General features: G+C 37.6%; 3 protein-coding genes across 4 annotated transcripts; 1 reads left to right on the forward strand and 2 right to left on the reverse strand.

Annotated features, from left to right (window-relative positions):
* The first annotated feature begins 33,482 nt into the window (after nt 1–33,482).
* LOC147491465 (putative pectinesterase 14) lies at nt 33,483–39,109 on the forward strand. The gene is made up of 8 exons (XM_086567255.1): nt 33,483–33,581; nt 33,697–33,788; nt 36,531–36,609; nt 37,002–37,162; nt 37,507–37,678; nt 37,798–38,004; nt 38,333–38,571; nt 38,691–39,109. Exons 1-8 carry the CDS (start codon nt 33,483–33,485, stop codon nt 38,842–38,844), a joined length of 1,203 nt encoding a protein of 400 aa, XP_086423381.1. The 3' UTR covers nt 38,845–39,109.
* Nucleotides 39,110–50,031: 10,922 nt separating this feature from the next.
* LOC147491466 (uncharacterized) lies at nt 50,032–50,697 on the reverse strand. The gene is made up of 2 exons (XM_086567256.1): nt 50,476–50,697; nt 50,032–50,322 (listed from the first exon to the last, which is right to left on the reverse strand). The coding sequence occupies exons 1-2, from the start codon at nt 50,695–50,697 to the stop codon at nt 50,032–50,034; spliced, it is 513 nt and encodes a 170-aa protein (XP_086423382.1).
* A 4,952-nt stretch (nt 50,698–55,649) lies between these two features.
* On the reverse strand, nt 55,650–60,682 carry LOC147491467 (uncharacterized). 2 transcript variants are annotated; one of them, XM_086566948.1, is made up of 6 exons: nt 58,212–59,078; nt 57,952–58,110; nt 57,649–57,819; nt 57,371–57,565; nt 56,351–56,449; nt 55,650–56,270 (listed from the first exon to the last, which is right to left on the reverse strand). In XM_086566948.1, the coding sequence occupies exons 2-6, from the start codon at nt 58,018–58,020 to the stop codon at nt 56,196–56,198; spliced, it is 609 nt and encodes a 202-aa protein (XP_086423074.1). In that variant the 5' UTR covers nt 58,021–58,110; nt 58,212–59,078; the 3' UTR covers nt 55,650–56,195. The 2 variants fall into 2 exon arrangements, with proteins under 2 accessions (XP_086423074.1, XP_086423073.1); XM_086566947.1 differs by lacking the exons at nt 55,650–56,270; nt 56,351–56,449; nt 57,371–57,565 and adding an exon at nt 60,233–60,682 and having other exon boundaries at nt 57,681–57,819; nt 58,212–60,082.
* Nucleotides 60,683–71,692: the final 11,010 nt, after the last annotated feature.

Consider the following 71,692-nt stretch of genomic DNA (forward strand, 5'->3'; position numbering starts at 1 on the left):
TAACTCAAAGCATTTTTGTTGAAAAATGTTAGGAGTTTTAAGCAACAATATCAAGGTACTCCACAGGAAGGTTTCATACCGGATCCCGCTGCGTAAAAATCCCTAAATTATAGCTGCCTCAATGACCATTTAGGCTTTATTTGATTAGTCTTTACAAGGACTGCTATTGACATATATATAGTTTGAAAACATGCACGTACTTTAAAAACCTATCACATTTAAGATATCAAATTGTTGAGGTAATTTAACACAACTGCTACAGCTTTGTGTTGGGTGATGGTTAAACCACCACCACTTGCAACTACTATTCCATGAGCTAACTAACAAACAAACTAGTAAAGACGCTTAGTAAGTTTTATTAAGGCATTCAAATCCTAGTGAAAAACCGGACTTGAACCGCTCCAACAGGAGTCTCCATAATTTGTTACAGAATGTGATCATGAAGCCCGGATATTTTAATTATTCTCCATACTTGTACTTTGGTAGTACTTCTTATCCTTGTTATCAATTTGGAATACTGGGAGTTATTTGGTAACGGGGAATAATTCGAAGTTTTATTCGTTTATATGTTAGAAACATTTGGTCAACAATTCGGTCAAAAATTCGCAATAGGTACGTAATATGTTTTATACGAGTATTAAACGTTTTGAAATAAAAATTCGGATTTCAAAAATTCGGTACACTTAAATAGAAATTATAATATATATTTGTCAGTATAATTAAAATGTTCCACTAATTTTACTCAACTTAGTATAATTTTATTCTAACTATATATTATAATGTTCTACTTATAACTATATATTACAAATATATAATTAGAATAAAATGTTATACTTATTGTAATGTTTCACTAATTTTACTATAGTATATATATATATATATATATCATCTCTTTTAGAATATAGATTTGTAAATTGTATTGGAAAATAAAAATTAGAAACAACATATTCATATCTTAATGTTAGTTTACTCGATTATTTGATCTGCAAAAAGAAAAAATAATGTCTTTCATAGATAAACAAAAGTTTTTAAGTCATGGTCAATCTCATATCTTTTTTCTCTATTTTTTGTTTCTTATTTATGTTTCTTTATGCTACTCATTCTTACAAGAATTTTTTTTTTTTTTTATATGAAGTATTTTTAAAATGAATTTTTGAATAATTCGGTAATTCGTGTTTTATACGTTCATAGTGAAGAAGACGTGAATTATTTTAAATTATTGAAAGGTTCGGAAGTATTAAACGTTTAGGCCTTCAAAAATTCGATTCGTGAATTATACGCGAATTATTCGGAGTATTGCTAACAAGGTTTCTTATGCATCTGCTCTTGAACTTCCAAGATATCTTCCTCGAGTTAAAAGCTAAAGGTACTTCTAAAATTTGATTTGCTTCATCTTTCCTCTTTTGTGGCAGGGAGAAGTTGTTTGTCCCTCAAAACAAGCCGAATATAGTAGTAGTACTCCAAGGTCAGGGGTATAAGACAACATTGATTGCATGGAATGATACAGCCGACTGCGAATGGAACAAGTAGAGTAGCGATCGGTTGAAATTTCTGCTTCAAATTTCACGGTGCGCATAATATAACTTTTTGAGGTATATGCACAAAATTTATTGCACCATTGTTTCTGCAGCAACTAAACGCCTAAGTTAGAGAGCACATCAATTACTTCACTTCGCATCTTCAATCATGTTCAAGCCTTGTGGGTAGCCTATCAGCTATACCGGAACCTGTCATCTATCCATAGATAAACGTCCAAGTCCTTGTCCAATAACCCACCCAATGTGACTTCTTAATTCAGTCAAAGCCTATTTCAAGTCGGGCCGGGATTCTTTGTAGTAAGTGAGCCAAAGGGCATTCTTCATCGCGGAACTTCTTGGTCAAGTATCTACTCCATTATGTGTTATTATTATCTAGCAATTTCCATGCAAGCTTCACTAATATAATCAGATTTACCTCTCCTAGGCTTCGCAATCCCAGGCCACTTTGTTCTATAGGTTTACACACACTATCCCACTCCAAGGTAACCGATTTCCTCTCACTCGGACCCCTAAACCAAATAAAATTCCTAATCACAGCTTCACTTTTTTAATGTTGTTCCTAGACCGTGTCTAACTCCCGATGTTGTGTATAGTTATGCATCTTAAGAATGATTGAGCAACCACACTACCTTACCCTGGAAAGATATGTTGCTGAAGTAGGTTCCTCACTTTCCTCATTAGTAAAGACAAAAATATCATCTGCCAAATAGAATGTGAGTAGGGTCACGCCAGTCCCTAGCCGGAGTCATGTGGTGCACAACACCAGAATTAAGGAGCCAGTTCAAACTCTTGATAATACACCCTCATTAATTGCACAATCTAATGATAGAATGATCTTCATTGCTATGTGTTTCTACTAGTATCATTTTACTTACTTTTGTTTTTGCAAAGAACATTGCTCCTCCTCCTCGTGGGAGAGACGGTGCCCAAACAGTTGCAATTAATGTGCAGGGAGATCAAGCTGCCTTTTTCGGTTGCGGATTCTTCACTTACCAAGACACCCTATTGGCCAACAAATTAAATAAAGACAATCACTTTTTCAAAGAATGTTTTATTCAAGGAAGTGTTGACTTCATTTACGGCAATGGTTGATCACTGTTTGAGGTATATGTTGATTACAAACTATCGTTTATGGTTACTTTGTCATATCTCCATGTTTACTTTTCATTCTAAAGATTTCACAATATCTTCTCTCCTACAAGACTGCTTCATTTATTAATGGGTTATACCAGTCAACTAACTTTTTCCGTCTTTTGACAGTCAGGCACATGAAATTATATTTATACCATTTTACTCTCCTATATTTATTTATTTTTCATTATTCTATGGGCCCACAAAACAAAAAAAAAATTAAGTGGGGATTAGTGTTTGTGGGACCCATATTTTTAAGAGAATATTTTTTTATTATGATGGGGCCCACAGGAAAAAAAATTAATTTTAAAAAGAAAAACCAAATTTTAAAAAAAAATTCTTGTGGCCCCACAAAACTAAAAAAAAATATTTTTTCTACTATGAGCCCCACTTATTTTTAATTTTCTTGTTTTTTAAAGTGAATAAAAAATAATAAAAATGAAGTAAGGATTTAGTGTTTGTGGGACTCACATTTTTTTAGAAAAATTATTATTTTTTCATTATGATAGGGCCCACAGAATAAAAATCAATTTTAAAGAGAAAAATCAAATTTTCTTTTCTTTTTATTTTTATTTGGCTCCACAAAACTAAAAAAACATTATTTTTCTACTGTGAGCTCCACTTATTTTTAATTTTCTTGTTTTTTAATTATTTTCTTTTTTCGGCTTTATTAACTTATTAAAAAAATCGAGAACACTTGTTTTTGTGGGGACTATAGAATAATAAAAAATAAATAAATATGAGAGAGTAAAATAGTATAAATATAATTTTATGTGTTTTGACTGGTCAAAGGACGGAAAAGTTAGTTGATTCACGCTTTGACCGATTAATTTTGTGGGGAGGTGGGGTGGGGTGGTAATCCTAATTATAACTAGTGGTAGGGGGTGGCATGTCAGTATAACCCTTTATTAATTTAATGCAAATGTATGTAGCAAAATATCAACATTCCAATTGTATTCTCTTTTAAATGCATATTTTTTTAAGTTTAGAGAGGAAGAGGATAGATTAAAAGCTCTCCAGACAGGACATCTGTTTATTGCAGGTAGAGTTTTTATGATCAAACCATGGTTGCCAAAGTTGGAAACTCTTAGGAGAAACATGAGCACACTACCTATTTGGGTAAAACTATGGGACATTCCAAAACAAATGTGGACTAAGAAAGGTATAAGCTTCATTGCTAGTCGTATAGGAAAACCACATTGTTGGGATAAAGCAACGCAAAGTAAGACAAGATTGGACTTTGAAAAGGTTTGCATTGAAGTCCTTATCAATGCAAAATATAATATCCAGATTGTCTGAGTTTTAAATTGGGACATGGTATCACTGCGGATGTAGGGGTGGAATATATGTGGATCCCATCAACTTGTTCAATATGTATGAAAGCAAGACATAAGAATTCCAAATGCCCAACGACAAATGCTCAAGGTACCTGTGTGCACATATTTTAGCAAATAAATATGTGACACGTGACAACATCTTCTTAACGCTCGGGTATAGTCTTAGTGTGGGTAGGAAGTACCAGAACACACTTTAAGTCCAGGTCCTGACTAACTCACCTCCTAGGTTCGGGAGTGAAATAAGAAGAGGAGGTTCGGAATTGGTTAGAGTAGGCTCGGAGAACTGAAGGTTCGGAACTGGTTGGCCAAAATAGTAGGCTTGGAGAACCAATTCCTGACTATGAACTCCAAATCCGGAACTCAACTACTAGGTTCGGAGCATGTTCGTGGGCTTTGGAACTAGTTGGAGTAGTAGGTTCATATAACCAACTCCTAACTATGAACTCCAAATCCGGAACTCAACTACTAGGTTCAGAGCAGGTTCGTAGGCTTTGGAACTAGTCCGGAACTCAACTACTAGGTTGAGGGAGGTTAGAAAGCTTTAGAACTAGTTGGAGTAGTAGGTTTGTATAACCAACTCCTAACTATGAACTCCAAATCCGGAGCTCAACTACTAGGCTCGGAGCTCTAACTACTACTCCGAACCTAAACATGTTTTTTTGTTGTTTAAGTCAATAAAGGAGACCTATTTGACTTGGAAAACATGGGAGAAGAGTCAAGATGAGACTTAACAAGAGACGGTCTCCTAGTTAAACACTAATTGGGAAACCTCATCTATTATTATAAATAGAATAGTTGAACTACGCTTTGAGTTTGATTCCTATTCACAGGATACGTAGGCAGCCATTAAAGAACGTGGTTTAACTCATCATCTTCTACATCTCTTCTTCTTCTTGATCCAATACTTCTCATTGTTATTTGATCATCAACAAAATATTTGTGTTCCTAGATTAGGAAAAATCATCACACAGTACCTCTGCACTGGAAGCAAGAAGAAGAAATGCAACCACTTCAAGGCCTCAAAGGCTACAACACTGGGTATGTACGAAGGGTAACTAATGAAGTTGCTACCTCGAATGAACATGTAGCTCCTGTGCAAGTAATTGATACTACTGTATCTGAAGTTATACCTATACAAGCACCTACTGTGCAAGTAGTAGAGGCGACACCCATCACTTCATAGATGGCTAATGCAATAACCACTATAGTACCCTATGGAGTGGACACTCCTATTAGGCTACGTAACTCGCTTAAACTCCTCTCGATGAAGTTGCACCCATTGAGCAACATGCTCGGGTTATTGTGGATGCAACCCGAAAGCGAGAATGTACAAGAAATTTTAATAAATGGGGATTTCGTGGTTATGCTTCCTCGAACTTCAAGTCTCTGAAGCTGAGACGGTGATGTATGATGCCAATTTGGAAGAGTTTACAGCTGTGAGAGATGAATTAACTTTTCATGAAGTAACAAATGACTTTGATGGAGAGACTGAAGTATTATTTGATCATGAAGTGGAGGAGAATGCAAGTGTGGAAGAGAACTATTTGGCTTTAGTTCCAGCTCCTGTTAAACAACCAAAGAAAAGAGAAACTCGATCACAGATGAAACAACAACTAGCTCCTGACAATAGTCATGGAAAAGGGAAGCACCAACAACAACAAAACACAAAGTCAAGTGCAAAAGTTTGATCCAAGGGATCAAGTACCAATAAACCCCCTCTAAAATTTTAATGGTTAAGTTAGGAGTTTGGAATGTTCGAGGAATAAATGAGCACTCAAAGGCTAGTGAGGTGAATAAAGTAAGGATTGAAAACAAGTTATGTATGTTTTCTCTTTTAGAAACTAAAGTAAAGAAGGAGAAGTTTGATACCATAAGGAAAATCTGCTGCCCCTTTTGGTCCTATATTAGTAACTATGATAGTGATCCAAATGGTAGAATTTGGTTGTGCTGGGACCAAAGTTATGTTCATGTTAATCTGATTCAAGAAACCTCCCAACTCTTGCATTGTGAAGTACAGTTATTGTCTACAGGGCAAAACTTTTTGCTCACTTGTGTATATGCAAAGAACTCTAGGCATGATAGGATGGGGCTATGGAATGATCTGATTAGCTTGCATCCTTCTACTCTAATGCATGCCATGGTCAGTGTGTGGGGATTTTAACAGTATCCTTTACTCTCCTGAAAGGCTTGGATGTGAAACCACCCACCCTAGTGAATTAGCCGAAGTTCATGGGGTGTGTCACGCCTGAGTTTGTCCGATCTTCGATATATGGGGAGTTTTATACTTGGACTAGCAACTCGTAAATACTCCAAAATAGATAGATGTTTGGTCAACAACATGTGGATTAATGCATTTTCGGCTTCATATAAGCAGAATTGCCGTAAAGGAGTATCGACCATACTCCTCTCATTCTCTCATGGTTCATTGATACAAAGAAGCTGTACCCGTTTAGATTTTGCAATGCATGGGCTTTATACCCTAAATTTCATAATATTGTGAGAAGCAGTTAGCAAAGTCAATGTCAAGGCAACCCTGTATTTACCTTGAGTTACAAACTTAAGAATTTGAAGAGTGTATTGAAGGGTGGTCTAAGAAAAACTTCTCTAAACTCAAGGAGAGGATGAAGAAGCTAGACTAGAGTTATTTAAACTACAACAAGAACTACTGAGAATGCACCAATGATCTACTAAGGATGGAGTATGAAGACATCACGCAGAGGTCTGGGTGTACATGGTACTTACAAGGTGATAGGTGCACTAGATACTTTCACAACATTATTAAGGAAAGAAAAGGCATAAACAAGATATGGTCAGTGATTGATGAACAAGGCACCAAGCATAATGAACATTGTAAAATAGTGGATTTGTTTATTAGCCATTATAAAGCTCGCTAGGTGGTGTCCCCCGAGTTGATGTACCGAGTTTTATGAAAAGCTCTATGTTAAAGCTACCATCAATGATGCAGATTCTGAATCACTGGCTAGTGACATAGAGGAGAAGGAAATCATTGAAGCATTATTTGGCATGGATAGCTATAAAGCCCCTGGACCAGATGGCTTCAGTGCTTGTTCCTTTAAGGTATGTTGGTCAATTGTTCAAGCTGATTTTATACAAGCCATGAAGTTTGTGATTAACACCAGATGCCTAGATGTTTGAAAAAACAGCCAAAGTGGGTAACATACTTTTCCAAAAAATTCAATTTGGGTAGCGTACTTTTTTCGTCAATTTGGGTAGCATGCTTTTTAAATTCAATCCAATGTCGTTAACTTGTCGCTCAAAGCAATCATTATGTAATATAAATAAATTATTTAATTCAAAAGTTTTTTCCAAAAAAGAAAAATATTGACGAGAAAAATGTTTTTTCCATATGAGGTGGCCTGAATATGTATACGTCTCCAACATTTTTTCTTTTTGGAAAAAAACTTTTGAATTAAAGAATTAATTTATATTAGATAACAGTTGATTTGAACAACAAGTTAACAGATTACCTGGATTGGCGAATTTAAAAAGTACGTTGCCCAAATTGACGAGAAAAAAAGTACGTTACCCAAATTGAATTTTTCGGAAAAGTACGTTACCCACTTTGGCTATTTTTTCCTAGATGTTTCAATTGCACGTTTATATGTCTAGTTCCTAAAGTACCTAACCCAGTGAAAGTAACTGATTTTCGACCTATTGCATATTGTAACACTACTTACAAGTGCATCTTCAAGATTATGACTAATAGGTTGAAATTAGTAATGCCAGCTTTGATATCCTTGAAAAGTCATTCCAGGCAAGAGAGCCAATCAGGGAAATCCTCCCGGTAGAAGTGAATAGATAGAAGTAGGAAATCAGTATTTATTCCGGGAAGGACTATCCAAGATAATCTACTTCTGTCACATGAATTGATTAGAAGCTACAGCAGGAAACATGTATCACCTAGATGCTCTTTTAAAGTTGACATCAGCAAGGCTTATGATACTGTTAGCTGGAATGTTATTGAAGCAATGCTTATGAAGTTTAAGTTCCCTGAGAATATGATTAGGTGGATCCAAATGTGTTATATACATCACCTTACTTCTCCATTCTGCTCAATGGGCCACCAAAAGGATATTTTCAAGGGTTAAGAGGATTAAGGCAAGGAGATCATATCTCACCTTATCTCTTTGTTATGATTATGGAAGTGTTGAGCTATTTACTCGAAAGTGAGTTTGAATCTAATAGGATCAAGGTCCATTCCAAATGCAAGAAGACACAAGTGGTCAACTTATGTTTTGCAGATGACTTGCTTTTGTTTTTTAAGGGAGACAATGAGACTATTATAGTAGTTCATGATACACTAGAAGTGTTTTCTCAAGTTACTGGGATCAGAATAAACACTCAGAAGACTACTCTACTAGTGGGAGGCATGAATCATGCAGAAGGGCAATTATTGGCAGATGCAATAGGTGTTAGGTTAGTTACACCTCCAGTAACTTACCTTGGCTTACCTCTAGTCTCATTTCGATTGGGGATTCATGAGTGTCAGCCACTTGTTGAAAAGGTCACTAGAGGAATACATAATTGGAAGTCAATAGCCCTCTCTTATGTAAGCAAGTTACAACTGATACAGTCTGTGCTATCCACCTTTTATGTGTATTGGGCAAAGAATTTCGTTCTCCCCATGACTGTGTTAGAGCAAGTGTCAAAAATTTGCTCCAAGTTCCTTTGGTGTGGTCCTGATATGAAGAAGAAGATGCATCATGCCAGTAGATTTTGTACTAGTCTCACTAAGAAGGAAGGAGGTCTTGGTATCCTTGATCTCAGAGTATGGAGCATAGCTGCATATTGTGGACTAGTGTACAAAGTAGTATATAAGGAGGAGAGTCTATGGGTACAGTGGACATGGAAGGTTCCTACAGATTGTTCATGGGTGTGGAGAGGTATAATGGAAATTAGACCTATTTCCCGAAGGTTTATAACCTATAGTATATCATCTACATGTGCCAACACTCTTCTATGGCATGATATATGGTGCAAGGAGGCTCCACTGCTTGAAGATCAAAATGTCAGAAATCTTATCCAACTCCCTCTGGATGCAACTATTAAAGAGTTGATCTCAAATGGAAGTTGGAATGCTATACTTCACGCACTGCCACAGAGTCAGCTGAAGGACAAGATTCTAGCTGTTGAGATTAATAGCTATTTAGATGAGGATAGAATTATATGGTCCCCCACCTTAATGGGATATATAGTTCTAGTTTCGCATATCAAGCCCTAAGGATTCTAAGGCCTATAATGAGGTGGTATAACATGGTTTGGGGAAGACTAGTTGTGCCTAAGCCTTCACAGCATGGCAGTTATTCTCAGGTAATTTTCATACATAGGATAGATTAATAAGAAGAAAGGTTCTCCATACTTCAAAATGTTGCTTCTACAACAATGCAAAGAGAGAACTCCGTGGGGTACTACAAATTAATAAAGTTTCTGTGTGTTTCGTATGTGGATACGAAGTCAAGGGGGTATTTAGGTAAGTTTAGGTCTAAAAGGGTATTTAGGACATTTCACATTACTCAAATAGTAAGATCACGGTCAATACCAGTTGACTCGGTCCTACTTTGAGTCGTGGGGGGGGGGGAGTCTAAATAGTGAAAAACTAGGGGAAGTCATTTTAGCAAACTTGATAGGGGGGTAAGTCTTAAAAACTGTTATTATATAGATTGATTAGAATGATTTTAGCATGTTAGAACTATTGTTTTCACATCTAATTTATTTCTCTTGTCACACAACTGCACATTTTTTATGATTGCCAAGTCCTTTTAAAGTTTTTATATATATTTGTTATGAATCTTCTATAATTGTTATTTCTTTTGTTGGCATTAGCTTGCATTTTTGGACATGTATGTTGTTGTTTAATCTTTTAGAGTTAGACATGTTCAAAACTAGTTTTTATATTTTGATTTATAAACTTAGTGGAGAGGGTTAAATTTTATGACGTATCCATATATATATAATTTTTCTTTAACTTGTCCATGACGTATCCGTGTCCCACTTTTTTGAATAATGTCATGTCCGCATATCCGTGTCGTGTCATATCAGTGTCGCATGTCGGTGTCCGTGCTTCATAGAGTACCAATAAGGTGTGTTACCTCTTTAACTAGGTCAGGAACTAACCAAGCAATGTTACTGATGATAGAGGATACTTTTGGCCCTACACTGTCTAAGCTGATTACTTGAATTAGTGTAAATGTTAGAGGAAAGAGTATCTTAATATTAATGGTTGAAGTTGGAAAGAACTTTATTCTTTGAATTGAACCAAACCATGTACAGTGGCTGCTCAAGTCTTATGAAAGAATTAGACAACTTTTTTTTTCCTTATTTTGTTATATGTTACTTAAATTGGCTTATATTGCAATGTTATTTATTGTACAATTGAAGAGAATCAGGCTAAACAACTTGCTAGTCTATTATAGATAACTTAACCACGCAAGACTTCAATTCTCCAACGACACAAAGAATACTGATTGATATAATGCAACAACTTGTTTGATGTGAAGTGTTTCTAGGAAAAAGGCATCTGGTCCTAGATATTTATGGTACTTCATGGTGAAACCACTTTAACAGGACTTGTGTTCTTTGTGTAACAAAAAGAAAATTGTCCTACCAGTGGGGAGGCGGTATTCTTTATATGTCTATACTTCTTTTTTGTGGATGGGGAGGCAGTCTTCGGCTAGTCATTATATAATGCTTGTATTCATATGTTTCAGGCTTTGAGAAGTCATAATTTTCAGGATGGTATTCTTTACGGAAAAATTGTATTCAACCAAAACAGGTATCCATTTTAGAAGATATGGATGCCTAATGGTCTTTTATATAATAATATATGTTTCAACAGGATTGTATCTTGAACGTTGTCACACAGAAAAGTCAGTCGGTGAATGCAATAATCACAACACATGGAAGAACATCATTAAAAGAGAATACGAGGTTCTCTTTTGTCAATTGCAAAATCACAGGAACGGGCAATGCTTGGCTTGGGAGAGCATGGCGCCCATTTGCCACAGTTGTTTTCATCAATACAAATATGTCAGGGTTAGTATCGAAAGAAGGATGGAATGATTTCAGCAACCAAAGTTCTGAAAAGTATGTGATAAATTTTTGATAATACTTTTTCTTTTGCACTTTGCTTCTTTGCATCTCTTGAATATAATTTGATAAGTGTTGGTTTTGAGTTTCTTGTAGGACTGTCTTCTTCGGTGAGTATGGCTGCTATGGAGAAAAAGCAAGCCACAGGGAAATGGTAAAGTACAGCAAGCAGCTTACTCTAGATAAAGCAACCCCGTTCATGAATACTTCCTACATCGAAGGCCAAACATGGCTCCCAATTCATACCTGATGATATCTTGACATAACAAAAAGTTATGCCATAAAACAGCAACTGCCATAATGCTTTTATAAGTTCAGTTTTTAAGATTTCCACCCCCACCAAGTTTGCCAATTAGATTTCCACCCCCAGTTCTTCGATTATTAGACTTCCACCCCAAATTTCACAGCATGACCAAGTTAACTCTCTTTGATTAGATTATGTCGCTTAATGCATATGCAATATCAAATCTACCCCTCACCTCGTAAAATGACCAAAATACCCATTGACTTTCCCAAGACTAAAATCATTCCAATAGCCACCTGTCATCATCCTATCCATTTAATCCAACACACACCAAAAAATTTCTTAAATGACACTCACCTAAAATTACCAAAATACCCTCACTCATGTTTACCTCTTTTGCCACGTGTCATCATTCTAACTGGCATCTTAACTTAGTGGACCATCATCTCAAACCACTCTATCAACTTTCCTTTTCTACTTTTCTTTTCAAAGAAAATAAAATAAGAAATACAACAAAAGAACAAAGATACTGTTCATCTTCTCCATCTCTCCCCTACCTATGTGGTGGTCGGAGCTCATGTTTATAAATAAATATAATGATCTACCCCCACAAAATTCTTGATTACTAACGAATTTCAAGCTCAAATCCATCTCTTCACAAGATAATGATATACCCATCATTTAAATCCGTGAAAAGTTAAAATGATTTCACACCAAATAAACAAGTTACAACTCGGCCAAATAAGGAAATCCAATTCACACGCATACACAACAATAGGAAGTCTGCCCGAATCAGTCAGCATCATCAGCTTAGTCCTAGCTACGACTTCCCTACATCATCTGCTCAACAAAAAGAGTTCATGTCTCTTAAATAATTGTGCATAACTAAATTTAAGAGGAAGCAATGATTTGTTCTATACCGCCATAAAAAATAATGAATAACATTTTAAAATTTTGTAAGCAATTTTGAAGTGAACTCATTAGACAAACAATTGCATTAAACTTCAGAAAGAACATTGGATATGCTCATTCCAAGGACTTCAAAGTCTTTATTTTGGTGAAATATCATTTTCTTTTTCTTTCAGTAGCATAAACAGGTCCAATGCAACTACTCAATACTGACAAACAAAGGGAAAGACTCATCCAACTTATGCATAGCCCATTTGGTCAGTTGGTGAGCAACAAAGTTCTGACATCTTTTAATCCAAATAAACCTACAACCATTCAAACTAGATACACCTTCTACTATACGATCCCTAAGGCTTGACAAATTCTATAGCTTGATTCTGGTTCTCATAATGCCTCCATCACAACTTTGTTGATTTCCTCCACAAAACTCCATCTGCTCCACCTCTTGAAGCGGTCCGGCTTATTATAAGAGTGATATCTGAAAACACAACTTTGGTTTAAGATGTGAAAGAGAAGAAAATTTCTATAAACAATATGCATCAAAGGTGAATGAATATGGAACTAATTACTTCGCGTGGTCAGACAACTTAAAACTACACATGAAACATGCAACAATAGGTTATATGAAGTTCAAAGTACAAACTAAAGATTTACTTGAACATAGAAAACAATCATGACATAGCACACCACTATAGTGCTCAGTAGTACCAAATCCATCATAGTCCTAAGTGCACCCCAAAAGCCAACAGTAGGAGAAAATGAAGCAAATTAGCACAAGTAGTCATGTACAAAGTATTCCTTCTCCATCCTCCGGCCAACACTCTTCTTCTTTATTAAAAGTCGAGTCTATTGTTGATTCAAATATTACTGTATCTTCGAAGACCAACATTGTTGTGAAAAATCATTGAGTTGGGCATGGTCGGTCGGGTAATGTATCATATTCATTGTCGACAGTCTATTGACGTAATGGATTACTCCTTACTGGTTGGGGTGGACAAGGAGAAGCACTAACTGGTTCTTGGGATTATCGATTCGCGGAGGGCGATTACACATGGGACAAGCACCTTGAGACATGGGTGAAGGCTTCGAGCATCTTAAATGGACCAAAAACTCATCCCCTAATGTAGTCTCGCCTAAGCAGTACAAAAAGCGGTTCAGGAAGGCCATGTCGGAATATTTTGATCACCGATTTGTTTGATTTGTTATGAAATTGTTTAATTGGCAAATTATGAATGAATTTTGATCACCGATTGGTTTGATTTGTTTTGAATTTTGGCTGGAACTTAGGGCTTTTTAATTTCAATTCATCAAAGTTCTGTTATTTGTGCCCTTTGTTTGATGGAAGAAGATGGTGATGTCATCATCACTCACTAAGACTTGTGTTGCATGAGGTGTTCTCGACCGTTGAGATCATAAGTTAGGATGATGCACGTAGCAGAAGAGGTAAACATGAGTGAGGGTAGTTTGGTAATTTTTGGTGAGCAGGGGTAGTGGGTGTCATTTAAGAAATTTTTTGGTGTACGTTGGATTAAATGGATAGGATGATGACATGCGACAATTGGAATGGTTTCGGTCTTAGAAAAGTCAATGGGTATTTTGAACATTTTACATGGTGAGGGGTAGATTTGACATTGCACATGCACCAAACGGATGGAATCGAGTCAATGAGAGTTGACTTGGTCATGCTATGAAATTGAGGGTGGAAGTCTAATAATCGAAAAATTGGGGGTGGAAATCTAATTGGCAAACTTGGTGGGGGTGGAAATCTAAAAAACTGTTATAAGTTTTCATTTAAATTATACATTTCGAATTGGCAAGTGCCAGTGAATTCTGTTTTCAAACACAAAGACCTGATGATACACGAACCTAGATAATCCAACAACTCACCCAGATAACAAAATCATGAGAAATAAGGATGGTGACTTTAATCGCGTAATCAAATCAAGTTTTTATTTCATGAACCATATTAAGCGTGTAGGTACGAGAATAAAGTCGATGTCTATCCCTCCTTGCAAGTACTCATTTTCACCAAGATTAAATGTTCTGGTCTTGAGAAAGTCTGTGATACTACTATAACAACTAAATTATGGTAAACTCTTACTAAAATCCAGTTTCATATTTACATTATCAGTGAGAACATAAACAGCATGCATTCATGAAAAGAAATGAGCAAAAGAATCATTATGCATCATGTGTAGCTTTTAGCTAGTCAACGAAAAAGAGTCGCGTGACTAATGATTTTGGCCATCGGGCTAATCCCATTTCATGATGAATATATGTATATATTTTTTGTTTTCTTATTATAAGAAAAAACCTACCGTCTGAGTATATTGTGGATAAATCAATGCGGAAACAACGTTATGCACAACAAATAGATCAACCCTACATAAGGACTGATCCTTCTCTCTAGACAAGACTTTAACACCCTCCAAGTACTATCCCAACGCTTCTCATTAACAATTTAACAAGCATATAAAGTAAAGATAATAATGCAAAAGAAAACCAACTTTGTGGATAAATCATTGCGGAAACAACGTTATCCACAGCAAATACACAAGGATTAATCATTCTCTCTAGACAAGACTTCAACACCCTCCAAGTACTATCCTAACGCTTCTCATTAACAATTTAACAAGCATATAAAGTAAATATAATAATGCAAAAGAGAACAAACCACAAGGCAAGGACATATCGTGGTTCGGCAATTTGCCTACGTCCACACTGGCGAGTTCCAAACTTTACTAGATGTCCAGAGTAACTGATTACAAGAGCTCTCAATTCACTCACAAAGAATGAACACTCAACTCACTAAGAATTTCTCTCTTACAATCTCTCTCTCTCTCTCTCTCTCTCTCTCTCTCTCTCTCTCTCTCTCTCTCTCTCTTTTGGTTAGGTTAAGTTTTTACAAAAAAAAACTTATATTTATCTTGTTTCGAAAACTTTCAAACAAATGAATTAAATCTTTGGCGGTAGAAGCGGCTGGGCATGCTGCCAGGCAAAGCAAAAGTAGAGCGCAAGCGCGCCTAACAACCTGGAAGTCACCAAAGAGAGGAGTGCGTGCGCGCCCTTGTACAGGCATACATAAAGCGTGGGCCCACCTAACACCAAGGAGAGAAAAACGTCTTTTTTCTCTACATTCTCCATCTCGGTGAGGTTTTAACACATAAAACCGAGCCGAACACATCCACCAAGAAGTACTAGTACCCAAACTCGCAGTTAACTTCCCTGAAGGGCCATGCCCACAAAGAGTGTCTTACTCATGAAGAGCCACCCACAAAGAGTGTCATGCTCACGAAGAGCCACCCACAAAAAGTGTCTTGCTCACGAAGAGTCACCCATAAAGAGTCATGCTAACGAAGAGCCACCCACAAAGAGTCATGCCCACAAAGAGCACGTCATGCCCACAAAGAGCTATCTTAACAGAGAGTCATGCTCACAAAGAGCAATCACGCCCACGAAGGGCCATGCCTACAAAAGGCATCAGTCAACAATGCATAAGCCTCCACCATTTGTGGAGTACCTCCAACCAATGTTGGAACTCAACTCTATAGAGAACCTTCTACAACCCAAAGCCCTTTTGCCCGTTGGCAATGAAACAAATTCCCAAGTACAAAACTTGTCACGAGCCTCCACCATTTCATGCATATCCATCGACCAATCTTTGCAATGACCATCTCTAACAACTTCTTCGAAGTCGTTTGGTTCATCACCCTCGATATTCAATGCGTAGGCAACCGAGTTCGGTTGACCATAATGCTTCACTGGCTTATCATGCCCATACTTCGTAACTTGTTTCACACTTCTCTTTGGTTTTGATCTAGCCAAAACTTGTTGCTCGGGTTGTTGTAACTCTACTTCTTGTTGAATAGTTCTTTCATTAAGAACCTCACTCTCTATAACATCCTCTGAAGCTTCCATCTCAATCACTTGAGATTCTATAGAATCACCACTATTTCCAGCCTTCTCCAGCCTACTAAAATGTAGCACCGAAGTCTCATCAATGGTAACCTCATTGCTGACCAAGAACTTGTGGTTCTCAAGACACCACAATCAGTATCCCTTTCCTTCCTTTGCATAGCCCAAGAATATAGCTTTTTTAGCTTTAGAATCAAGCTTACTATCCTTCATATGGTAGTTAGAACTAGATCCAAACACGCGCAAAGTACCATAATCAGCTGGTTTCCCTGTCCACACCTCATAAGGTGTCTTGCAGTCTATTGCCGAAACTGGTGATCTATTATACAAGTAACACGTCATGGCCACTGCATCTTCCCAGAACTCTTTGCCAAGATTGGCATTGGAAAGCAAACACCTAGCTTTCTCAAGCAACATGCGATTCATTCTTTCTGCTAACCCATTCTACTGTGGTGTGCCCTTCACTGTCTAGTGTCTAGCAATTCCCTGTTGCGCACAAAACTTTTGGAAAAGCTCATAGGTATACTCAGTATCATTGTCAGACTGTATAGTCTTTACCTTTTTATCTGTGCGATTCTTGATATATGCTTGGACACTACTTAGAGTTTTAAACTCTCTAAATTGGTGAAAAAGCAATCAAGGTTCCTTACTCACGATCTTCGTTTCGTAGAGTTGGAATAAAGATTCGAACTAAACTAAAGCTTAGAACAACTACAAATTGGAATTTACAATAAGGGAACTAAAGAGTAAGGAGTAATTATTAATGCTAGATTTTTCCTTCCTATTAATAAAAACATTAAAATGAAAACATGCACTTAATACCTAAATGGAAATTTGAAGAGAAATTGGAGAGTTAATCCTCCTCATGTGAACTACCATTAGTGTTGATTTGAAATAGGTTTTGATTCTTCCTAAACTCATAGACAAGTCCCTAACGGAAAAATAGATTTGATCCCTAGCATGCATGGCTCACTAAAGAACTCATACATGCTAGCAAGTGAAACCAAACAATGACTTATCTCTAAGCTCATTGATTGATTTCTAACTAAACTCTACACCAACTACCATTTTGGGGTAGGATGTAGAGTTAGTTGTTCTTCCTAAACCTACCAAACCAACAATTGGTTTACCCTCACATGAGTTAGACTAACTCCCCAAAAGGGAAGTTAGCTCATGATCCTTGGGACAAGGACTTATGAACTAATAAAAAAAAACTCAAAAGAGAAAGAGAGAGAGAGAGAGAGAGAGAAGAAAATCCACAACCAAACTCACTTCTATTCTTTCCTAGAAGAACAAGTGTTCCTCCATTAAAACTATTACAAGCTTTTTTAATAATATCAAAACTAAAAACTCATTTTCACTAAGGAACTAAAATAATGTCATGTGAGGAAAATAAGTCAAGGGAGTAATTGGAGTGTCCCCACATTTGTCTAATTTCTTCTCCATTTGAGAGAAATCTCATTTCCTCCCACGTGAATTATCAAACCACATTGATTCATTTTTATCTACCACATTAAAACAAAGTGACACCTTGCCTTTTTTTTCACTATTAACACCTAATCTAATTTATTACATGCAAGGTGTCAACTTTGCACCAATAATTTGTTATCTTTGTCTTGACATGCTCCATGATTGATGACTCATCCAATCTTGTGGCCCCAAGATAGTGGGTCCATGTGCAGTCGATCCGATGGCCCGGTATTTTGGGCAGTTTTACAACTTCCGCCTATGCGTAGAATTCATCGCCCGATTGTCCGAAAGAAAGCTCTCTCTTGTGATTCGAGTCCCGGTTCGAGAGGTAGGAGCTTTGAAAGTTTGATGCTTCTACGTGGATTTGGGAGAATTCATATATACGCGCCGTTCCTCGTGCTTTATCAGCAGTTTAACCAATATTTCCATGTTTCTCGCAAATACCGCAAAAGTATGAAAACATATTTATTTCATGATTATTAAACACATAATGAACCAAATTTATATGTCTCAATGGGGTTTCATAATACACTTTTGGGTGCTTATCACACTACCCCCAAAGACTTTGCTTGTCCTCAAGCAAAGAAGAGACACTAAAATAGATAAGTGGCCAAAATGTGTAGTCCTAAACTAATTCTCGTTTAGCAGAGTCGCGATTGCATTGACCATATGCAACAAGGCCTTAAACCACTAGGAATTCCCTAGTGGACGAAGTTATAGCCTCGTGAGAGTTTTTCTTAAAAAGATACTCACAAACTTCATTTATACTACAACGACTCAAATGATTTAAACTTGTTTCCTAAATTAATCTCAGATATCCATACATCTCCTTAGCAGGGAACGAGGATTTATTTATTTGAAACTCAAGTTAATATGTATTCAATAATTAAAACATCTACATATGATTATTCATGCAGTGAACTTTTCATTGAAATATACTAGCAGGGTTGTTTCTGGATCCTTGGAGAGCATACCTAAATGGGTTCTCACAGGTATGTGTTGAAACACATATTCACTCAAAATTTTTCCACTCAGGTTTTGTTAACTCCAGTGTGCAGTGGGCACACGTTTCCTTACATCTCAATGACAGTCAGAGGAGCCGATGTCGATCAATCACGTCTACTACTTATTATCACACCACCCTACTCCTAATTGAGCTAGAGGTCTTTATTAGGTATTGTGGGGCTTAGGTGATAGTGTACAAGAAAATGGAAATGGATAATCAAAATTTACGAGTATGAGAGAATAGGGTCTTCATATATTTACACTAGAGAAATCCTTGTTTCCTTTCCTTCTTCTCTTTTAACCGAACCTTTTTCCAACCTTGATACTAAAGATTTTTTTTTTTTTTTTTTTTTTTTTTTTTTTTTTAAAGCTTAAGAACATGATTCTATTTTCCTTTCTTGAAGCAAGTAACTGACTTATATTTAGGACAAGTCTTTCTCTTTATTCTTCCACATTTCATCCTATTTCTCATACTCATCACTTAGGTAGGTTCTTTTATTTGGTTTAATAGATGGGTAAGGAATTTTTTGTGGTGAAAGTGAAAGGTTTGATGAAAGGTTCGATGGAGTGACTAGCGGTAATATTTGTAACAGGTAAGAATTTTTAGCTATGTCGATCCAAAGAAGGCCTAAATTCTCGCTTTAGGGTTGGTGGTGATCAAGTAAGTAGATGCATAATTTCCTCTAATCGGAAAAACTACTCCCCACTGTGTCATCACACACAAATCACTCATATCAAGGCTTTTGGTTAGATTCTCACAGGATTTATAGTTTAAGTAACTAACCGTTGGTTCGTAAACTTCTCGCTATGTACAATCAATGATACTCGATTACATGAATATTCATGAAAAGATGTATAAACTATTACGCAGCACGTTATTATCTAAAGTTTCTTAAAACAAATCCTAATTAGGATACTAATGTGAGATTTCTAGACAATTTTCATCATTGAAAAGGAAACAAGACTTTGTCACTAAAGTACAATTATTAATATGAAAAAAAACTATATATAGGCTACAAGATGCCTAATTTTTGCTATAGGTTTAAAGCACCCCCAAACAGAATGATGCTTAGTCCTCGAAGGATCAATAATTAAAGAGAGAAAGTACCTGAGAACCGTGAGCAAAATTAGGGCTAGATTCTTTGGAAGAGAGGTTGGAGATCATAATATATTATTCAGAAAGAACAAGAAAATGTTCAATAGCACACTAAACATAGCACACGATAAAATAAACCACAGCATACGAAACATGAAAAACAATAGCACACCAAATAGAAGGTTTAGCTAGATATATGTACAATGGCAAACTCAAGTTTACCATCCAACAGACGTGAAGGTTCAAGGCCCTCTTTAAGGAAATGCATTTCCTTAGCATCACGCCAATAGATAATAGTCCGCCAAATTTCTGCCCATTCTTTGTCTCCGATTCCCTCAAATTGGTCTTCATCTTTTCGTCCTTTGGGTAACATCGAACATGCCTCGTGTATCGGCGGGACGCTTCCATTGACAAAACCTCAATGAGCGAATGATTTCGCTTTGGGCACATGGAATCCACCTTGACCTGACCATGAAAAGTAGCCGCAAACCGTGGGAAATGTGTCTTCATGATTCGCAAGCGGTGTGACCGGTAAAAGTATATACTTATCCCTGAAAAGTGCGCGAGCTCGTTTCAGTCGGAGACAACACAACCTAAAATGTTAAATAAAGCATGACCCCTCGAAGCTAGTGTAATCTGAACGACTTAAAGCGCCTCATTGGCAGTAGAGAAATGCCAATCTCCCATAATGTTCAGGAGTACAAATAACATTGCAGTCCCCATGTTCATGGTCATGCTTGCTAATGGAATGGTGATGTTGCGCCATGGTACATGGCCATCTCCTTCTCGTTTGATCTCAAGACCATCACCATAAGAGTCGCGAAATGCTTGCCACTTAAAAGAACGGTAAGAATTATGATAGATGTAATGCCAAGATGCAGCAGGTTCGTGATATGGAAGGTCCAAAGTTAAAGCAAGTTGTTGTTCAGAAAAGATATGAGGTGTGTCACCAACTCGGATTGTGAATCCGTCTAAGTAGAAACCATGCGCATGGTTGAATGTTGGTGTGTCATCCATATTAGCATAAAAGTATGCAGCCAAACTAGGAGAATAAGTTTGGTCAGGTTGAAGAATTAGGGAAGACCACCCAATGTTTGTGATGTAATCATGGAAGAGATGGCCATAGGCATTGGAATCCATCATAGACTGAAAGGATTGCTCAGGAATGATTTTGGGAGGGACCATGGATGATGAAGATGCTGTGTTTGATGAAGATGCCATAGTGGATGAAGTAATAAACTAGGTACGGCAACTGGATGGAAAAATGAGTATGTAAGAAAATAGACCCTCCTGTAGCTTCCCGCTTTTTCGCCCTTAAAGTTTCCCAGTCCTAACTTTTGGTACCTGGAAGTGGAACGAAAAATTTGTGAGATTACAGGTCTATTTCGAGGAAAAAAACAAAAAAAAAAAAAAAAAAAACATAAACGAACGAAAAGTGAATGAAGGAAGAGAATGCGGGTTCCCCCTTGATGCAACTTCCGATCTGTAGCACAAGTTCTATGGCTTTAGAACAGCAGCGGCGCCATTTGATATATGCTTGGACACTACTTAGAGTTTTAAACTCTCTAAATTGGTGAAAAAGCAATCAATGTTCCTTACTCACGATCTTCGTTTCGTAGAGTTGGAATAAAGATTCGAACTAAACTAAAGCTTAGAACAACTACAAATTGGAATTTACAATAAGGGAACTAAAGAGTAAGGAGTAATTATTAATGCTAGATTTTTTTTTCCTTCCTATTAATAAAAACATTAAAATGAAAACATGCACTTAATACCGAAATGGAAATTTGAAAGAGAAATTGGAGAGTTAATCCTCCTCATGTGAACTACCATTAGTGTTGATTTGAAATAGGTTTTGATTCTTCCTAAACTCATAGACAAGTCCCTAACGGAAAAATAGATTTGATCCCTAGCATGCATGGCTCACTAAAGAACTCATACATGCTAGCAAGTGAAACCAAACAATGACTTATCTCTAAGCTCATTTATTGATTTCTAACTAAACTCTACACCAACTACCATTTTGGGGTAGGATGTAGAGTTAGTTGTTCTTCCTAAACCTACCAAACCAACAATTGGTTTACCCTCACATGAGTTAGACTAACTCCCCAAAAGGGAAGTTAGCTCATGATCCTTGGGACAAGGACTTATGAACTAATAAAAAAAAACTCAAAAAGAGAAAAAAGAGAGAGAGAGAGAGAGAGAGAGAGAGAGAGAAGAAAATCCACAACCAAACTCACTTCTATTCTTTCCTAGAAGAACAAGTGTTCCTCCATTAAAACTATTACAAGCTTTTTTAATAATATCAAAACTAAAAACTCATTTTCACTAAGGAACTAAAATAATGTCATGTGAGGAAAATAAGTCAAGGGAGTAATTGGAGTGTCCCCACATTTGTCTAATTTCTTCTCCATTTGAGAGAAATCTCATTTCCTCCCACGTGAATTATCAAACCACATTGATTCATTTTTATCTACCACATTAAAACAAAGTGACACCTTGCCTTTTTTTCACTATTAACACTTAATCTAATTTATTACATACAAGGTGTCAACTTTGCACCAATAATTTGTTATCTTTGTCTTGACATGCTCCATGATTGATGACTCATCCAATCTTGTGGCCCCGCATAGTGGGTCCATGTGCAGTCTAGTGGCAGTCCGGTATTTTGGGCAGTTTTACAACTTCCCGCCTATGCGTAGAATTCATCGCCCTGATTGTCTGAGCAGCTCTCTTGTCGCATTCGGAGTCCTGGTTCGAGAGGTAGGAGCTTTGAAAGTTTGATGCTTCTACGTGGATTTGGGAGAATTCATATATACGCCGTTCCTCGTGCTTTATTGCATGTTTAACCAATATTTCCATGTTTACTGCAAATACCTGCAAAAGTATGAAAACATATTTATTTTATGATTATTAAACACATAATGAACCAAATTTATATGTCTCAATGGGGTTTCATAATACACTTTTGGGTGCTTATCAATTCTCAACCCTTGTCTTCTACTTTTTAAATGTCTCAAAAACTTCATCCTTGGACTTCAAGATATATACCCACACATAGTGTGTATAATCATCGATGAAAGAGACATAATACCGGTTACCTCCCTTAGAAGCCACTCTAGAGGGTCCCCAAACATCCGTATTCACATAATCCAGGGCGCCTCTTGTTTTGTGCTTGCTTGTACCGAACTTGACTCTGCACTACTTGCCATAGACATAATGCTCGCAGAATTCCATACTTGGTTCATTAAGTCTTTTAGTAGCCCTCGCTTGCACAACTCAGACAATCCATTTTGGCTCATATGCCCAAGGCGCATATGCCATAATTTTGTGCACTCAGAATCATCACCACATGTACCCATTGCTACATCGCCTATCACTGTACTACCCAACAAAGTATACAAGTTTTCATGTCTTTGACCCTTCATAATGACTAAAGAGCCACTAAGGATCTTTAGGACTCCACCATTTCCCACAAACTTGTGGCCTTTGGAATCTAAGGTACCAAGAGAAATAAGGTTCTTCTTTAGCTCAGGAACATGCATCACATCGGTTAAAGTCCTCATTACACCATCATGCATTTTGACCCGTATAGTTCTTACCGTCTTACAAGCAACATCATTACCTATTAAGATGAAACCTCCACTCAAGTTCTCATAGGTAGAAAACCACTTCCTATTTGGACACATGTGGTAGGAACACCCGGAATCAAGAATCCACTTTTCGATCATGTGGTCGTCTTGTGTAGACACCGAAAGACCTACATCATCCCCATCGAAGTCGGAAGCAAGACTTGCTTCACTAACATGCTCATTCTCAAACTTACCACTCATCTTGTTACTATTTTTCGGGCTAGGGCAATCACATAGATAATGCCCCTTTTCTTTGCAATTGTAGCACCGTACATGTTTTAAAGGCTTCTTCGAACTACCCTTCCACTTGCTTGTGGAAGTCATCTCATTCGACATCACCCCCGCCGTCTTTTCTTTTGCTTCTTTATCAAACTTCTCTACTTCAAATCTAGCATTTGACATCTTGGGAGCCTTTTTTCAAGTCACACACAATAACAAAAAAAATAATATCTCACTCAGGAATTTTATCGAACACCTTGTCTACGCAAATTTTGAGCACTATGGTTCTTCACCAAAACTAAAAATCCTAGGTCATATACCCCATTCCAATACCAATTGTTGTGGATAAATCAATGCGAAAACAACGTTATCCACAGCAAATAGATCAACCCTACACAAGGATTGATCCTTCTCTCTAGACAAGACTTCAACACCCTCCAAGTCCTATCCCAATGCTTCTCATTAACAATTTAACAAGCAAATAAAGTAAAGATAATAATGCAAAAGAGAACCAACCTTGTAGATAAATCACTGTGGAAACAACATTATCCACAGCAAATAGATCAACCCTACATAAGGATTGATCTTTCTCTCTAGACAAGACTTCAACACCCTCCAAGTACTATCCCAATGCTTCTCATTAACAATTTAACAAGCATATAAAGTAAAGATAATAATGCAAAAGTGAACCAACTACAAGACAATAATATATCATGGTTCGGCAATTTGCCTACGTCCATACTGGCGAGTTCCAAGCTTTACTAGATGTCCAGAGTAACATATTACAAGAGCTCCCAATTCACTCACAAAGAATGAACACTCAACTCACTAAGAATTTCTCTCTTACAATCTCTCTCTCTCTTTCTTTTGGTTAGGTTAAGTTTTTACAAAAAAAACTTATATTTATACTGTTTCTGAAAACTTTCAAACAAAATAAAATCTTTGAAAACGGTGGAGGGTAGCGCTAACTAACAACCTGAAAGTCGTCAAAGAGAGGAGGCGTCAGGCTTTGTCCGAGGCATACATAGAGCAGAACGCTTTAACACCAAGGAGAGAAAAACGTCTTTTTTCTCTACAGAGTATGCTTTTATTTATATGGATGGAAGTGTATATTACAAGGGGAGATAGAGAGAGCACTCTTAGCAAACTAGAAAGAAAATTGAAAGGTAAAATATTGGATGTCCTCAACAAGGGTGAGGTATCCCTTTTATACTAGTCGGAACTCAAAATATAATTTGGAGTCCGCACAGGAAGTGGCTACATGTGCTTCAATAGTTGCAGTCGACTGGGCCACCTTGACAAAGCATACTTGTCTTTTACTTCTGTCTTCAAAGGATAAGAATCCTTTTGATACTTTATTCCATTACCTTTTGACTTTAAAGAAAAGAAAAAGGTGAAATGTCCCTTTCATGGGTCCTTCTTGGATAAAGTAGAAAGAATACAGCTGTTGATTCAATTTCTGGTCCTTAATTTGGGGCCACGATTAATCCGCCATTATCTTTGAGTCGTAGATTCTCAAAGAACTTGGATCAGGATGTCATTATCCACATCTTCTAGTTCTGACTCAGAGGAAAGGTTCCCAAGATGATTAAGATACTCATAAGGACCTTCTTCATCTATTAATTTGAGGATCTCCATAGCTGTTGGACTAAGAGCCAAAGAGCTAATCCTGTTGAATTGCTCAAAGAATTTGGTTCTATTAGAATTGTCCAAGGATTCTGTAAGGATTATAAATCTATCAGATTCAGACAGAAAAGTAAACTTTGGATACTTTTGTGCTGAATTAGATTTGATAAACCATTTAATCTGATGAAGACCAATAGCACGGATTTCGGCCATTTCTCTGATCCTGTCTTCTGCTGTAATTATATGAAATTTCTCCTTAGATTCCGAAAGAGAAATGACTCTTGATATGTCATCAAAAGGTCTCTGTTTATGGATTCGGACCAAAAATACTGCAGGATAAGTTTCATCTTCTGTATATTCAGGACAAGCTGTAATAAATTCACAGTAAATAGTTCCACGCCATTTTATCATAGTATTTTCTATGGCCTGAACCAACGGTGAAGGCAGGAATGTTCTGTCATTAGTTCCTGCTTCCAAAGATACTTCTGTACTGATGGTTATGGATTTAATAAATCCCATCTCTAGTAATTCATCAATTAAAAACATATCTTCAGGACCAAAATATTGCCAAAATGTGGCAGGAAGGAAGATATGAAGACTAGGATGTATACTGTGAGTGCCTTCAGTAATATGGGCAATACCTTTTATAATCAAAGGGCAAGAACCCAAAACTATTGAATTCCAATTATTAATCCATTTCTGAAAATGTGAAGGAGGAAGATTTTGGATTAATTCAGGTAAAGGTGCTGGAAGGGAAATTTTGGCTTTATTCCAAAAATATTCTGAAAAGTCTTTGGAGAGAATACTCCAAGACACACAATCAAGGGATCTTTTTGAACTATTGGTTTTATTAAACTGAAACCAAGGCTTGATTGAGTTCTCGTTGCTTGCTAAAATATTTAGCGTTGATTTTAAGAACTGGATAAGATCTTTTTATTATCCGATCAAATGTATTGATAACATTGTCCAAAATGGACTTCAAAGTCGCGGAAGCTTTTGATGTGTAAAGAACTTATGTCGGTTATCATAGACATAAGGTAACTCTAGATTATCAAATCGTACTTTTCTTTTACCAGTACTTTTAGACTCTCTAGAAAAATTATGCGAAGAACTCGCATAAGTGCTGAAATATTCAGACTCCAAGGTTTCACCCTTGTTGATGCTGTTAGAAATACCAACAGACTCCTGGGAATGATCCCAGTTAAGGAGGCCTAAATTGTCCTCAAGAATGTCGATAAACTCAACATTAGCAGTATCCTGAAAGGATTCAGAGTCCTTTAATGGTTGCTCTGTGTGCTGTCCATATAATGGATTCTCCAATGAACCAAATTAGAGCATCTTTGGATTCGTAAAAGACATTCAATTATGCCTTAGATGTACAGGGATATAATCCGGGAGAAATATTCTCTGAATAATGAAGAGTATATTATTTCCAAAATATTTGGATACTCATAAAGCCTTTGTTTGTGAATTATATTTCACAATCTTGGATCTTCCCCCGCTCGCAAAGAAGAAGAGATAAATTCAAGACCAACCGATGATCCTCAAAGTTAGTGTAAATACCATAATTGTCAATTTTATTTATAGGCATAATGGTATTTAAGAAAGGGGGGTTCAAAGATAATTTTTGGGTAAGGTCTTTAATTAATAGAAAAGATAGAGGTATATTAACCTCATTCTTAATAATATTAACCTTAGTAAGCTTATCTTTGAATAGCAATTTTACTACCACTAGCATCGGTCATAGTTTGAGTAGTAGTTTCAAAATATTTTGGTGGAATTAATCCTTCTTGGATGCAATTCATATCTGCACCACTATCGACAAGAGCAATATAATTATTCAAAATATATTCTTTGTCAATAATCAAGGTTATAAAAATATTCCATTTCCTAGAAAGTATAGAGGAAGTGAAACTGCAGTGTTGGAAGTTAGTGTCTTCCTTGAAATAGTGTTTCTCTATTTGAAACACTCTTTGCTTTAAATGAAGAATCTCTTTGTTGAGATTCTGGATTTTATCATTGAGATTCTGGGTGACTAGAGACTTTGAGGAACTAGGTTTATCTTTTCCTAGGCGATCAAAAACCTCTTTAAGATTATACCCTTCCGTAGGATCAACAATGTTGTCCTTAACTGTTTTAAAGCAAGTTTTAATTAACTTTAGCTTAGTGTCAAGGTCAGTAATAGAGTCGATAAGCTCTAGGACAGACTGTTGTTCTGAGGTCAGAACATTAATAGCTAACCCATTCATCTGTAAAATAGCTCGCATGCTATCACATTTAGATTGCAACATGTTACACTGACATGGTGCTTCATTCTCTGAAGTACTATAGTAAGGATCTTCTGATTTATTATCAGATTCAGAAGAACTAGTATTAAGTAAGATTTTACTTAATTGTAATTTAAGATCTTCATCAATCTCTAGATTATTGATCTTCTGTTTAGTATAGCACTGGTTGGCATAATGACCAATTTTTCCACATTTTAAACAAGTAATATTACTTTTATGGTGTGGATCTTTATAAAAATCTTTATTAGGTTTCCAATTTTTATTGGAACTCCTTTTATGTTTTCGAGAATATATTCTCTTACTGTTTTTCTGGGTTTTTCGGGAAGAAATTTTCTTCTTTCTTTGAGAAGGAATATCATAAGCAAATTGCTCACAAAATTCTCCTAGCTCTTGTTTACCAGAAAGATTCTGTTTTTTAAGCTGATGCTGTAGCTTAAGATCATTGCATAGGCTAAGACCTTCTTGAATGACCTGACTAATGAGACTCCCATAAGTATGAGACTCATAAGAAATATTAGATCCTCCATTAAGATCTCTGAGCTTTTTCCTAACCTTTTCTGCAAAGAAGTTAGGGAGACCATCAATAAATTTAGATTTCCAATGCTCACTATTAGCATCATGTAATTGTAGGACTTTGGCAAGGAAGACATCCTTATACCACCTAAAATGAGATAGAGTAGGACATCTAAGATTTTGCAGCATCTCTCTATTCTTTTCAGCCGACAAACCTTCTGGTCCAATAAAATGATGGACAATAGTTAGGCAAAGAGTGTAGACTGCGTCAGAAATAGATATATTCTGATTAGCTTCGGAACTAAACTCCACTTTGGTAGAGTTATAGATTTCATCTCTTTGCTCATGAGTGAGAACATTATCCCACCAACCTTTAAGAATACCTACAAATCCATGGGAAATAAACCTGCAGACATCTGCATCTGTATTTCCATGGGCTTTGCAAACACTCGCGATACATGAGCATCTCCTCGCGTGCAGTGATAAACTGATAGTCGATTTAGCATCAATATTCCAAGTGTAAATAGTCTTAGCTTGATAAGACACTTGGTCATTAAAATAGGCTTCTTCATAAAGAATATCCCGAGGAGTGGGTCTAGGATAATAATTCTCGCTATGACCTATATGACTCACTTTCTCACAGATTCGTTCATAAGTTATTTTATTCAGATTAGAGAAGTTTAAATTTGCTTCAATATCCAAAATTTCATTTGGATTAATATCATCTTCAGAGTTAGATTCTTGAGAAAGAATATTAAGATTTAATTTACTTAATTGGGTGTATAATTTCTCAATAAAAATCATTTTGGATGAAGACCGATCCGGTTTGAAATTGGGAATATCCACAGAGGTGAATAGATGGTCTAATATGACTAAAAGAACTGTTTTGTTTTAAAGAAGTATTCTTTAAAGGTTCTTTATCCTTATTAGGATCAATCCTAGGGGTATGTTTAAGGATATTTTCAGTATTATTCTCAATTCTGATTAATTGAGCTCCAATAGTTTGTAAACACAAATTTGTATAATTATTCTGTTTACAAATTTTATTAATATCCTCCATCCCCATTTGCATTTGTGGGCTTCTTCTTGGGTGGGCTTGATATAAGCCCGCATCTCCGTGACTATCTTTTCTTCAAAGGTGTTGTTGGAGGATGAATAGCTGTCATCTCCTTTTCATCAGTAGTAGTCCATTTTTTCTGATGAAATTCTAACACACCAATATAATTATGCACCGGAGTAAAATTACATTTAGTAGTGATCTCCTCCTTGACAATGGGTGGAATAATAATCCTTTCCTGTTCTTGAATTACCTCTTTATTAGGTAACTTATTTTCCTTTTTAATTAAGGTATTTTCCTTAGGTGAATCTATTTTTACCTCGGCCATAAGCCTAGCCTCTTGTTTGGCTTTAAGAAAATCACTGATATCTTTTCTCAGAGTTGCACGCTCAACTCTGCCATTCAGAATTTTATGATTCTGATACTCTAAGCAAAACCATTTTGTCAGAGGAGTACAATTCCTCTGATGATAATCATAATAATCATCATAAGGTCTAAGCATAGGTTTCAATTATGTAGGAGTAAAATATTTACTCAACTCTTCATATTTTAATTTATAAAATTGATAAGTTTCATAAGGTGTATAATCCATTTATAAAACAAAATCCATTTCTGACGCTGTGGGAGATTCCCTAGCTTGCTGTGTATAAATACCATGTGGTATTTGTTGATTAGAGATAATGGATCTCTTCTACGATTGATTGTATCAGGTTGTAGATTCAGTTTCAAACCAATGCCTAGAAGATTGTGGTATATAGAGATCTTGTAAGTAAGAGGACCTCAAAGACAAACTTCTACCAACAAAAGGTTTCTTAAAGTTCAATATAACTTCACCTTCATTTGTTTGGACTATCCGGTCTAAATCATTATTAATGATTGGCTGTGGTTGAACAAATAAGTTTCGAAAATCCATGATTCTCGAAATTGAATCTCACTCCAAGGAATCATCCCGGTGTTGCTACACTAGAAGTTAAAAGATTTGTGTCTATTAACACAGTCTTACCCGTGTAGTTTTATGCATTACTTTAGGTGTTAAAGTCCTCAGAACACCTTGTAGTGAATTCTCGTAAGTAATTCCTATCACTTCAGATCCGTAAAAGTTATAACCTTTAGCCTGAATTTGTAATGATCTGAGAATCATAAAGATTTCTATCCGATAAAGCTAAACTTAAATTAGGATAGACATCAAAATAGATCGGGTCCATGACAAAGACTAGTCTCTACCGCTCCCATAAGGGACGGTAAATAGTCGAGACACCTAGCATCTCTCGAAAGTGTTGCTTGAATACAAGCATTCATACCCAAAAGGGTCAATGGTCCGAAAGCAACCTCAGATAGGCCTATGTGAATAAATTTATAATTTTTCACATGGTGATATAAATCACGAGGACTTAAAAGATTTAAATTATTACTTATGGAATTTAAACTAATAGTTTGTTCCATAGTTTTACCGCAATTTTATCGGGTCAATTTTTCAATCCGGTTACCATATCTATATATGGTTTTGGGATCCATATTAGGGATCGCCCATTTATTCATTTTGTCCCGCGGTGTCGAGATCATACTCGATTAATTTCGTGTTCTTAATTGAACTCGGATCATCATTATTTGATGATTGTGCCATGGGGTTGAGGTGTTAGTGCAAAACAGGTAGAGTATAATGAATTATAACTATACTAAACAAGATAAAAACTATTCTTGATGTAATCATTGACACATCGTCTTCTTCTCCAAATATTATAAAAAAGATAATCAAAATCAAGTCTTTAGTGCTTATATTAAGTAAAACCACGCCTCATCAACGCTTTTACGGGAGCAAACGCCTAAACGCATTTCTTGCTAAACGGCACAAAGATATACCCTACGCGACTTTGGTGACGTCCCAGAGTTACCAATATAAACGTAAAGAAACAATAATGACCTCTTGCTAAGCAAATAGTCTTATTTCAACAAGAATAAAATTAAGTAATCTTAACTTCATCTCTAATAAGATACTATTCATAATAATGGGAAAGAAGAGTCACCGGTATTTTTAGGATCCAAAGGACATTCTTGTGGTCGGAAAACCGAGCCTTTAAGCAAGTAGTCCTAAAGAGTAACCCTCACACCTTTTTCCTTAATCATACTTATATCTCTTACTTACATCTTTTCTTAGGAAATCATACAATTAAATATAATTGTAAAACATTTCCTCACCGTTATGCACTAACCTCAAGTTAAGCTGCCATGGCTCTGATACCAAATAAAAAAGAAAAAGAGATCGTAAAAACACGATTGACACGCGAAGAAGAAGATCACAAAGAAAAACACTTGATTAAACTGAACTTTTATTTATATGGATGGAAGTGTATATTACAAGGGGAGATAGAGTTTTATATATATATATATATATATATATATTTTTTTTTGGGTTATGTTTTTGAAGTTTATTGGTATGCATGTGTTTATATATAAGAAAAGCAATTAAAAATGTGGTTACCATCATCGGTTTCTTAAAACCGTGGACAAGTAATATGTATTATACTTCATTCTCTTCTACATTTCTCGGTGTCTTGCTTTTTAATCTCTACGGAACAATGCCTAAAATATATATTTTTTTTTTTTTCGCCAAATCGAATATGATTCCTCTCATAGCCAAGTTTTGCCTTTTGAATAACTACCGATTGCCTTCAAAGACTCTTGAGACATTTAGTAAAGTAACTAGTTGCCAATCTTATACATGCCTTTGTTGTAAACTTTGTTGAAATTGCAATTATATTATCTGAATATCACCCCCGCTTTTTCAGTCCGTGATTCCTTTTAGCTAGATTCTCGTGATTTGTGTTAGAGTTTTCCAATGCCATCTTGAAGAGAAAACTGGAAGCTATCTTTCTTTGATGCTTCATGCGTTTGGTGCTCTACCAAATTTCCCCTATAATGTTTAGTTGTTTAATACCAAATTGATCATGTTGGCTATTTTCGTCCTTAATACTAGTGACCAAAGATCACCTAACTTTTAAAAGTAATGCCAGGGTGTTTCTCCTCGAGTTCTCAAATCCTTCCAACCACACTTTATTCCTATGTTTCCACAAGGCCAACTGTTAAATTACATGTTAGTGATGATACTAGGAGAGTTGTGACATTGATAATTGAGAGATACCAAGAAGAAAGAGAATGGAGAATAATATAGATTGATTGATTGATTGAAAGAGAGAGAGATTGATTAGGGTTAGAGTGATTGAATTGAATTGTAGTTATCTACCCAGAGTTACATATTTATACTAACTTACCTTAGGTGTGAAGTAACCCAAAGCATGAGAATGGAAACTACTAGATATGGAAAGTGTATATTAGAATATGGAAACTACTAGATATGGATGTCCACACTTATAGAAACGTGAGACTTTCCATATGTGACATATTCTAATATTGTATATTAGAATATGACATATTCTAATATACAATATTAGAATATGTCACATATGGAAAGTCTCACGTTTCTATAAGTGTGGACATCCATATCTAGTAGTTTCCATTATCATGCTTTGGGTAACTTCACACCTAAGGTAAGTTAGTATAAATATGTAACTCTGGGTAGAGAACTACAATTAAACTCAATCTCTCTCTCTCTCAATCAATCAATTTATATTATTCTCCATTGTCCTTCTTCTTGATATCTCTCAATTATCAATGTCACAACTCTCCTAGCATCACCACTAACATGCAATTTAATATGGTATCAGAGCGTCAGGTTCAAATCAAAGTTTAGTGGTATGTTAGGAGAGGAATCCATCATCAAAAAATCAAAATCAATATCAAAATCAATTTTTTTTCAATTTTCAATATTTAATTCAATTCAAGTTTCAATCTTTATCACAAGAAGAAGTATTCAAGATCTAGTGGTGTTCTCATTGATTCTATTCTTATGCTCTAGGATTATCGTTTCACCCGCACGCATGCGCCATTTAGTCTTTTTCATTGTCACTGCTTCACCGGGCATTGTTTCAAGGCACTTTTCAAGGTTTCACACGTCTCCTTATTCTCTTGGTTCGAAGTCAACATTCAAGTTCCGCAATCTCTCTGTTTCGAAATCTCGCTATAGGCGTGCCCGCGCTCAAGATGGGCCTTCGTCAAGGAGCACCTGCACCCTTCTCTCTGTATCACACACTTGGTATAGGCACGCCCGCGCCCTCCTCTCTATCTCTTGCACTAGCTGTTCAGTTTTGTTGCATGGGACACACGTGCTCGATTTAGTCTTGCTGCCTTTCGCCTCTTTACCTAAAACATATCAGGTCCAGTTTTTCATATTCTTCAGAAGTTTCTCCTCGTCTCAACTATAATGATTTGGTAGAATTCCTGATTATTGGTTGGTTGATAAGTTTTTTCCTTTATAAGGGTTTGACTCCCTTTCATGTCATGGCTCTAAGTTCTATGGTGTTTCACCAGCTTTCTGTTTTAGCCTTCTTATTGAGGAGCTTTTCATATGTTGCTGTTGTTGATGGTTCAGCTTTTCAGGTTTTGATTCCTTTTATGCCGCAGTGGTGCCAAGTACTCAGTTGCTTCATTGACTCTTACTATTTCTTGTTGAGCTCTTTGGCTGAAAAGCATAAGCTTTCAATTCATCTCTCAGGTTGCAGTCACATCATCACTACCTTATTCAGTTTTCATCAATCTCTTGGTTGCAGTCACATCATCACTGCACTATTCAGATTCATCTATCAGGTTGCAGTCATATCATAGGTGTTCTGTTTCCAGTTTGTGCCTGTGGTACAAATTCAGTTTTCAAGTTAGGCCATTGTCTACACCGACAGTTTCACTTTCCAGAACGTCTCATCTCAACAGTTGTTTGAGTTCTTCAACTAAAGGCAATTCTATGCGAAAGGGGGAGCTGTATTCTTATCTTTTCTTTCTTCCATTCAAACTGTTATTTGTAAGTATGCGGCATTCCAGCTTGAGGGGGAGTATTAGAATATGTCAATATTAGAATATGCCATATATGGAAAGTCCCACGTTTCTATAAGTGTGGACATCCATATCTAGTAGTTTTCATTCTCATGCTTTGGGTTACTTCACACCCAAGGTAAGTTAGTATAAATATGTAACTCTGGATAGAGAACTTCAATTCAACTCAAATACTCCAGCCCTAATCAATCTCTCTCTCTCTCTCAATCAATCAATCTATATTATTCTCCATAGTCCTTCTTCTTGGTATCTCTCAATTATCAATGTCACAACTCTCCTAGTATCACTACTAACATGCAATTTAACACCAACATGCCTCCCAATCTCGCAGCATTCCAATTTCCACAAGGTGTGATACTTATCCTTTTCACAGTCTTCATGGCTTGCTGTAACCTTTGAAACTGGCTTGGTCGCATAAAACTGTAAGTACAATAAGCACAATCCAATTATCTTCTAACATCCACACTGGTCTCCACTACCCAACGGATTTTCTTTAGCCAACACAACTAGCTCAACAATATAATCAACTCTTTACTTGGAAGCTAACTGTGCAGGCCTACATATAACTAAGATTAGTTGTATCAATTCTTAAATTATTTGTCCACATACAGACCCCCAATAAATCTATAGCTAGCTCAGAGAAATCCAAATGGAAGGACTCTATATAGTATATACGACTATACCAGTCCCATCCCTGGTTTGATGACCTTGTTCAAAAAAATTCACTTTTTTCTCCAACTCCCTTCTTGTACGAATAGCTAACAAAACCCCAGAGCGCCATACCTAGTTCGACAAAGCTTGCATTCTTTATAGCACGCAATTTTTATATATACTCAAGTGACAAGTCGATCTGTTAATATCACCACCTGAAGTGAAATCTAAGAATATATACCTCTCTAGCTAACTCGTTCCGTCGATTGGTCATCAGTTAATTTGTAACATTCTAAATCCTTGAGTAGGCCTTCAAATTCCAGTGTATGGCTTCTCTAACTTCCCCTTATACCAAGCCTTTGTGTTTGATTTGTATCTTCAAAAGGTTCCTGTATCTAAGTCTGTTGAGCTCGTAAGTAAGCACTCATATCCTTCACAAGGTTGCTTTCTGATCACATGAGCTTTTATGGTTATGGTGTTTGCCAAATTGATCTGGTAAAAGGGCTGAATCCTGGATTGTTTTATGATGCTTTGGAAGCCGACTAAGCAAAAATGTTATGCAACTTAAATTACACAGTAGACAAAATTAGAATCATTACTGGAGATAATATTACTTGCAGTGCAAGCAAAGGAGACGAGGCACTTCTGAATTTTCCTTCCATGGCTGCATATTACTCCCGTCACCAACTTAATGCTGGATTCGCGAACTCCACATAGAAGGCAACAATCAGCAATCAACATGATCCTATCTTTCAAGTCACTGAATGAGAAGCAGATGAGTTCATTTCAAATATTACTGGAGGAGTACGAGTCGCATGGTGCACAGTGTAAGAAGTCCAATTGTTGCATTGGATAGATGAAACTTCAATTGCTGGCCTAGAAACTATATTTGAATTTGTTGGCATACATATTGTTGTCTGATTTACATAACTGTTTGTCCATTCTGTTATTTTCAGAGACTGTATTACATTTGTTCTTGTATTGTCACTGGATCACTATTATTTGCAGTAGTGGTTTATTGTTCTTCTTCATTACAACTGGGTGTCAACGTACGTGGAGCACCCAGATGAATACTTTTATTTCTAAGCATATTGGATGACCACAAGAAAAAAATAAAATAAAATAATACTCCATCCGATGAAACTTTGCTGTTGTACAATCTTTGTGGTGCCTGAATAAAATGGAATGGCTGGAAAATAGTATACGATTATATTGGTTGGTTTAAATTGAATTTTGTTGCCGATTATGGCAAGGAGTAGCTGGCCGGCCTGGTGTTGCAGAAGAAGCAGAGCCTCTTCCTATGAATTGGATCTGACTATAAAATGCTGCTTGAATCAAGGAGAATATGTAGGAATGTTGAGAAAGTAATAGTTAATACTAATTTAGCAATATAAATTCATGCAAATATATGGCTCATCAGACCATGAATAGCGATAGCAAAATTTGGAGATACAGGTATTGACATTTTCCTGGTAAAAATTTCTTTTGCGGAACCCACTATGCAATAGACTCAATACACCCAAAAAAAAGCTAAAAACACAAGATATTTGAAATAACAATGCAACTACCAAAAAAAATGCCAAAAAGCGGTTGGTCATTAGAATATAGTAGTTTTAACCAACGAAATCTCTCCTAAAATTTAGCAAATGCTGTTAAACAGAATTTGAAGTGTTCTAAATTGAGGATAGGAGATAACTATAAAATAGGTTTCATTTTATCATCATCATTAAACCACACCTTTTACTTCAAGGTTGGAATAAATGATGGCCTTGAACAAGAACTCTGTCTATGTATGTTTTACATGTTTACTTATTTTCTCTTTTAACTTTACTTCGAGGGGTGCAACTGAAGATCCATCTACAGCCCAAAAGATGATTCATCAACGGCGGCTCCTGGAGCGGTGGCTAATGGGAAGGTCGAGAGTAAATCGGTGAGTTTTGTTATAATCCAAATGAAAATCATTACTTTTTTTTCAAGTGACACAATCTACTTGCATTGGTATATATAATAGGTGATGCATGCTCTAACGTACAAGCCAATCAATTCTTAAACTTTGGTGTTAAATGTTGCACATAGGGATTGAGAGGTCAGAGGTGCAATGTTTTTCTTGGGTGATCCATTAAAATGTTTCATGTGCACTAATAATATATCACTGTCTCAACGTGCAAGACCTCTACTCACTCTTTCATGTTAATGGATACAAGTGCCAAGTAAACAAACTACAAAACTCACCCTTTATAAACAGTACTGATATTCGGAAGGGGGAAAGAACAGTTTACCGCTATTCTAGTACGTGTTAGTAATTACCTTGGTTCTTTTTAGCGTTTAAAGCCAAGTACATTCCATGCTGAAGTTGGTCTAGTACTCAAAGTTAGCTTGAATGGACACGATGCTAAGTTTACAAGCATTCAAAAAGCTGTTGATGCGGTTCCACCAAATTGCCGTTCGAAGACGTTGATCACCATTGGCCCAGGGACGTACAGGTTAGAGTCTCATTACATTATCCTTTGATAGCTGCTAGTAAATTTACAGTTTTAGATTGAGAAAATATGTTGTTATAATTTTAGATTGGAAAAAAGTCAAAAAACAAATGCTGGAACCTAGTTCTGTACGCATGAGACTTTGTACGATGTGTAATGCTAGTGTATACACCCACATATGTTCGCACTTTTGGGGCTACAAATACATGCACTTTCCAAGATATATATACTTCACACAACTCTAAGTAATCACTAGATATGAAATTTGATGTCCTATTATTATTAGTTAAAATATTTTACTTCTAAAATTTGATTTATTTTTGTCTTTCCTCATTCACTGCCGGTAGGGAAAAGGTAATAGTCGATAGAACCAAGTCCAATGTAATATTTCAAGGTCAAGGATATCAGACAACCATCATCGCCTGGAATGATACAGCATTGTCTGCCAAAGGAACAACAAGTAGCCACACAGTAGGGATCTTTGCATCAAACTTTACTGCTTACGATATCAGTTTCAAGGTATATAAAATTAATTGATTATACCATCTAATACAAATAAGATAGTATCTTCATTGATGAAATTTTTGTTCGTCGACCAAACTTACGTTGGTTTTTATGCACTTTTCTCATTTGAGAAGAATACTGCTCCTCCTCCTGATGGTGTTAGAAAGGGAGCACAAGCAGTTGCTGTCAATATTGAAGCAGATCAGGCAGCCTTTTATAGATGTGGGTTTTATGGTATACAAGATACTGTCTTGGACAACAGAGGGAAGCACTATTACAAAGATTGTTTCATTGAAGGAGCGACTGACTTTATATTTGGTGATGCTAGATCGCTTTTTGAGGTACGCAGTAGAGTTTTATTTCTGACCTTAGGGTTATATATGTAGACCCCTAAGCTAACACATTCCTCAACCCAGTTAATTAAATCTTGATATCCTGCACTAGGCACTTACCCCTCATTTAGCTTGACGGCTTCCCTGGTTGATTTTAAGTGCCAGAAGTGAGTACGTTCAAATCATACCTGAATTGTATTATATCTCAGTCGGCTTTGCAATCTCTCGAAGACTTAAGACAACCATTAATAAATCCAAGTATATTTCCCATATATAAGGTTCCATTCTCATCTCTGACTAAGTGCACCTCCATATGCTGATATTTTTGTTTGAACAGGGTTGCACTCTAAACCTCATCTCTAGTGATCACCGCGGAATGATCACAGCCCAAGCAAGAGAATCGTTGGACAGTAACACAGGTTTTTCCTTTGTGAACTGTAAGATTATTGGAAAGGGCAATGCATGGCTTGGCAGAGCATATCGTGCTTATGCCACTGTTGTGTTCATCAATACGAACATGGCTAACATAATCGCCATGGATGGATGGAATGATATGGGTAAACCAACTTACCACCGGTATGTAAATTCACTACTTAAAGTGTCTTATAATTTCTAAGTCCATTGCTTAATTATGTTCGTAATGGTATTAAATCACTAATGCTCCAAATATTATGTTTTATTTGATTTTATGATAGGACTGTCTTCTTTGGTGAATATGGTTGCTCTGGACCTGGAGCCAACCGCAGTAAAAGGGTCTCATACAGTAAACAACTTAGCCTAGCTGAAGCACGTCCATTTATGAGCATATCGTTCATAGAAGGAGACAAATGGCTGCCTGTTCATACATGAATTTTTTATACGAAATAGTGTGTATCTGTACACCATTTTTCCCTATTTGGAACGAACGGACTGGATCCGTTCCTGTTAGGTCCGTCGCTAAGATATGAACAAATTTACTAATTCGGCAGTTTATTTTTAACTATTTTTGGCACACACCAAACAAGAGCGGTCCCCATCCGTTCCAATTTACCAAAATTCTGGTAGTGATATGTATACGCTGATGTTGTAGTCTATGCCTTCGTAATATTCAACAACAATATTATTTTGTATCGTTCATGGGCCAAATGGCTTCCTATTCATACATGATACCCTTTTTTATGCATAATTGTTCGTATACACTGATGCGTTAACCTATGCCTTTGTCATGTTCAACAACATGATTACTTCGATCTTCAAAATTTGGACGCCCACAAATAGCAAATGTCCAAATTTTGTTGACGTATTGAACAGTAGTAATTGTAATTGTATCCTCTTACTAATGAAGATTATACAGTTCCATGAGTTCTTTCAAATCATATTCTCTTAGAAGGGCCTTAAACATAGGATACCCTAGTTTAGAAAATATCTCTTTTGGTTTTGAAAAGTACTTTGCTGCTTGCCTTCGTAAAAAAAAAACAGAGACGCGCTCTTAACTTTGACAACTTAACCATCTTGAAAATCAAGGAAAGAAAAAGAGTATAAACGTCCCACCCAAAGTTGGAAATTCTTTATTTGTCTGATTGTATCTTATTTGTCTCCTATTTTTTCATAATTAGCCCAAAAAATTTACAAATATTGAAGACTCTGTGAAAGGTAAAAAAAATAAATAAAGATAAACACTCTACAAAGTGAAAGTTATTAACTGAAATAAAGAAGAAGATGTTAAGAATTACAAATTGATTTATGTCATATAAATGATTACACTTTTAGTTGCTTGCTTTGAGACCCTTTTCAAAATTCAAGCTAATGAACGAAACAATGCTACATTTAGAATTCAAGCATTGTGTATCTTAGTATCATACCAACAAGGGATTTGAGCCTGGACCTTCGACTTAGAGTGGAGAACCCCATGAACGTTAAAACAGAGTTTCATCGCTAAGGCAGACTTTGAGATTCTGTAGACAAATGATTATAAGGTAACTATATATAAACCTCATCCTAGGCTTTATACTTGTCTCTCACTCTTTAAATCTCTCATCCATGGCTTCCCCTTTTCTCAAAAACCCAAACTCCAAGCGTCTTATATACCTCTCCCCCACATCCAGTCTAGCAGCCCAAGGGCAATTTCGAGTCGTTTGTCATTCTCTAAATCAATATGTGGAAAGAAGACAGTTCCAGATTTTATTTTTTATTTTTTTTATTGGTAAGCCTGTTTTTAAATGAGATCAGTAACTCTTTGATGCCAGCGGGGTTTGAGCCCCAGACCTCTGTTATCATCACCCAAAAGTTTTACCGACTTTGCTAGATGTTGGGTCATGGTGGAGATGTATGTCGACTTCTACCATAACATGTTCAAAGAATGACTTCATTTGAAAGCAATTACTAGTACACCTTATCGTTGTGAGCTTTATAGGAACTATTCGGTTTCGTGGAATACAGGTAAAATGAATTCTCAGTAGACTTGGTTACTGGGACGGAAAGAATATTGGAAGAGATGTCCAAGGAAGAGTTGGAAGAATTAGGTCCTTCTGCAACGCCTTCTTATTGTTGACCCATGTTCATCCATTGATCATGTAACAAACATTTTCAAGTGCTTGGGAAAACAACAATTGCAAAATCTTGCTGAGCAACTCATTCGAGTGTTGAAATCAACTGAGATTAAAGAAAAAGATATATCTATTGGGAGATTTCACTAGAAAGTCATACCTCAATCTAGTTACTTTCTATCCCAAATAATTTCAATTTGGAGCTCACACCAAGGAAATCACCCACCCAAGACTTTAGTAGTTATCACAACAAACTCAACATAGCAAAACCACTAATATATCATCACAATTCATAGCAACAATAATTATGGAAGTAAATAATGCAAAGAGACACAAAGATTTAAAGTGGTTCGGTAAATGTTACCTACGTCCACACAAGAGCCGAGTTTCCTTTATAGTAAAGATTGGAGAGTTTACAAGAGGTAGCAAAAATCAAGAACAAGAGGCCTCATTCAAACCCTAGCTCAATAGAACTCCCACAATATCCAAGAAATGAATCTCTCAAAGTTGTCTCAAAACCTTATTCTATTTCAAACCCTAGCTCAATAGAAAAATGTGAGAAAATGGGCTTTAGGCCGAAATATAAAAAATCAGTGAAAATTTCGGAAAGCATGAGCGCGGGGTGCGTCTTGACCAAGACATGGGCGAGCGCGGGTCGCGCCCCTTCTTTGCTGACTTCCAGTGAATTTCTCACAGCATGAGCGCGGTGTGCCTCCTACAAGGCCAAATGGAGCGCAGGGTGCACCTCCTTCTCCAAACAGATCAAAAGTCGAGAATGCGGCATCGGACACCGGAGCAAAGCTTGACGGTTCCACAACCCAACAATATCATACTTCATCTGTGCATATGCCACATGGGGAAAATTTATAAGACGGAATATTATTTTGAGACGATGCATCAGAAGCTTGACGTGATACCTTCATTCAAATCGTACGAAGCTCTCATTGTGTATTTTTGTAGTTCAGAACAGATTAAAAAAGCTATTGATGTAGTTGACAAGATGTACACAGATATCAGATATGGTCGATGATTCTTTCAAATTCCTTTTACCTGCCGTTCAAAAAAATATTAAGAACCTCATAGAGTTTCGTGTGAATCTTGGAAAGTGTAAGGAGGGAAAAAAATACGTACGTGAAATCTAACCAAGACTTCAATGCCTTTCTCGAGTTTCTTTTGGAGTTGCAAAAATCCCTGCAGAGGGATGAAGCATAGACTTAAACGGCGAGAGTATCAGAATTGATTCAGAGGACCAGCCTTTTCTAATTTGGGTGATGGGCCATCTCAAGATATTATTATATCTCGATGTAAAGTATGCTTACACTGTTCTTGATCAAAATTTTCTCGGAATTTATGAGAACAATGATTTCAGGTATGGACTGCATTTGCTCAGAGCTATTGAAAAAGAGTTTAAGTTTTGCCCAAACCGGATTTGGCTTGATTATCTTCTTAGTGCTACTTGTTGACGGGCTCCTTACACTACCGCGACTTTTGGTGGGCAGGTTTTGGAAGATTATCCAAAAGCTGGGCTATCTTACACTACCGCGACTTGTTTGAGGAATGAGGAGGTACATATATATCATATGGCTTGTGGGGCAGCAAGAAGAGGCAGAGCAAATAATGAAGATTATACCTAGAGGCGCAGTGTTCTAAAAAACGCTAGGCGGCAGTTGGCAGTGGGAGAGCGCCTAGGCCTCCTAGGCAGTGCCTAAACAGGCTAGGCGCGGGAGGTTTTTTTGCTTAATATATATGGTAATATACACCTATACTACAAGAAATGAAGAAAATCATTTACTATAACTCAAAAAATAAACACAAACAAAAATACTTATTATAAAAATGCATAATAGTTGAAGAATATCGACTTCTTATAAAAACATACTCTTTGTTATAGTGGTATATTATTTACATTAGACTTTAGTCTTTTAAACTCATTCAAATCTTAAGCCTACACGGGCCTTTAATTTTCGACATTTAATCATTCAAAAAAAAAAAAAAAAACTTGCCTGGACCGTCTAGACCCGCCTAATCGGTCCGTCTAGACTTGCTTAGTTGGTCCACCGATTTTTTAAATGACTTGGGCCTAGGCGAGTCGGTTGGCACCACCTAGCACCTAGAGACCGCCTAGACCAATTTTTAGAACAGTGCCTAGAGTTAACGAATATGGCTTCATTCTTAGCTACCTATCTAGGGATGCTGGTAGAGACTCGGCTGGACTCTGTGTTTCTCATAAGCCTTGTTGACAATCCTCATTATTATTAATGTATGGACCCTAAATCTCTGTTTTACACAATCTACTCTTTTTCTCTTTCTCCATCTTCTTTTCCCACTGTTCTCTCCTCTTTTACCCTAGCGGCCTCCCTTTTTCTCCTCACCTTCTCCTTTTTATATTCTCCCCCCTCTCATCTGGGCTGCCCATCTGTCTTGTTATCCTACGACCCTCCTGCCGACTGTACGTCTGCCACGTCCGTGGACTAAGGTTCTGCGGTCTTGATTCGCTGCACCTCCGTGTCTTTACTTATGTTGCCTCCTATCCTCGTAACGCGGACCTAGTACATTCTTTCTATATTGTGCCACTACAAATGCCCTTCTCGACTCTGTGGTCCGTTAAAGGGATCCGGGTCGAAAAACCCCTTGTTGTTTCTCTTTCCACCACCCCTACTTTTTTTCTTGGTTTGCGTGCAAACTAGACTTCAATCATCACGCGCGTTTTCAGCCGTCCCTCGTTCCTCGCACTTCCACGTGTCTCGCACGGGCTGGGCTATCCAATTGACTCCTCGAGCTCCACAAAACCCCAATAATTATATTTTTACCCCTTCCCAATTTAAACCCCCCTCTCTCTCCCTCCTCATTTCGTTTCCACTCTCCTTTGCTTTCCACTGCTCTCTCCTTCACTCTTTTCCGATCAACCTCCAGTTTGCACGCACTCCATTGGTTTCTTAGCGGTTCTTTCCTCTTTTCGGACCTTTACTCTGGCATAACCACTCTCCTTGCCTCCTTCGATATGTTTTCTAGGCTTGCTTTATTTTTGTTCAAGCTAAATAGTAGGCTCTTTCCATATTCTGGGTCTGTCCCTCTGTTTTTCCGATGTCGGACTCTAACTCCGGCGATTCTTCCACTTTCTGTTCACCCTAAGTAGCGTCTCTGCCTCCCATTGCCCCTACAAATGTCCCTCCACCTCCCGATTTCTTTGCTACCTCCACCCTCACGATACCGCCGCCCTAATTTGGACGCAATTAGGGCAGCTTATGGCATCCCAGCCAATATAACTTTAGAACACGTGCCATCCATCACACACTACCCTCACCTGGTTCCCCGTCGTCCCGGGCACCTTGTGATCACGGTGGGTCAAATTATTGCCGGTCTATGGCTGCCCCTCACTCTCCTAGATGTCGAGGTGTGCAATCACTTCAACATCCCCCCTACCAAGGCATAGGCAACTTTTGGAGGACTATGTATGCCACGAATGCATACAATATAATCGGCGAGCCCAAAATCACCATCTAAGACATCTTCTCCCACTACTTCATCAAGAAAAGTACCAAAGATGTCAGTGTGGGATACCAGTCTTTTTGTGTACGTCCTCAGAAGCTACCCCTCTTGCTCCGTACTACATCCTCCGACAAAGTGTGGCACCATTACCCTTTATATGTATCAGGACAATTTCTGTCCGCGGACCTTCCTTCAGATTTAACTCTTAACCATCTTGCCTTCATCACCCGTGGTGAGTATCCTTGTCATTCCCTTCTTTTCTATTGCATTGTTACCGTTATGCTCTAACTTGCTGTTCTTCTCTGTTCTGTAGGTTGGCGGCCAGACTCCAAATCCCAACTCTACTCCGGCATATCTTGTCCCATTTTTCAAAGACTCCGCGATCTCGGACCCGCTCAAGCCAGTCACTTAGGCATCCACCACACCACAGCCACCCAGCTATTGCAAATCCCCAGTCTACAAACTTTTTGTGGCTTCTTAGCTCCCTTTTACCGCCCTCCCCCTCCCAAAGAGCGGAAACCCAGGGCCTCTCCGCCTGCCAGAAAAAGATCTCGCGTTTCGTCCTCCCACCACCATCGTCCTCGCACCTCCTCTCATTCCTTTAGATCTCGTGACTCTCCTACAACCTCCGCGTCCGAAGACATCCCTTCCTACCGCTCCATTTCCAACTGGGACGACCAGTATACCTCTCCCAACTCCCCCACTGACGACATGGACGTCCGCAAATAGAAACTCTTTGACAGCGATTCTGAGGATGATGAGGTGACAGAGGTTTCCCCCACCGAGGTGAGAGCTCCTACAGAAATGCCCCCGTCCAAGAGGCAGCGGACATCAACCTCTGAAGGGTCAGTCCCAGTAGTTTCGCGGACCTCTATGTCTGAAGCACCTGCCCCCATCACCTTGTCACTTCAACTCGCAGTCTCTTCCCCATGCACCCGCCAGCCCGCCAAAGAACCGATTCCACCGACAATTCCGGTTTCTAAATCGGCCCCAGCTGAAGACTTTTGCCCCATTTTCAACGTGCACAACCGCTGAATATCCATAGCTGACTCCGCCCTAGACAATGCGGCGGTAGCCTCTTCCCTATTCTACAACGCCCATCTACCCAGGGACATCGCCTATGCCGATGGTGGTTCGTTTGATTAGCACCGGACCTTTTTGTATACTAACTGGGAACGGGTACCCTCCTCGTTTTTTTTTCCCTCTCTATTTCTGTTTCTAGGTAAGCTTGGACATTTCTTTCATGATCCGCGGTCTTCTCAGTGCCAAGAATAAGCTCGCTGCCTTGGAGAAAGAATTCAATAGCCTTTCTGGTCTAAAGGTTGCCTACGCAGGGCTTCAATTCGATCTAGTCGCTACTAACCTGGCTAAACTCAAGGCTCAAGACGAACTGCAGTCCGCGGAATCATCTCATCAGAACTACATGGATACGGTCAATGACCGCCTAAGTCGTCAACGGGAAATGCTCCTTGAACAACATTAGCTCAACCTATCTGCCTTAGCTCAACAACACCAGGCTGCCGTCGACACCCTCAATCAAGAGTAGAAAGATGCTACCGCCGCCCTACTTCAGCAACACCAAGATGACACGGCTGTCCTTCGCGAACGCTTCAAGTTTCTCGCTGATAAAAGGGTAACCAAGAAGATACAGGAGGAGCTCTCCCGACTCACACAAGAAGGACGGCTTCTGCCTGACAGACCTGCAATCCCAGCGGCCGCCTCCCCCAAAGTTTCTAGGGAAGAGGTGGCAGCCGCCGAGGCCCTTCCCCACTCACCGGTGCATGAAGAAATTCCCAACCCTACCGTGGCTACTGAAGAGACCCCTGCCGCAACCTTGGAGAGCATTACTGCAGTGACCCCCATTGTATCCCCCGAAGAGGCTCCTGATGCACTGGTTGCTACCAACACTCCCTCTGAGATGCCCTAGACCCACTTTTTTTGTACTTCTTTGTAATAAGTCACTTTTACCCCATCTCGGCCACTGATTGCAATACACTTGTTTTGTTTATATCTAGATATTACTCTCTTACATGTGATGTTTGATTTTGCCTGGAATGTTAGTTATCTCTTTGTCTAATTAACTCTGTTACTTGTTTAAATCATATCGTGCCTCTTTCCCCATTCTTTTCCCCCTTCCTCCTGCAGGGTCTATTCTCTTGGTCTTAATCAAACGTGGCCCTTGTTTTGCTCTCTCTTCTCTTAGTTTGGGCTATTCAACCAACCGAAGCTTCGGTTTCTATGACCCACGTGTTATTAGTATCTCTAATCCACGAAGGATCCTCCCACTCGGGACTCCTGCTTTTAGCGGGTCGCTGAGGCAACTCATCTTGCCCACCATTCCCTCCAACCTCCTATCGGTGGCCTCCTCACCTCTCTCCCGCTCTCCACGCTTTGGATTTCATGCCTCCCCGGTGCTTTTGCATCTCTCCTTCGCGGAAGGGCTCATCCCACTCCGCTGGGCTTCACAGCCTTCATTTATGTCCGTGGGGCAACTCGTTTTGCCCCCAGGCTCCTCTCTAGCCTTGTATCAGCGAGGGGCTCATCCCCTCCACTGTCTCTCTCCACACTTGGATTTCATGCCCCCTGCGCGCTTTGTATCTCTCCTCTGTGAAGGGCTCATCCCACTCGCAGTGCTCTACAGCCATTTATGTCCGTGGGGCAACTCGCCTTGCCCGTGCTCCTCTCTAGTTTCAGTATCAAGCGGCTAATCCCTCCTGTCTCTCTCCACACTTGGACCCAATGCCCCATGTGTACTTTGTGTCTCCCATCCGTGGAGGGCTCATCCCACTCCGCGGCTCTATAGCTTCCGAAAGTAGGGCAACTCGTCTTGCCCCAGGTCCAATTATGACCTTGTGTCAGCGGAAGGCTCATCCCCTCCGCCGCCTCGTTGGTATTCCATGTCCCATGTTTATTTTGGATTCCTGCCCTTACAAATGATAATCTCTTCTCAAAAGTGCTGTCATATTATATATTTACATACAGCTACAGATTCCAGTCTTAGCTTTCCATTACATTTAACTGTGAAATTTTTTCAACATTCTCACGTTCCATGGCTTGTCTATCACTTTGCCTTCCTACGTCTGCAATTTGTATGTGTCAACCCCTCCGACATCCATCACCGTATAAGGTCCCTCCCAGTTCAAACCCAGCTTTCCATCTTTCTCTTTCCTGGTACTAGGTGATACTCTGCGGAGCACCAAGTCACCTATTCAGAACAGCCTTGGCTTGACCCTCCTGTTGTACTGTCTTTGCAATCTCCAGTAATACTCTTCCAGCTTTATACAGGCCATGTCTCTTCTCTCCTCTACTAAATTCAGATCCGCTGCTAGAATTCTCCAATTTGAGCCCTCCTCCACGGCCTTTGTTCGCATTGTAGCTGTCACCATCTCTGATGGGATCACGACCTCCACTTTGTAAGCCAATGAGAATGGGGTCTCTTGAGTGGACCCTCGAGGTGTGGTTTGGTAACCCCATAGTACATGATTCAGCCCGTCTGCCCACGCCCCTTTCTTATCTTCCAATTTCCACTTAAGATTGTTCATAATAGTCTTGTTGGACGACTCTGCTTGTCCGTTGCCCTCGGGATTGTAAGGGGCCGAGAACCCCTGTCTCATTTTATATGCTTGCAAGAACCTGGCCACCTTCGCTCCTGTAAACTGAGTCTCATTGTCTGCTATGATGGTGTACGACAACCCAAACCTACAGATAATATTATCCCATAAAAACTTGATGATTTGCGCTTCCTTCACCTGCTGCAGGGCACGGCTTCGATCCATTTTGTGAAATAATCCGTGGCCGTGAGCATGAACCTTCTTTTGCCACTGGCCATGGGCAGCAGTCCCACTATATCTATTGCCCACATAGCAAAGGGCCACGGACTTGAGACGTTATGGAGAGGTTCAGCGGGGGCGAATATCAACTGGACAAATCTCTGACATTTGTTACATCTCTTAGCAAATTCCACAACATCCCTTTTCATGTGGGGCCAGAAATACCCCTGTGTCAATAGTCGGTGTGCCGTCGTTCTCCCCGCTGAATGGCTCCCGCAATCCCCCTCATGTAATTCTGCCAACACCTCGTGGGATAGTCGTGGATTCAAGCATTTTAACAGTGGTCCATTAAAGTTTTTCCGATACAGCTCTCCTTCCAATAGAACGTATCTCCGAGAAGTTTGTTCCCATCTCCTTCTTTCCTTCTTATCCGTCACTTCCTTTCCTGCCAAAAAGTCCTTAATTGGCTCCATCCAACCCTCATTTTCTTCCGTGACCTAACAAATCTCTATCACATCCTCGATGCTTGGTTTCTCTAACCTTCCCACTCGTATCATTCTTTCTTCCGACCCGGGAATTGCGGCTGCTACATACACCAGGGCATCGGGCGTCTGTCTCTCTCCACGACCCAAATGAAGGAAACGGATTTTTGTGAACTTTGCAGATCATTTACGCACCACATCCAAATATCGTGCCATCCTGGGGCATCGTGAGGCGAACCCTCCATTCGCTTGACACACAACTAAGTTTGAATCAGAATTTACTGCCAGTTCATTCACTCCCAAGTCTTTGGCCATTTTCAATCCTGCTATCACTATTTCGTACTCTGCTTCATTATTGGACGCCGTGAACCCTAATTTCATGGTTTGCTCTATTCTGCCATTATCATGTGTAACTAACACGACTCCTATGCCGCTGCATGCATCGGTAGCCGATCCATCCGCGAACACCCTCCACCCATTCTTCTTATCCCACGGGTCTAGGAGGTCTGGTTCACCCTCCCTTTCTGGTTCCATAACCATTTCCTCTCCCCATGTGGGATCCTCTGCCAGAAACTCAGCCATCTCCTACGCCTTTTCCGCGGTCCTTATCTGATATTGTACATCATAGGAACTCAGCATCACTGCCCACTTCAACATCCTACTAGATTTTTCTATTTTCAGTGGTTGTCTCAAAGGCAAATTCGTTACCACCACCACCACATGCGCTTCAAAGTAGGGTTTTAGCTTCAAGGTTGAGAAAACTAATGCTAGGGCATACCTCTCAATCCTACTGTATCACGTCTCTGCATCTAACAAAGTCTTGCTCTTAAAATATACCGGCTTCTCCATCTTGTCTACCACCTGAACTAGAATTGAGCTAACTGCATACTCCGTGGCCCCCAAGTACAAATACAACTTCTCCCCAGTCTCAGGCCGTGACAGCAAAGGCCCTTGGCCCAAATATTTTTTTAACTCCTGGAATGCCTCCTTACATTCTGCGGTCCATATGAAATCCGGTGTGCTCCTTAACAGTCGGTACAACGGTTTGCATTTGTCGGATGACTTGGAAATGAATCTATTCAGAGCCGCGACCCTTCCTGTTAACCGCTGTACTTCCTTCACAGTCTGTGGAGATGGCATCTCTACAAGGGACCTTATCTACTCAGGATTAGCCTCGATCCCTCTATGCGTAACGATATAACCCAAGAACTTTCCCGTAGTCACCCCGAAAGTACACTTCTCAGGGTTCAGCTTCAAGTTGTATTTACGCAGTATCCCGAAGGTCTTTTTCAACCCGTCTATATGTTCCCCTTCCGACATACTTTTCTTCACCATGTCATCTGTATAAATCTCAATTCCCTTTCGAATCTTGCTTTCAAACATTTTCTCCCCCAACCGCTGGAATATTGTCCCTGCATTTTTCAAACCAAATGGCATCCTTGTATAGCAGTAAGTACCGCCCTCCACCACAAACGATGTCTTCTCCTGATCTGGCCCGTACATCGCGACCTGATTATACCCCATCGATGCGTCCATGAAGGAAAATGTCTTAAACCCAGCCGTTCTATCCACCAACTCATCCACTCGCGACATGGGATAACTGTTCTTCGGGCACTCTAGATTTACATCAGTAAAGTCCACGCACATACGTACTTTTCCATTCTTTTTTGGTACCGCGACTATGTTAGATAACCAGTTTGTGAACTCCACCTCTCGAATTATTCCCACCCCCTTCAATCTAGCGACCTCTTCCCGGATTCCCTCGGCGTATTATGGCCTAATGTTGCGCATCTTTTGCCTTACAGGTTTGGCATCCTCTTTCATATGTAAGTGGTGACATGCGAACTCTAGGTCCAACCTAGTAACATCCTCTATATTCCACGCAAAGGCATCCCTATTATCTGACAAGAACTGTATCAACTTATCCCTCAATTCCTCAGGCAAACTGGATCCTATAGACTTGAACTTCTCCTCTTCCCCTATCCCAATATTCACCAATCCTATCGCATCGATCATCTTTGTATCCGCCAATGTCCCATCCTCCCTCTCCCTGGAGGTGCACTGTAAGTGCTATGCCAGCCTCTTCCTAGGATTGGAAGTCTCTCCTTCCGATCCGCTGATCAACCGCTTCACGATTCCCCGATGACTGTTCTTGGCAGTTACCTGATCACCGTAAATCTCATACATGCCGGTAAGGGTGGGGAATCATATTACCTGATAATACGTTGATGGGACTGCCTTCATCTCGTGAATCCACCGCCTTCCCAAGATTGCATTATATTGCGAAGCCGAATCTACCACCATGAACCGAGCAAAGACTGTCACCAGCCCTGTTGTCACGGGCAATAAGAGTTCCCCCATGTGATCTATCATACTTCCGTTAAATCCATACAAATTAGTTCGCGAAGGACGCAGCTGCTTAGGATCGACTCCCATTTCCTCCAAAGCACCTCTGAACAACAGATCTACTACACTTCCACAATCAATCAACACCCTTTAATTTTCACCATGTAGTTTCCCATTGCCACTATAATGACCAACGTGTCTTCATGTGGTGAGTCCACTGCCTGTAGGTCTGCGCTGCTAAACACGATTCTATCCTTTTCTGTCGCCGCCACCTCTCTCTGCCGTGGCCTATCTATTCTCTCATTAATTTGTTGGATGCTTGCGATCCACCGTATCTTGTCTCTATGAGCGTTATGATGACAGAACCTCCTCCCAGTAAATCACATTGATGGTTCCCAGTATTCTTCCCTGCGGCGGCCTGCGCTCCTCATTCCCGGGGTCTCTCACAAATTCTCCCATCCTCCCTTTCTCTACCATTCTCTAAACCAACCATTTTAGGGCGTAACAGTCATTCGTCTCATGATTCTTTATCTGATGATATGCGCAGAAGGGCTTCTCAGGTATTTCTATTGGCATGCTTCGCGGTCCTTCATACCCCCACAAAAACTCTTTATTAAAGGCAAGATCTCACTGAGCGGTTTGTTCAACGGAGTCTGTTCCATCTCGCGGTATGGCTTCCTCTCCCTATACTCCCTTCGGATGCCTTCTCGGCTTCCCTCTGCTCGCGCTCCGTACCCGCGGTATCTCCCACTTTCTTTTTCCAATGTCCCCGCCTTCCGGTGTTCCCGTTCCTTCTCCAAAGACAACACGGCCTTCCCTGACCTCTTGGACTCCTTCTGTATGGAGTCTTCATATCGTATATATTTTTCCACTCGCGGATATAGCTTGTGTAGCGTCACGATCTCATTCTTGGCTACGGATTGGTGCACTTCTGTCCCCGGGCGCAAGCCTCTCTCAAAGGCTATCACCGCTATCCTCTCATCCAGATTCTCTACTTTCAACTGTCTCTCGCTTTGAACCGTCTGAAACTCCTGGCGATTCGCGGACCTTTTGTCGCACATTGAATAGGGTCACGATGTCCACCACCCATTTTTTCTGGTGTATGAAGTGATCTATGAATGCCTGCTCCAACTCCTGGAAATTCTTGATGCTCCCCGCTGGCAATCTGTAGTACCAATCCGACACCCCTCCTTTAAGGCTAGCCGGGAACATCATACATCGCAGACCATCATACTGAGACTCCTGCCAGAGTGGCATCTGTTGCCGAAAATGATGGATGTGATCCGCTGGATCTCCTTTGTCGCCGTATCTCTCGAACCTCGGCTGAGCGAACCATTTTGGAACCTCTGAATCCCATATGTCCTGTGCTAACGGGTTGCGATTCAACTCGGCCACCACCTGACTGGCCGCTCCCCCGTGCTCCTTCGTCTGCCGCCGGTTTGCCTCCCTATCATTGTCTATCATCTCTTGGACTTGTTCCATTGTCAATCCCGCTACCGGGTTTTCCACCATATTCGATCGGTCCGAGCTCCTCCTCGTCTTTAGATCCCTCGCTTTGCGCCTCCCCGGCCTCTTCCTCCGTCTTCTCTCTCTCTCTTCTTAGCATCAGGCGTGTTTCTTCCGCCGCTCGCCCTTCTTCCAGTTCTTCCCCCTCCTCAATCACCGCTTCCGGCGTCGGCTCATGAACCCTAACCTTCTTTGGCATACCCGCTGCTCTCTATTTCCCCACAGACGGCGCCAAATGTATGGACCCTAAATCTATGTTTTACACAATCACTCTTTCTTTTTCTCCTTCTTCTTTTCTCACTGTTCTCTTCTCTTTTACCCTAGCGGCCTCCCTTTTTCTCCTCACCTTCTCCTTTTTATATTCTCCCCCCTCCCATCTGGGCCGCCCATCTGTCTTGTTATCCTACGACCCTCCTGCCAACCGTACGCCTACCACGTCCATGGACTAGGGTTCCGCAGTCTTGATTCGTTGCACCTCCGTGTCCTTACTTATATTGCCTCATATCCCATGTAACGCGGACCTAGTCCATTCTTTCTACATTGTGACACTACAATTAACATATAATGCACTGATTTACTATTACTTTCAATCCAACTATCGTCCATTGTGCTTCGCTATGAAAGTCGTGTTACTGTAGTCAAGTCACATGTGTCCATCACCTACTTTCAAAAACATGTTCTTATATATGTTCTGTTTTGAATTTTATTCACAAATTTTCAGTGAGATCCAAACCATAGTGAATCCAAACAATACTCAGAATTTAATAGCACTAAAATGACATGTTCTATTACTATTGTTCTTGGAACCGTTTACGAATTCAACAATCTATCACATTGACCCTGGGCCTTCAGGTTAGAGTGGGATTTCATGGAACCGAATAATCCTACCAACGGAGTTTCCTAACTTCCCTTTGTTCTCCCATTGCTGCTTCAAGCACCAAGGTAGAATTGATGTGCCAAAAGCATTAATGGCAGATGTGGAATCTGACTCCGCCCAAAGACTCATCCAATTTCTCTGATGGCCAATATTCCTGCAAATAAACGCGAGGAATTCTGTAAATTTTTACTATGCATATAGATTCTTAAAGTGGAACTTGGATTTGGCAAGTTAATAGAGGAAGAACGTATTCAGTCTAACCAAAACTTGAATACATTGCTCAAGTTTCTTTGGCAGTCACAAGATCCATCTCATTGGATGCATAAACATGGATGCAACGGTAGCAACCAAAAGATTTTCTTCGACATGAGCATCTAAACTGTATGACTGAATAACTCAAGATACTAAAGGATCTCAACGTGTACTGTACTATACTTACACGGTTCTTGATCAGGTTTTTTACCCAATTTATGAGAGGAGAGATTTCAATTTTGGACGGGTATTGTTCCGAGCTATTCAGAAAACTTAAGGTTTGTCCAAACAGGATTTGGTTGGACTTTCTGCTTAGTTCTTGTGCATGGGACATGGATTCTCTTTGTAATTTTAATCGCTGGCATATTTTTTTATGTAGGTACGGAGATTTGGAAAGAATATCAGAAAGCTGGTCTTTCTTACCATACTTCAACTCATGTGAGAATGTACATACATAATATGGCTTGTGGGAAGTATGAAGAGGCAGAACAAGTAAGGAAGAACATACCTAGACGACAATAGACTTGACGATTATACTTCCACACATCAATACCTATCCAGGGATCATGTAAACTCGAAGTAGATATTAAAGTTCTTAAGTTTTCTGATTTAACTTTTTTTACGTAGGCCGGTTGTTAATTAAGTCTAGTTGAATTGAAGATCTTTCATGACTATACTCTAATATACTACTCTTTCATCTATTGTTGCTTCACTATAGAGGTAGATTTTCGTAGACTTATTAGATATGTCAATGACTTCAATCATTCTTCTTTCATTTTCTGTTACGAACTTTTTTTGTGTTATCCAATATCTAGTAAGACCCAAATTATAGTGGCATATCAAGTTCCTACTCTGTTTCCGCCAAAGCTAAAGGTGGAGAGACTTGCAGTCTAGCTACTAAAGTACAGTAAGGTGGAGATTTCGCAAGTACACAACTTACACACAAGAAGATCATAAGAATGGAAAAATATAGGGTCTTATTCACTCTTGGTCCCTTTGGCATAATTCCTACCACAAAATGCACGGTGAAAAAGCAATACAAGTCAAATTACTGTTAGCAAAGCGAATGTTGAAATACTGTAATTTCACACCTGTAAGACCTACCTGGAATTACTTTATACTTCTGTCACTCTTGCGCGAACATTAGGTGATAGAATTTTTTTGGAACCAGAGTCCACATAACAAGTACCTACCCTGTCACTTGGCATCTATACTAAAACAAGCCTTTTCCGCAACGCTGCCACCAAGCTCCATAATACCATTTCATCGCTAGTTTCAGGCTTTCAGCCACATCAGATACAGTGCAGGTTCACTAGCGTGATGAAAGTATGAAACAAGGAGCAAGACCTATATAACTTGGCAAGATGACTCCAGATACAGTGAAAGTGTAAGCGTGTACTACAGCACTGGAGTGATGAAACAAGGGGCTAGTCCGTTAATTAAATCCTGTAATGTCTGATTAAAAAGAGTGAGATTCGAAAGTTTATTAACTCATTTAAGTATTTAACATTGCAATCAATCTCATTATTAAAGCAACACCTGGAAACAATTGTTTTTGTCCTGAACTATAATTGAAGTAATCTGTCTAAACAGTGTAAGCAAACTCTGCAATAGCAAAGTGAAAAAAGAAGATCAAACTCATAAAAACATCCTAGTACCATTCACAGTGAATTCAATAGCAGTAAGTGGCCAGCTAGCCAGGACTACCACAGCAAGAACTATCAGTGTCCCAATGAGAACCCACATCCACGCCAAGATGCTTTTCTTAGTCTTTTTGCGAAGAGGTGAAGGAATAGGAATTGTCTTAGTCAGCTTCAACAAAGTCGATGGCTTCTGCGGTCTCTTTGACACAGATTTAGACTGCTTCTCTTCGGTATCACGTTTGAAAGGTCTTGTTGACAAAGTTTTAGGCTTCTCTTCATTTTCAGATTCCTGAATAGTGGGTTCAGGCAAGGTATGCGTGCTTTCTGAGCTACAAACTGATGATTCTCCCTCAATGATGTTCTTTTTTGCCTTCTTTCTTGCCTTTTTCTTCTCTCTTTTCTCTCTCTCCTGCAAATGTTTTATATATTTATATATATGAAGAACACAAAGTGTTGTGTGGAAACACCAGACAACAATATACTAAAGCCATAAAATGCAAATTGAAGAGTCTGAAGGCATTAACCCGAAAAATCGAGTGCTAAATAATGTACCACACCAGAACACTAAAACCATAAATAGAGGCGAGGCCAAGTGACTCCTTTTAATCCAAATTAGCAAGAATGTGTCCGTCTATTGCCAAATTTTTAGTTACTGTGATCAAATAAATCCACCGCTCAAATGGCCAGAATTTATAATAAATAAATCTACTATATGAGCAGCATATTAATGATCATAAGGCTCAAACGAAGGCTGAAGAGATTTACCTTCTCTTTAAGTTCGGCTTCCTTGCGTTCCCAATATTGAGCCCTAGCTTGAGCCTTCTCTGCATTACGCTTCTTTTTCTCTTCTGCTTTCTTAGCTTTGTCCTTTTCTTCGAAAAGAAGCTGCTCTCTAATTGCTGCAGCAGCTTCTTTTCTCATAAGTTCTTCCTTTCTTTCCAACTCCTCTTGTACATTCTCTTCACCTGTTTCCTTTTCTACCTCATTCTTTACGGAAACATTAGGGGAGCAGTTCTCCAAAGCAAAAGGTTCAGGATCCTTGGATTTAGCTGTATGCTGATTTTGTTTCTGGTTCACAGCTGACTTCTCTTCTCTCACAGTTGAAACATGTGAGTTCTGAGCCTTTTCAGGTCCTAAGGGCAAAACTGTTTTTTCTTCTTTCAAAGTTAAAACAGGTGAGATGAGATTCGCCTTTACTGATGTTGGAGGAGCGGTAACAACTCTATCTCTGCGAACATTATGTAGTATAGGTGGATCCTCGTCAGGACCAAGTCTACATCCATCCAATGTACCCAATCTTCTCACAGTACTCAGCCTGTTGCATCTGTGATATATTCATTCCTGAAATTGTCATCCTTGCTCCATAGTTCCCTAACCTTATCCACCTACAACATATGTTGTGTATGTTTAGGCTTATTACAGAACCAATATAGACTGTAGTAAAAAGAGATGGCTAGGAGCTAACCTGATTAACACAGTGACAATGCTGTTTTTCTTTATCTCCAGAGAATCCATAATCTCCAGCTTTCGTTTGATCATCCTTGTACATCCAAAAGTATTTATTCTGGAAGTTTACAAAGTCCAGGTTAAAGATGAAGAATTTCAACTCGTCTTTCCATTTCTACTTCTCATTTGTACTATTCAGATAGATATTAAATACATAATATATGAGAATTACAAAATGTATACTCATCGCAAATAGGCAATCAAACCAAAGCTTCAGTAGAAAACCCAGGAATCAAAAGAGAACATATAAGCTGATTTATGGGACAAAAACACACTAAGTTTCAGGAGAAAACCCAGGAATCGCGCAAATAGGCAATCAAACCAAAGCTTCAGTAGAAAACCCAGGAATCAAAAGAGAACATATAAGCTGATTTATGGGACAAAAACACACTAAGTTTCAGGAGAAAACCCAGGAATCAAAAAGAGAGCATTATAAGCTGATTTATGGGACAAAACACACTCTTTCCTCGAGTTTGATCCTTTTGATCCATCATAAATAAAGTAATTTGAAATCAGAAAATTCATGGATCAAAATGGGCACTCCAATCACTAAAGCCAAATTATCTCAAAACCATGAGCAAATTTTATAATTTGGTTATACACATTGTGAAACTGAAATGTTCCACTTCCTTTTAGTATAAACCTTAGCACCACTAAAATTATAAATTGTATTAAATCTGACTAGGAAACAAAAAATTAGTGATGCTCAAACTGAAATGTTCAATCAAAACATAGGCATGTGAAATGAAACATTGGATGCAAATGAAAACATAGGCATGTGACGACAAACGCCAGTTGATGCAAATTCCTTCAAAGACCTAAGATGAATATCAACGGTCAGAGGTTTCCCAGCGATTACCTCAAAGACACAAACAGTCTAAGATGCATTCTGCAGAACAACTTAACACACCTTTTAAAAATCACTATATATTGTGTTACTATTAGCCTAAAAAAGAAAAACTGTGTACAAGTTCATTACCTTATCATGCAACTGTTTCTTGAGTTTCTGTACTTGTGCATATGCTTCCTGACGAAGAACATCTGCAGATCTGAACTGAGCTTGCAATTTCCTTAGCTTTTCATTTTCATCAAAATATTTGTTCCTAGCAGAGTTGGTGACCACTTCAGCTCGTGAAACCACATTTCTCGCACTATCCACATCCTTCTTCAGAGTCTTTGAGCAAAAGAAAACCAGATGAGTTTCTTGAGAAATAAAATACAGAATCAAACAACAGTTATGCAAACCAAGTGTAATACCTCCAAACTCTTTTCAAGTTCTTCTTGCTTGTCAAATGCAGGCTGAACAGCCTGCATGTCCAAGGACAGTTGCTTTTCGCGAAGCTTCAACTGTGTTTCTTCACGCATCAAAGCTTTTTCTTCTTTCAGAGTGATGGTTTCATGTTCTCTCCTATGTTTTATACGACGTAGCTGTTTCCAGTTGATAAGATCATGACAAGTCTCCATTAATAAATTAGAATCAAACAGATTTCAATAGATATTACAAAGAGAAACAACTCACAAAGCTATATCCACATACAGATACCATGTTTTGGTGCTTACCTTGTCACCAATGCCCTCAACAGTAATTGCATTATATATTTCATTAACCATCGCCTGGACAGAAAACATTTCCTGGCGTTTCAATTTTTGCGCATCACGAGCAGCTCTCTCTTGTTTTTTGGCAGTTTCAAATTCATCATGATACTCATTGCACGTAACCTAGCAAATAAAACACCTCAAGAGTTTATAGCTTTTAAAAAGAAAAAGATAAAACATTCTAACCAGAGATGTATATAATCTTGCATTTTTTTTTTATTTACCTTCTTTGTTTGGATGGCAATTCTTATAGCATCTCTATTTTGAGACCTCTCATCAACTTGTTGATGAGCAAGTCCAATCAATTTTTCAATATTCTCATCAATGTATCTTGGAATTTTTATCAAGTAGCTAATTAGTTCCTTTTGCTCCTTTTAGGTCCACCTTCTTTTCATCTGAAGTATCAGCAAATGAGCTGTTTGTGCTTTCCCTATTGCTTAAAGGAGAACCACTTCCTCCTTCAGATTCTTGATAGACATCAACAGCAGGCTCAGTAGACTCGTTCCTTCCAAATTCGCTGGAATCGTTCATAGCCTCAGACCCTACCAACACGTCATCAGCTCTAACTGATTGAGGAGTATCACTTCCAGAGGAACCATTATCACAAATAGGTAACTTTTCACCTTTGTCACTAGATCCTATCAAAGCATCATCAATAGGGCTAACTGACCGTGGAGTGTCACTTCCAGTGGAACCGGTTTCACAAGAACGCAAGTTTTCACCTTTGTCAATAGAGTAGTTTCTGATTTCAATTTCTGATTTTGAATTGTCAACAGAACCAGGAGAGCTTTTAGTTCCCGAGACGTAGTTTGAATCCAGTCCACATACAAAAGAACCCACAATAACATGAGGATAAACCTGAGTTTCTTCTTTCTGTGTCACTGGTCTTACAGGTTCCCTTTCCAAAGAATCATCAGAGACCAAATCAACTCCATCGACAAAAACATAAGAACGGTCACCATCTTCCTTAGCCTCTTCATCAGTCACATCTGACCTTCCACTCAAATCCCCATTACCATCACTACTTTGATAAATACAATCTGTAGATTCTAGTTCTAATTGTGTATTATCTACAGGAGAGGAGTCTATTTCAATTCGAGGCCCTGCTCTTTTTATGAGCAGTCTAAAGGTTCTTCCACAGAGATATCCTCATCGGATTCTCCACTTCTTGATACCACTCCAGCTGTTTCTAATCTATTGCTTTCAACAATTTCAATAGGCATAGACTGCGAGTCCTCATTATTTCCCATCACAACTGAATCTAATGTGTCTTGCTCTCCAGACTTTATCTCCCCATCAACATTCTGTTCAGCTGAATCGGGCTTATCTAGCTGTTGCAGTTCAGATTGAACAGATTCCATCTCCTCCTCACTATCTACTTTCTCCTCGTCAATGTTTTCATCATCATCAATATTATGAAGGTCTGTTCCTTTGGGTTCCAAAACCACCATTTTCACCTCCACAGACTCCATATCAACAACAACATCTTCATGTGAACCTCCAAGGTCCTGTTCTACAGATAAATCACTCTCAACCTTCTTGGAATCATCAAACTCCACAACTTCCACCTCTTTCTCCTCACCCAAAGAGCCCAAATTACTCACTTCCAATAAAGGACTCTTCTCAATACTATCAGTAACAGGCTCGATTCCACTAACAAATTCATACGACCCGTCACTTACATCACTCTTTTCCTCAGAATCCTCACGAACCTTCTCCCGATCATCACATGCACTCAAACTTAAACCACACTTTTCCTCAAAATCAACCTCAGTACTCTTACTCTCCAATACTTCAGTATTCACCTCAGTTTCAAAACCACTCTTCTCCTCACTTTCAACTTCCCCACCCTCCAAAACTTCAGACCTCAACTCAATGTCTGAACCATTCTTCTCCTCAAACTCAAACTCAGCCTCACTACTCTTACTCTCCAAAACTTCAGCACATACCTCACTTTCTAATCCACTCTTCACATCAATTTTCACTTCACCTGCATCCTCACTACTCTTATTCTCCACAACTTCACAACTCAACTCACTTTCTAACAAACCACTCTTCTCTTCCATTTCAACTCCAGAATTCAACTCAATTTCCACTGTCATTATAACAAAACTAATCAACAACCAACAAAAACCACACTAACAACAATAATTTCAACAAAAAAGTAATCCAGATCACTAAATATTACCAGAATAGTAAAAACTTAACAAAAATAGTAAAATTTCACGAAACGAAACCAACTTACTTGTTTCGAAACCCTAATAACTCGAATTCCCCGATCCACGTACTAAAAACTTCGGATCAAGTATGAAAATTCACGAAATTTGATCCATTGCGAAAAAATATATATCTATAGGGTTTTCGTTTTAAACCGAATAAGAATTGAACAACGAGAGAGAAAGCAAGTGAAATAAGGCTTGCCCTCTTTTTTAATGTTCGTGTTGAATTCAAATACCAAAGAGAGAAGAGAGAGATTTTATAGAATCTCTATGAAAGAGATCTTAAGATTCCAGTTTTTTTCTATTCTTCTTTCACTTCGTTGTATCTGAATTATATCGAAACTCGATGTTTGATACTTAGTTAGTGAAACACGTTAGTGAAGAGTTTATTTGAGTGTTGTGATTGGTAAGGGATATGGATTATGGAAAGAAGGTAAAGTAGGTGAATTTGGTTAGGATACTGATTACGGTGGTAATTTAATCCGGAAAAGGATTAGAGATTTTTAGCTGATATCATCAGTCATCAGATCAAGATATATATTTATCAGAAAAAAAATTAGCTTATCAGATGACACATTGGATACTCTACTAGAAAACCCTTTTTTTGTTAGGTTTAATAATACAGTTTGATTGAAGTTTTTGAGAACTAATGTGAAGATAATATTGTGACATTCTTAATCATAATAAAACAATTATGACATTACTTAAAATGCAAAACTATATTTGGATTTATTTCGTATGTTTTAGTTATTAGTTCAATGCACATTGATTTTTTGTTGGGGGTTCAATTGAGGTTATTTCTTATTAATTATTCTTTGAGGTTAGTTCGTTGCATTAAGATTTCCGTTAATTATTATTTGAGATTAGTTGGTGCAATTACATCCATTTTATAACCCGTTGTTATTCATTCCGTTAATTCAATATAGTTGCATCGGTTTTTTGTTTCATTAATTAGTCTTTGAGATTAGTTGATGCATTTTGCATCAAGTTCAATCTCCGTTCAGATTAGGTGGGCCTAATGTTATTTATATGTTAGTTGAATGGATCCCTATTCAGACATTATTTATTTTTGAGGTTAGTTCAATCTGCGGTTTCATCCGGTTTCGATTTTACCGATTAATTATTATTTAGCGGTTAGTTCAATACATTTTGTATCAATTTTCAATTTCATGTTAATTGTTCTTTGACATTCGGTTTTCATTTACATCAGATTTTTTTGCGTGAGATTAGTTTAATGATTTGCATCAAGTTTCACCGTTTATTATTTCAGATTGACATTTGCATCTATGATCTAGTTAATTATTGTTTGAGGTTAGTTGATGAATTTGCATCGGCGATTTGATTAATTATTTCTTTTAGTTCAATGCATTTTGTATCAATTTATTATTTATGCATTGGCGAGGTTAGTTCGATACAATTACATCCCAAATTAACTATTCTTTGAGGTTATTTCAATCGCGCATTCCCACCATTATTTTTAGAGGTTAGTTCAATTTGGTTGTATTCGATTTTTATTTTATTTTAATTATTTTTTGAGTTTAGTTGATGCATTTGCATCAGGTTTCTGGTTTCCATTAATTATTATTTGAGGTTTGTTTGAAACCAAATTTCCCATTAAATAGGCATCAATTTTTTCCGTTAGTTAATTTAGTTTAATGCAATTGCATCCAGGTTTCGATTCTAGTTAATTACTTTTTGAGTTTAGTTTAGTTTATTGTATTTGCATAAAGTTTTGATTTATTCTTTGAGCTTCCAGTTTTGATTTCTTTTTTAATTATCCATTGTGGTGTGTAATACCAATCTCCATCGTAGTGTTAAAACAAACATGACATAAAAATAAATTATATTTGATTTACTATGTTGGATCATCAAAGATTATCGGTTCGATTCCCATTAATTATTATTTAAATTATGCATGACTCATTATGTGGAATCTGCCAAAGATTATCCACGAATGGGTATTGTTCCCCAAATTAAATATGCATAACTATTATATATTAATATTATATTGATCACTCATCAAATTTCTTATAATGTAAAAACCTCACTTTCCATTTAAAAAAAATTTGATAAAAATTTCATTTTGTTGTTTAATAATAGAATTTTGATTGAAGTTTTGCTAATAAAGCGGGTTCATATATATTCTACTTTAATAGCAAAGGAGTTACCAATCATACGGAAAGAGATAAGATAAACACAATTTTAAATGCAAAACTATACTTATGACATTTTATAATTCAACTATGTTTGATTATATGCATTTGCATCGGTTTATGATTTTACATTATTTATATTTTAGGTTAGTTCAATGCGTTGAATCAATTTCCGATTCCCATTTTTTTTAGGTTAGTTCAATGCGGTTGCATCTAGTTTCGATTTCTCATTAATTATTCTTTGCAGTTAGTTCAATACATTTGTATCGATTTTCAAATTAATTGTTCTTTGAGGCTCCATTTCGATGCATTTTGCATGTTGGATTTCCCATTAATTATTCTTAGATTAGTTTAATGCATTTAAATCTGATTTGATTTCTTATTTATTATTTGATAAGGTTGCATTTGCAGACCTAGTTTCGATTTTCAATTATTTTTAGGGGTGAATTTGCATCCGGTTCCAATTTCCGTTTTATTTTTGGGGTTAGTTGATGCAGTGTTTTATTTTTAAGATTAGTTTAGTTGATTGGGTTTCGAAAGTTCCACGATTTGCATCATGTTTATTTATAAAATTTTTCTTTGAGATTAGTTTAGCATCCGGGTTGTTTAATGGTTCAAGATTTTCGGTTCCGACAATTATTTTTTTTTTTCCATTTCGGTTAATTATTTTGCGATTTGCATCATGTTTCCAATTTATAAAACTTTGAGAAAATGTAGTTGTGGGATTTTTTCCATTAATTTAATCTTTTTAGTTCAATGCATTTGCATCCGAAATTTCGACAATTATTTTTTATATTAGTTTGATGTTTGCATTCAAGTTTTGATTTCGTTAATTATTCTTTGAGGTTAAATGCGGTTGGATTTTTCCTTTTTAAGATTAGTTTAACAAATTCGAGTTAAATATTAAAGTTAGTTGATGCATTTGCATGAAAGTTAATTGTTCTTTGACATTAGTTTCATTCAATATTATATATGTTTTAAAATATCATTATTGCTTTGCCATTATTTTTTTTTTCTTCATTTTCTATTATATATTTTGTGATGTTATTTTCTGTATAATTTAATTTTCCACATGTAATTTGTTTTGGTTTGTAATAATTTATTTAAGCCCAACATCCACTTTAAATGAATCTCGTTATTAGAAGAATTATATATATATGAAAATTTATATAGTGTTGAAAATTTATAAATTTATAAATTTAATTGGAAAATGGTTTACGAGAATTGTGATTTTTTGAATCCTTAACTATGAATAAATGTTTAAATCCCATTATGGATAGGAAAAAATCGAAAGGGTTTAGGAAAACCATTGTTTTCAATTTAGTTTTTTTTTTTGTCTCATACAGGAAAAAAGATGAAACTCTAGATGAGATTATTTTTTTTGTAATTAGTTATAGTGTTTATGAAAACAGAGACTCTCTAAAACTTTAGATGCAATTGTTTTCTTATTTATATTAACTTTTTATAAGAAATTAGAGTTTAGAAAACAGCTGGAGTGCTGCCTAGTGTTAAATAACTATAATTTATCTAAGGAATTGAAATATGGAATTGTGATTTTTGAATCTTTAAGCTGAATAAATCTAAATCACATAAAATTCGAAAGGATTTTAGGAAAATCCGATTGGAAATTATTGTTTTTAGCAATTTAATCTTTTTTTTTTAAGTAAAAATTGGAAAAGTTGGAGATTTTTCTTAAAAACTTTAGATGGGAAATTAATTAGTTTTGAAGAGTCCAATGAAACTACAGATGGGATTGTTTCTTTATTTATATCATACTTTTTATATTTAGTAATGAGTTTAGGAAAAATTGTCTCTTTAATATAATATATATCTAAAGATAAAGATAAATATTTGTTTTTCTATTTTATCTATTGCCCTTTGGATATTTCCGCTTTCAATTGAATAGATTTAGAGCTATAATATATATATAAAGGAGCTTATCCTAAACCCCAATACGTGTTAACAATTGTTTTACAATTTGTATACTTTTTCTGGGTTAGATACAACCAGGGGTTATTGAGGTTATGCAGGTCGTTTAGGAGATTATTCTGGTTTGATTTTAATTAAACACGAGACTTTAATTGGAATGGACCCAAGTACATGACTGATATTGAGGACATTCTTCACAGCTTTAGTGATCACCTTTCAATGACCTTTTGGGCACGTAAAGGCATGGCTGAAGAGCAATGCCAAATTGTCAATTTTGTTCCACAACACTTTGGTTAGAGCCAGCTAGATTTAGCAACTTTGGTTGATCCATACTTACATGTCCCAGTCGGATTTTTAAACAAAACAAAGGTCCAAATCTAATTTAAAAAGGGTATAATCCAGTCTTTCTCCCCCAAAATATTGCAATCTCCACCAAAACATCTGATCAACTACAGAGAATCTTAAAACGAATCCAAAAATCAACAATAACTATCATTCATAATCCAAAATTTCAAAAACTCACTAATTGATTTTGAGTTTGATATGTTTAATTTTGCATAAAAGATGGCAAGATTGAAGAAGACGTAGTTGTTGGGTCTTCTTCCAATAAATCACCAGATAGATAAACACATAAATAGTATTTGTATGGTTTTAGTAATGTTTTCTAAAGACTTACTACAAACAAAATGGTCTATAGGGATTTGAGATGTGTTGGATGGATATAAAACAAAATGGGTTTCTCTGGTTGTTTAATGGTTTGCATTTTTGTGAAAATGGTCCATAAACAAAAGAATGGGTGTTTCTAGAAATACTAGCACTATCGGTAGTTGCCCCGCTAGAATCGTGTTCAAAAAGAAAAGATTAAGAGATTACTGTAAGTTGTCAAAAAAATGACCATAGCCACGATTTTTAGTCCAAGAAAGAGAAATTGCATGAGGTTGAACAAAATATGCTTGAAGAGCGGTGAAGAGATTGACCAAACTTTTTTGGTTTACCATCGGTAAAGTTGTAGCCATTTTTAGTAGGAAAGAACTCTTTGAGCATGGAACCATCATTACGGTTTGACCGTGAAAGATGCCTAAAGAATGAAACAAATGCTTAACTATTTTATGCAAAAGAGTGCCGAGAATCTTCTTTACGCCATTGAAGATCAAAATGGGACCGCAGCGAAAAATTGGGTTGATGGGAGGTATGTGTTAAGAAAGTATGCGATGTTGTCTCTTTTAATACCACATATCATACCAATGCATCTTCGAGTCAACCATCATATGCATTCGATTAATGTATTGTTAAAATCATTTAAGATACATTCATATTTAATTAAGAATTGGCTTGCCATAATGCCAACCGCAATCAATCGATTGGGGCGATGACGTACAGCCATTGCAAAAGTGTTCCCAATAATGCCATCATTATCGTCTTTGGCATGTTATGAAATTTCCTACGCCATTTACTAAAATTGAGACATTGATAATTGACCTGAAGAACATTATTTCTTTATCGTATAGGATTGGTGATTTTGAAAGAAGATGGTGTATAATAATAGAGAAGAATGAGTTGTCTGAAAATTTTTTATTGACAGAAATATATAATATGTTGGAGAAATGGGTTCCTTGTTATCTCAGTGACACATTTTTTGTTGGTATGCATACGATTGGGAGAAGTGAATCGATGAATTCTCATTATGACCAGTTTGTAAATTCAACAACTAAGCTGATGGTGTTTGTACATGGTAATGAGAGGTCTTTGACTTTGATTGCTAGGAATGAAAGATATTCTGATTGCCACACCAAGCATAGTTCACGAATTGTGGCTAAAGATGCTTTCCTCCTTATGCATGATGCGAAAGTATATACAATTAATGTATTCAATAAAATCAAGGAGCAATTAGAGAAGTCAAATATGGAGTACAAAATTGATGGGGAAGAGATTGACAACAATGGAACTGGAAGCTACATGGTAAAATTCAGAGACCTGCAGAAGAAGTTTGTTTAGAAAGTGAGTTTCAATATAGGAACCTTAGAGGGAGACTGTGAATATAAGTATTTTCAGTTTATGAGGTTACTTTGTGGTCACATGTTAACGCTTTTTCAGTGTTACGACATCGAACATATTCCAAGGCATTTTTTTTAAAGTGGTGAATGCAAAAGGCAAACACGTATAGAGCGGAATTTGATATTGGATTAGTGTTCGGCCATGAAAACCATGAACCTTTGAGAGTGGCTCATTGTATCAAGGTTGTTTCTCAAGTGACTTACGATGTAGTGAATAATGTTCAGGTTTATTCATATTTTATAGAAAATATAGGTGAAATGGCTATTGGAGTTTCAAAATTGAATGAAACTTTCAGCGAAGGAGACGCATATAATGAAGAGCCGCCAATTGAAGAGTCTTTACCTCACACGTTAATTGATTTTAATGTTTAATTTGATATAGGTTTAATGTTTAATGTTATTTAATTTTAATATTTCATTTGATATTAATATTTATTTCATTTTGACTTTCAAATATGTATTTCAGGTATTGATTTTGAATCCAACATTTCTCAAACAAAAGGGAGGAAGAAGAACGCGGAGAGATTTAAATCCCCAATGGAGATAGCCCTAAACAATCCAAGAAGAATGTGTAGATACTGTAGAAAGATTGCTAAACATGACTCAAGAAATAGTCTGGAGAAAAATAATACATAATTTGTGATGCAAGTAGTTTTGGTTGCTAGGTTGTTTGGTTTGTTGGTTAATACGTAATCTGTGATATGTTAGAGGGGTGTGAATTACACAAATTTCTTGTCGTTTAGAAACTGCAAATTAATAAATATATTTCTAAACCTGCAACAATTAAAAAGAATAGTAGCAAGTTAAAGTCAAACCCAATCTTGAAGTTGAGACTTTAAAAATAAGAAGTTTGATGAACCAATTACAAATTAGAATGATTTTAAAACAGTTTGTTGGATTTTAACTAACTAATTTAAACTAATAATGAAAATTTAATTCTAAATATTTTAACTAATTGAACTAAATAATTATTTTTCAAGAAATTAATGAATGAAGAAATCCTAAATAGTGAAAGACTTAAACCCTGATTAAATAAGAAAATATAACTTTTATATTTCCAAATGTTCATAAGTTCATTCTCTAATATTAAAACTACATCAAACTACGACTTTAGCCAAAAGTTCGATGAATAGTTTTCAATTAAAATAACATTTATAGCTAGTCTCGTTTTAATTTATAAGATATATATGTCCTCCAATTCTTCTAGCATTGATATTTTCGCTATCTAAGCATGGAAAATCACTTCATAAAAAAAATACATTAACCATTAGGGATAGTGAATTAAACAATAATAATTCATGCTCTAATTAATATAAAGAAATAAATGAACTATGAGAGATACCCCAAAGTGGTGATAGAACTCATGAAAACTTATGTCTTAATATATTAAATAAGAAAAACATCATCGAAACGCATTAAACACAAAAGAAATATAGGAGAATTGAAACATATACAAATATAAAAAAAACTTCATGTTGGGGTATTGATAAACACCAAAACGTAATACTAAACCCGTAGAGACATAGCATTTTGGTTAATTATGTGTTTAATAATTATGAAATAATTATATTCTTGTATTTTTCTGGGTTTTCACACAGTTAATGTGAATCTATATAATAAAACAACTTGGTTTTAAGTGGTTTGTGTGAAGCTTACATCGGATGACTAATACTTAATACAATCAGTACATCTAACGGTAGACCGGCACTATTAAAGAGTAAGTTGATTCTGTTAGAAAAATGAATTTGCACAAATCCATTAAAATATGAATGAGTAGTTTGTCTCCCAAGTTACCCCACTTGAGATGAAATAGGTTTTTCTTGAAACAGTACGTAAAGTGAGAAAAACCTTTTCAAAAAGATACACTTGTTCGAAACAGTGCATTATGTCGAAAAGGTGCAACCTTTCTAAATGTGCACTGGTTCGAAACAGTGCATTATGCCGAAAAGGTGTGACCTTTCGAAATAGGCACTAGTTCGAAACAGTGTTTTATGTCGAAATGGTGTGTCTTTTCGAAACATATGACTTTTCAAAGAGTTGCTTACTTTTTCCCAAGAGTCACTATGTTGTTTCGAAGAGGCACCACTCACCTATAAATAGTGGATGAATTTGGAGAGAAAGACACACCAGATCACACAGAGTTATGATCTTTCTCTTCTCCCCCTGTTCTTAGTCAAATACTATGTTGTGTTCGATGATTCTATAGAATTGAAGTGCTAGCTTTCTATAGAAGGAAATCTGTTCTATCTTGGGAGACAGTTTTCCATCAACCTTCAAGCACCGTGAGGGGGAAAATCTGTCTTAAGGACATAGTGTATCTACACTAGGCTCGAATTTAACTAAGAAGTACAAGACGCATTACAAGACAAAAAGTTTGTATAGTTTGGTAATTGGTAAAAGTAAGTACAATTAAGTTGTATATTCCTAACAACTTAAGGCATTTCTTTTCTTCTTCTTCTTTACCGAACATAATTTGTTTTTTTTTTTTCTTTTTGGTTTAAAGGGAATAACAAAGTGTAGTTGTATTTGAGAATATGGCAACACCACCGATTACTCCTAGCATTCATCGTTCCTCTTGTTGTTTCTCATTCATTTCCTCATGGGGAGAAGCCCGAAAAGTTCAATAGAATCGATTTCAAATGGCCCGGCAACAAAAGATGCTCTTCTATCCGACCACCCCGAACTTGGCAAGGTTTCTATGGGATAAGGCTCGATGTAAGCCACGATGAAACCAACAAGGAGAAGGTTTTGGCCAAGGATGCTTGGTTTTATGCTGATTTCTTGTGTAGAAATTATGTCCTTAGTGGGTTGGTGACTCATTATACAATGTGTATAGTGTGTTCAAAGGCCGCTAAGGAACTTTGGGATTCGATTGGACAAGAAATACAAGAGTGAAGATCTTTGGCATGAAGAAATTCATAGTTGGCTGATTTCTTGATTTCAAAATGACGGATAGTAAGACCGTCATAAGCCAAATCCAAGAACTTCAAGTAATCCTCCATGATGTCATTCTGAAAAGAATGGCCCTAGGAGAATCTTTCCAAGTGGGTCGCTATGATTGAGAAATTACCACCATCTTGGAAGGATTTTAAGAACTATCTTAAGCATAAACGCGAAAGATATGAATCTTGAATAAGAACCGATTGTCCATCTAAGGATAGAGGAAGATAACCACCTATCCGAGAAGAAGGGCAAGGATCCCATGGTGGCAAAGGCCAAAGTTGTGGAAAGATCAAGTGCTTGGGGAAAGGGAGGGAAGCCAAGACAAAGCTCAAGGTGAAGAGATTAGTACGCCTACTAAGTTCAAAGGCAAATGTTACTCTTGTGGGGAAGAATTTTGGACATAAGGCAAGTGAATGTCGCAAGCCAAAAGAAGTACAAGAAGCAAAAAGATGAAGCAAATGTGACAATGGACACGCCGATAATGTTAATGACATGAACCTATCTGTTGTGGTTTGAATGTCTCATGATTGGAAATGAAAGGGAATGGTGGGTGGATAATCGGTGGCTACGGCCACATATGCTCCAACAAGTTGATGTTCACCACTTATCATCTTTGTGGAAAAGGAAGAATAACTCTTTATGAGAAACTCTTTCTCGCCCAAGGTTGAAGGCAAAGAAAAGGTGGTGATGAGGTTGACTTAAAAGGAAGGAACTAACTCGAATGAGGTGCTCTATGTGCGACATTCGCAAGAACTTGGTTTCCGGTCATTCTTTGAGCAAGAATGGCTTTAAGTTAGTCTTTGTTTTTGATAAATTTGTACTAACTAAGAATGATGTATTCGTGGGAAAGGACTATTTTCAGGATGGGCTCTTTAAGATATCTTGTTTTACTATTGCGCTAAAGAGCGCCAATAAAGTTGAATCTTCTGTTTATTTGATTGAGTCTTCACATGTATGACATGATAGATTAGGACATGTTAATTATGATACTTTGCGTAGATTAATTAATTTGGACTATATACCAAAGATAAAAATAGATCCACACCATAAATGTGAAAATTGTGTAGAATCCAAGTTGACCAGATCATCATTTCATTCCATTGAAAGAAGTACTGAACCTCTAGACTTAATACATACATATATATGTGATCTTAAGTACATGCAAACTAGAGGTGGTAAAAAGTATTTCATTACTTTTATTGACGGTAGCACTAGATATAGTTATGTTTACTTGTTGAGAAGTAAAGATGAGGCAATTGAAGTGTTTAAATACTATAAAAATGAAGTTGAAAATCAACTAAGCAAAAAGATTAAGGCTATAAGGAGTGATAAAGGAGATGAATATGAATCACCTTTTGAAGGTTTTTGTTCTGAACATGGAATCATTCATCAAACTACAGCTCCTTATTCACCTCAATCAAATGGTATTGCGGAACGCAAAAACCGAACTCTAAAAGAGATGATGAATGCTATGTTGTTAAGTTCGTTTTTACCCTGAATTTGTGGGAGGAAACTTTGCTTTTCGCCAATTACATTCTCAACAAGATTCCTAACAAAGAAGAAGACGCTTTAAAACACCATACCTAATTGTGGGAAGGTCATCAGGACTTCCTACAAATTCTTAAAAGCGTGGGGGTGTCTTGCTAAAGTGGAAGTCCCTAAACCTAAGAAGGTGAAGATAGGACCCAAGACTATTGATTGTGTATTCATTGGATATGCAAACAATAGTAGTGCATATCGTTTTCTCGTTCATAAATCAGAGATTCAAGATATACATGTTAATACGATTATTGAGTCAAGGAATGCTTCATTCTTTGAAAATACATTTCCGTATAACATATGTATAGAGCCAAGTTCAACAAAGAGAACTTTAGACGCTACAACTAGTAACCATTCTACACAAAGCGAAATTGAGGAGGAACCTAGATGTAGTAAAAGGTCAAGGACGTCAACGTCTTTTGGACCTGATTTTCTAATATACTTGTTGGAAAATAATCCTCAAACGTTCAAGGAGGCAATGTCATCTCCGGAAGCTACTTATTGGCAATAAAGCTTAGATTGAATCCATAATGCAAAATCATACATGGAATTGGTGGATTTTACCAGGGGTTCAAGACTTTGGAATATAAGTAGATATTCACAAAGAAATTGAAGACTGATTGATCAATCAACAAGTATAAAGCTAGACTTGTGGTTAAAGGCTTTAGACAAAAGGAAGGATTGGATTATTTTGACACTTATTCTCCAGTTACAAGAATAACTTCCATAAGAATGCTAATAGTAATAGCATCAACACATGGATTTGAGATACATCAAATGGATGTAAAGACGGCATTCTTGAATGGTGAGTTAGATGAAGAAATATACATAAAACAACCTGAAGGGTTTATTGCTCCTAGACAAGAAA

The sequence above is a fragment of the Coptis chinensis genome, chromosome 6, assembly GCF_015680905.1.
Source record: "Coptis chinensis isolate HL-2020 chromosome 6, ASM1568090v1, whole genome shotgun sequence".
Taxonomy (NCBI): Eukaryota; Viridiplantae; Streptophyta; class Magnoliopsida; order Ranunculales; family Ranunculaceae; genus Coptis; species Coptis chinensis.

Bases quoted from the DNA above. Each gene is read 5' to 3' on its own strand.
- LOC147491466 (XM_086567256.1), bottom strand. From the start codon at position 50,697: ATGGGAGTCGATCCTAAGCAGCTGCGTCCTTCGCGAACTAATTTGTAT. The intron at 50,323-50,475 runs GTAATATGATTC...TAGCACTTACAG, and splicing joins TCCCATCAACGTATTATCAG to TGCACCTCCAGGGAGAGGGA.
- LOC147491465 (XM_086567255.1), top strand. From the start codon at position 33,483: ATGGCTCTAAGTTCTATGGTGTTTCACCAGCTTTCTGTTTTAGCCTTC. The intron at 33,789-36,530 runs GTTGCAGTCATA...GTGCAACTGAAG, and splicing joins TATTCAGATTCATCTATCAG to ATCCATCTACAGCCCAAAAG. The intron at 38,572-38,690 runs GTATGTAAATTC...ATTTTATGATAG, and splicing joins GGTAAACCAACTTACCACCG to GACTGTCTTCTTTGGTGAAT.